Source organism: Rutidosis leptorrhynchoides, chromosome 6 (assembly GCF_046630445.1).
Source record: "Rutidosis leptorrhynchoides isolate AG116_Rl617_1_P2 chromosome 6, CSIRO_AGI_Rlap_v1, whole genome shotgun sequence".
In the NCBI taxonomy this organism is placed as follows: Eukaryota; Viridiplantae; Streptophyta; class Magnoliopsida; order Asterales; family Asteraceae; genus Rutidosis; species Rutidosis leptorrhynchoides.
Genome location: NC_092338.1, coordinates 315,541,276 through 315,613,364, shown reverse-complemented (window position 1 = coordinate 315,613,364; position 72,089 = coordinate 315,541,276). Strand labels below are relative to the sequence as shown.

General features: G+C 35.3%; 1 protein-coding gene across 1 annotated transcript; it reads right to left on the bottom strand.

Annotated features, from left to right (window-relative positions):
• Positions 1-40,558: 40,558 nt before the first annotated feature.
• Positions 40,559-68,810, bottom strand: LOC139854655 (uncharacterized). Its single transcript, XM_071843948.1, has 4 exons — positions 68,751-68,810; positions 41,413-41,481; positions 41,088-41,188; positions 40,559-41,018 (listed from the first exon to the last, which is right to left on the bottom strand). Exons 1-4 carry the CDS (start codon positions 68,808-68,810, stop codon positions 40,559-40,561), a joined length of 690 nt encoding a protein of 229 aa, XP_071700049.1.
• Positions 68,811-72,089: the final 3,279 nt, after the last annotated feature.

Here is a 72,089-nt window from a genome sequence, read left to right as displayed (position 1 = left end):
GATAATCTACGTAAAGCTTTTAAACCTTTATTTATGAAATAAAGGTTATGGTTTGTTTTAAAAATGAATGCAGTCTTCGAAAAACGTCTCATATAGAGGTCAAAACCTCGCAACGAAATCAATTAATATGGAACGTTTTTAATCAATAAGAACGGGACATTTCATCAACTACTAGAATTCTATATGATAAACTTATTATAATAATATTTTGCGTTCAAACTTTTATACAATATTTTACAAACTTACAATACCACTATAATACATATAGCATGAAATATAGCACACAATATCTTTGATACAAAACAGTTGTGACAACAATCCTAGTTAATACGCAAGTCGTTCAGCAAAGGCAATAAAAATACGTAATTCATAAGTCCAGAAACAAGTCATGCATTCTGGTTTTACTAAGACTACTTTCCATCCTTGGTCTTGTGGAACATAACCGTTGTGGCCGTTGACAAGACAGCATGTTGTAACGTCATCAAAGGGACGAGGGTTTCGTAATGTCCAACAGCCCTGCAATAATCTAAAAACATTTTTTCTCACCCCAACTACTGAATCCGTCACTTGTGGGAAGGTTTTATTTAAAAGTTGTAATCCGATTTTCTTTTTCTCACTTTGGTAAGAAGCGAACATCACTAACCCGTAAGCATAACATGCTTCTTTATGTTGCATGTTAGAAGCTCTTTCTAACTCACGAAATCCTATGTTAGGATATGTTGAGTCAAAATAGGTTCTTAACCCGTAGCGTAAAATTGCATTTGGGTTCCCCGCATTTAACGCTTTAAAGAAAACACGGCGTAACTTACGGTCTCCCCCATGTGATATACCCCACCTATCAAAGGAAAGCCTTTTATAAACTAAGGCATTTCTGGAAAGTCTTTCAAATGTTTGACAAGTTAATTTCGCCATAACTAATTGTGCTGATGAATTCTGACCGACTCTAGATAAGATTTCATCAATCATATCCTCTGGTAGGTCTTCTAAAATATTCGGTTGTCAACCCTTAACCTCTATTTTGTGTTTTTATACTGTAAAATTAGACGAGGGTTAGATTCATAAAAGATAATTAACAAACAATACAAGAAATTTTTACATTTATCATAAAAGCATAAGCACACTATATTACATATATTACACAACATGATTACAACTCTTTAATCCGACTCACTCGTTTCTTCTTCTTCGGACTTGGTTCGTTTTGCGAATTTCCTAGGGATATATGGTGCTACCCTAGTATGAGCTATCGTTTTCTACAATGGTTTAGAAAAACCTGGTGGTTGAGAGGTTCCCGGGTTATTGTTACAATTTAGGAAATACAGATGTTGCCGATACATATAAAGTTCATCGGGGTTGGAATCAGGTTTCTCTATTTTTATACCTTTTCCCTTATTATTTTCTTTTGCTTTATTAAATTGGGTCGAGGTAATTTCTATAACATCATTGGAATCCTCATCGGGATCCGATTCATCGAAAAATTGGTAATCTTCCCAATATTTTGCTTCCTCAGCGGAAACACCATTGACCATTATTAACTTTGGTCCGTTGGTAGAGGATTTTCTTTTATTTAATCGATTTATTGTAGGTATCAATATTTCTTCCTCTGGAACCTCTTCTTCTTCCGGTTCCTCTTCTTCTAGTTCCTCCTCTTCCGGTTCCTCTTCTTCCGATTCCTCCTATTCCGGTTCCTCTTCGGGAATTTGTGAATCTTCCCAAAATATATTCGACTCTTCATTATTATTAGGTGAGTCGATGGGATTTGTACTAGAGGTAGACATCTATCACACAATATCAAACACGTTAAGAGATTAATATATCACATAATATTTACATGTTACAATTTGTAGTTTCCAACAAAAAAATATTAAGCAATCATTTTTAAAGAAAACACGGTCGAAGTCCAGATTCACTAATGCATCCTAACAAACTCGATAAGACACACTAATGCAAATTTTCTGGTTCTCTAAGACCAACACTCGGATACCAACTGAAATGTCCCGTTCATATTGATTATAAACGTTCCATATTAATTGATTTCGTCGCGAGGTTTTGACCTCTATATGAGACGTTTTTCAAAGACTGCATTCATTTTTAAAACAACCATAACCTTTATTTTATCGATAAAGGTTTAAAAAGCATTACGTAGATTATCAAATAATGATAATCTAAAATATACCGTTTACACACGACCATTACATAATGGTTTACAATAAAAATATATTACATCAAAATAAGTTTCTTGAACGCAGTTTTTACACAATATCATACAAGCATGGACTCCAAATCTTGTCCTTATTTTAGTATGCAACAGCGGAAGCTCTTAATAATCACCTGAGAATAAACATGCTTAAAACGTCAATAAAAATGTTGGTGAGTTATAGGTTTAACCTATTATTATCAAATCATAATAATAGACCACAAGATTTCATTTTTTTTCCATAAATATACATCTCATATCAGGTATTTCGCAAACTGCATAGAGATAAAAATTTATTCATATGTTGAACACCTGGTAACCGACGTTAACTTAATGCATAGAATATCCCCAAAACAGAACCTCTCATCTGTATAATAATCTCGAAGTACTAAACCATCCATAACCTGAATGGGGGTTGTTAAGCCCAATAGATATATATTTAGGATTCGCGTCAATTAGGGGCCATTTCCCTAATTCTTAGGCTACCAGACTTGAAGGGCGATACTCGGTTTAATAATCCAACCATAGAATGTAGTTTCGCATACTTGTGTCTATTCTGTAAAACATTTATAAAACTGCATGTATTCTCATCCCAAAAATATTAGATTTTAAAAATGGGACTATTACTCACTTTCACAGATTTTTACTTCGTCGGGAAGTAAGACTTGGCCACTAGTGTAACGACCCTACTTTTTCCATTATCTTTTACCGTTAATTATTTAATGACCGTTAACTGTTATTCGTGTCACGTCATTTCTATGACCTATATTATTATTTTTGTAATAATATATTAATTATTATGTGTTAGATGAATATTTGTATTTATATCTTAAATTGCACGTTTCTACGTGTCGCGAATTTCTATCCGGCGAATCTTTTCGGTTTTCAAACCAACGGTTAAGCTTTTGGGATTTTTAAGTCCAAAATATTTTAAATATAATATTTTGATGTCATATGATTATATATAGTGTTTATATATTTTATTCGTCGCGTATTTGTTATCTCTCCGAAGAATCAATCGCGTAGCGGTGTTTTCACGTTTAGGGCTTCGTTCGGGCATCCGGGCCACAAGCAATTTATCTTAGCATCAATTTGGCCCAAAAATGGGGCCCACCCCATAGCTTTTGGCCGGACACCCCATGGGGAGGGGGTGTTTAGCTCATTTCCTCTCATTTTGGAATTTTAATCCATTTTCATAAAACCTTTCCTCATAACCCTTTTTCTCTCATTTTATTTTCTTCCCTTTCTCCTTTTGTTCTTGAGCTATCGACACCACCACCAACTATCATCATCATCATCTTCAATCAATTCAAGCTTGGAATTTAGGGCTTTTAGCATCAACGGATTTCTCTCGTTCTTCTCTACGCGTCCATATAAATCATTTCTTGATTAGGGTATAAACCCTAACCCTAGATTTTTAATTTTTCTTTATTTTTCTGTATTTTGATGTTATATTGATAGTATGATGATTACATGTTATTGTATTGATGTTTGTATGCATAGAATTGCTCGATTATATATGTTTTCGGTTTGATTAATTTGGGACAGCAGCATTTTCGTTCATTTCTGGTTATGTAACTGATATAAAAGTGAATTTAAGTATCTAGATGAGTTCCTTTCATCAAGACATTAATTTTAGACTCCGGATTCATTTCATTTCGATTCCCGGAACTCTAGATATGATTAAAATGGTGTTTTGTTAAGATTAAATTGTGAAAACAAATTGGTACATGTATGGTCCGACTTTGTGATCATTTTAGAGTCTTTAGGGTGTACTAGTGTATTAAGAATGATGATGGGATGAACTTTCATGTTCGGGCCATCGAAATCCAAGCTACGGATCACCCGTTATGACTAAAACACGTTTTTGAGCGGATTGAAGATCCAAACAGATTAGTGGCTATAAGTCACGACTTTTTTTTCTGTTCTTGGGGTGTCTTTGAGCTCACTAGGGTGTCGGGTGAGTTGGTTAGGCGAAGATATATATATAAGACTCGCCGAAAACTGATTCCCGGTGCTCAAGTTATGACCCGATGAACTTTTAATTAAAACTTATGGTTATTAATTATGACTTATGATATAAATAATGATTTTCATTATTATTAAATTACTTATGATATAAAAAGTAATTATTATAATTTAAGACTTATGATATATATTTATTATATCATTTAATTATTACTTATGATTTAATTAAACTTTTAATTAAACTTATGATTAATAATACTTTTATTATTAATGAAAAATACTTATGATAAGTATTAAACTTATATTATGAGATTATTATAATGAGACTTATAATAAGGATTAATTAATTAATTAATTAATTGATTATTATAAGGCTTAGTTATTATTTAATTATAATTTAATTATTAAATATTTATGATTTAATAATTAAAATTAGAAACTTATGATATGATTAATAATTTATTATTAATTAATAATACTTATAATATGATTTAAAATTTATTATTAATTAATAATACTTATATTATGATTAATATTTAATTAATTAATTAAATACTTATATTATATTAATTATATCATTCAAACTTATGTTAACTTTAATAATTCATTTTAATTTAATTAAACTTATGTTATGACATAATTATACATATTTAACTTTAATTAACATTATAACTTATATTATTATTACAACTTACACTTTAAAAATTAATGTTGACTATGTTTGACCAAGGTTGACTTTTAAGTTGACTTCTGGTTGACTTTGACTTTCAGTTGACTTTTGTTGACTTTCTAAATATGGAAACTTTCTAAATTTGTAAACTTTCCAAAAATAGAAACTTCCCTAAAATAGAAACTTTCCTAAAATAGAAACTTTCCAAAAATGGAAACCTGCTAAAAATAGAAACTTTCTAAAAATAGAAAGTGTGTGTCCGTACGCTGTTCCGATCAAACCGATGCATGTTGAGTGTTGTTCTATGTCTACTTGCAACATGTACAATAGCTATCATACTAAGACTTGACCTAAGTTAGTTATTTATATCAACCTGCTTTATTTATAGGTCGGCGTTGTGATCATTCCTGATCACTTTACTTCATTTGCTGTTCGCATATTTGTGTGGTTACTTCGTTGCTATTAAGGTGAGTTATAGTCCCGTTTTTCTATTTAAATCTTTTGGGATGAGAATACATGCAATTTATTTTATATTTTGGACACAAGTGGAGGTTGGTTTAAATTATTCATCGTGAGTTGAACAAAAATATTCTCTAGTCTAGTAACTGTAATCACTGGTTTCTACTGGTGAACGTGAATCCTATGGATAGATCTATCGGGTTTGACAACCCCATTTCGAGCTAGTCGCGCTAGCAATTTATAATCGGAATGTTTAGTACTTCGTATTTTGTTGTAGATACACTTGTTCGGTGTATATTATTTATTGTGTTTGGCAAGGGTAAATAAATGGTTAAGTGGTTACCAGGTGGCTCACGGTAAATGGAATAATGTTTTTATATGTTTTCTAGCATATAATTTTGTGGTCCGAAAAGGAGTTTTTATGTTTTCAAACATAAATTTTTATTGTTTAAATTAAATATTGTTTGCAATATTAAACCTATAATTCACTCAACATTTTTGTTGACAGTTACTCGCATGTTTTATTCTCAGGTTCATGATTGATTACTTCCACTGTGCTTAGAGAGTCTGCATATTTATGATGACAGCTTTTGTTAAACATTAACTTGCATTCTATTTTGATACATTTAATAGTGGATGCTGTTGACTTGGTTTTGGTCAACTTTTGGTTAAGAAATAATGTATGGTTTTTCTAAACTTACATATTTTGGTAGGTTTCCTTTATAGGAAATCATTTTTAAATAAAGAATGCAAGGTTATTTATTAAATTCATTAGAATTATGATCAAGCTGTGGGACCAAGTGACGGAGCCGTTAAGTGTTTTGACGGGGACATCACAGTTGGTATCAGAGCTTTGGTTGTAGGGAATTAGGCTGCATTGATGTCGTTACCCGAGTCAATAGGGTGATTTAGTGAGTCTAGTCTACAGCCTGGCCTATAATATATTATTATATGTGATTATTTGTATCGTATTGGTATGCATATTGTTATCATACATACATCTCTATTATGTTCTGAATCCGGGAGGAACTCTCATTCTTATTTAAACGTATTCTCCAATTCATGCGAACTTATCCTTATAAGAACACCTCGGATAGTGAAACCGAGGAATATCATTCTTGACTTCTGAAATTCTCGACATTTCTATGTCATCTATTATGGTTATGTATATAACGTTTGAGTTATATTACGCGAGATGTCATTCTTGACTTCTAAATGCTCGGCATTTCAATGTCTGTTATTATGTTTAGGTATTTAACATTCTTGTTTATTACGTGCCGTTGTGCCTATGTGCTTTGGTTTTTGAACCGAAAAACATCATTCTTGACTTTTAGAGATTCTTTGTACTTCGAAGACATTTTTATGTCATCGTTATTCCTATTCATTACTTTTGGATATTTTGTCTCTTGTGATATCCTTAGCACATTGTTTAAGAAATCATTTTAGAGAAATTGTGTGGAAATTCGAAGTTGATCGCGTATCCTGACCTCATGTAGTGCTATTGGAATGGAACTATGAATTAGTAAAATATAATGGCATCAGGCCAACGTGATTATATTACGTTAATTCATAAAGAAGTCCCAATATTGTGACATGAGGAATAGAAAGCGAGTCAAAGAAAATTTTTACACCACTCATTCAGAAATTCCGATGTATTACATGGGTAGGGAAAATATTCATTATCTTATTTGTTGATATACGAGAAGCTCGTTTTAACTGGATTATCTATCTCTTGCTCTATCCTTCATAACTCGCTTGTTAGCAATAGCTTCGCTCGGGAACAGTTTTGGCCCAAGGACTTATGTCTTGATAATAGTCAAAATAACATTTAACTCATTGGTTTTCATGACCTCGTAACATTTGTTGGTCAAATGTCGCACGACGATTCAATTCATTTACTCGATCTTTCACGATCTTACTTCAACTTGTAACCTCTGAAATACAGATACTCTGTTTATCATCGGGAGTTTTACACATTTGTTTAATTGGGCGATTCTCACGGGATTTATGGGTGAATAGAAGTAATGAAATATTTTGTCATGTATACAATTTATAAAAATCATATATGTATATATGGATTCAAATGAATAAATTTACCCTTACCTATTTTGGCTAGTATATACTAAATTATACCTACAAAATTATTTTAAGATCACTCATTTATTGAGCTGTTTTGACTAAGTCAATTTGTTTTATATAAAATGGTACACGTTGTACATACTTCTAAATTTACTAAGAACTTCGTTCCGTTTATGTTGTCACATCAAACGTTTAAAGGTTTTTCAAAACTCCTTTGATTGATTTTATCAAATTTTCGCATTACTCTACAGAGTGTTTGGATCACAGTTCTTCTCATCCTCCGTTTAAGGATGAAACTTACCATTAAGTTCATTGATAGAAACTCTTACACCACTTTGGATTCCGGTTTTATAAAATTTGTTGTAAAGTCTTTGCGCTCGTAAAATTTACCCTCTTATGGTTGGACATGGCTGAAACGCGGACCGATAAATCAATTTTCTGGGGTACACTCGGTGGTCACCCTATTGTAGAAAAGGCGCTAGGTGGGTTTCTACCCCAACTGTTGTTATAGTGGGTATCATGGATATATATTACACTAGACCGTTCGAGGAGTTTCTACCCTCAATATTCGCTGTCAACCGCAACACCCTCGTAAACATCAATCCTATGATCTAATACTTTGTGGTGCATGAAATTATTTTTGGAGATTCATCTCACTTGAAGTCGGCCATTCTTTATAACCCATGATTCGCGTTCTTTTCATCCGCGCATAAATTTAAGAATATGGATGAATCCTAGATTTTGTAAGACCCAATATTTATTGTACATAATGTATTTATGGTGTACGATGCGTGTATGAAGTGTACGAGACATGTACGTGTTGCTTGCTCGAAGGTCGAAGAAAACTGGACGTTGTTTGGAGTCACAAGGTGTGTACGTACCTTTTCGACCCCAAATAAAGTTTGAGTTGATATTTCAAAACCTTACCATTAGAAAGGAAATCTTATTACGTTTCCAACGATATTTGATTCATCGAAAACGGAGCTACGGTCAAAAACTTATGGCCAAAACAAGTTGCTGAAAACTGACCTGAAGGTTGGAGCGGCGCTCCACCCTTTGGAGCGGCGCTCCGATCGCGTCTGTTGCAATTTTCAGCATTTTTAAAGGGTTAAATGAGGGGTACTTTGGTCCTTTCACTTGTGGACGGATTTGTGGCACTTAGAGCAGTTTTAGATCCACTTTTGGATCATTTTGGCATCCACACATCTCTCTCATCTTATCTTAGAGAGAGAGAGAGAGAGAGAGAGAGAGAGATTTCTAGGGGGAGATTTGGGGTTTTGAAGAAGAAGAAGCTTGAATCGATCGAAAGCTCGAGTGTTAAAGTTGTTCCTTTCGTTCTCGACTACGTTTTGATTGTTATGGTAAATTCTAAATCCGAATTTCATTGTTAAGATTATTGTTTGAGTTAGGGTTTGTGTTAGTTAGTGTTATAAACCCATTTTTATTGTGAAATTTGGGGGGTTTTGGGTAAGATTCAAGTAAGTAAGCCTAAATGGGTGACTTAGGGTTTCGAGTGATGAAATTATGAGTTTGGGTCTTGCGTGTGTTGGTTAAACGTTAGAACACTTGTGTTGACTTGGTTTTTGGGTGTAAACACTAATTTAGGTCAAAACGGGTCAAATGGGTATTTCGGGACAAGTAAGCTTGATTCGGTGTCAAATTAAGTTTTAAGTCAAGTTTTGGTAAATCAAGTAGGTAAATACTTGATTTAAGTGTTAGTGGTTGTCTTGAAAATATAATCACTAGTCGTTAGAGATTTTGGGGCGTTTTATGACTTTGGTCAAAATGAGCAATTTGAATTGGGTCAAAATTGAGGATGACACTAATTGGGATTAATTGGATGTTAAACGCTTTTGTTAAGTGTTAAATGATGCTTTTGATGTAATTACTCGCGAGAAGTGATTTTAGGTTAAAATTTGGTATTTTAGCAATAAAGTCAAACTTGGTCAACCATAGAATGGGTTTTGTGTAAAATACGAGCTAGTATGCGTTTAAAGGTTAAAGTTGACATATTTGGGTATTTCGAGAACGCGGGAACTAGTCTCGTTAGTTTTGGACCTTCGGGTAGCGTTAAAAGTGCAAAAGGGTATATTTTACACTTGTTGTTCATTCGGGCGGGTCGAGAGTCCAAATGAGGTTGTATGTTGATTATGTGTATACCTATATGCGTATTATAGGTAAAATCTTGCTCGGTCGCGTGTGGTGGGGATTTCGCGCATGGTTTGTAATGCTCGAGTTCACGAGGTGAGTGGAATAATTATATGCGTATGTATATAATGTATTTATTTATTGTAGCGTGAGATGTGAAGTGTCGATGTGCTAAGATACCACATTTCACGTGACGAGTGAAGTGTCGATGTGCTAAGACACCACTCAAAGTAATATGATGGGTGAAGTGTCGATGTGTTAAGATGCCACCCGGGGTGAAGTGTCGATGTGTTAAGACACCACCCGGAGTGAAGTATCGATGTGCTAAGATGCAACTCCAAGTAAGTTGAAGGGTGAAGTGCCGATGTGTTAAGGCGCCACTCGAGGTGAAGTATCGACGTGTTAAGATGCCACCTCAAGTAAAATGAAAAGTGAAGTGTCGAAGTGTTAAGACACCACTCGGGGTGAAGTGTCAACGTGTTAAGACGCCACCCAGGGTGAAGTATCGACGTGTTAAGATGCCACCCGTGGGGTTAGTGTACGAAGTGTTAAGTGCACTAATGGTTGTTATGAACTCCGACGGTCTTTAAACACCGTTCCCTCGTTCGATTGGTTAACCATGGTTATTGTGTTGTAGTGTAGCATATTATATTGTTCGGGTTATATATATGCTATTGTTGTGCTAGCTTGTGATATTAAAGGGTATAGTTTTGTACTTGTGATGATAAGCTAATTGTGTTGCTAGCATGTATGCGGTATGTGAGTAAGTGTATTCAAGTAGGTATATTATATATGTATGTGTATAATTATTGCATTCACTAAGCGTTAGCTTACCTTCTTGTTGTTTACATTTTTATAGATTTGCGTGAAGGATGGCTCGGGTAAGTGTGCGGGACTAGTGGACTTGCGTAGTTTGCTTTAGAAGACGTGATGTTGGATTTGATTAGGATTGGGTAGCGTATTCCCAATCGCCATGCTCGGCCTATGTTTTGTATTAAACTAAAATGGATCGAATGGTCACTTTGTCGTAATTTGGGTCGATGTGGGCCCGGTGCTGTAAAACTCGATTTTATTGTGGGAAACTCTTAGTTTTACTCATATTGACGTGTTATGATAAATTGTTTCATTTAAAAGTGTTGCGGAACATGTTTTACGAACAAGCATAAAAAGAAAGTGGACAGGCCACTTTGGAGCGGCGCGCCCCTATTTGGAGCGGCGCTCCATATGCTTGAAACTGGACTGATTTAAAAAAAAAAAATTAAGCGTTGTCGGTTGGATAACGGGTTGGGATGTTACAAGTGTAGTGACCCGAACTTTTCCATGTTTATATATATTAATTGAGATTGATATTTACATGATTAAATGTTTCCAACATGTTAAGCAATCAAACTTGTTAAGACTTGATTAATTGAAATATGTTTCATATAGACAATTGACCACCCAAGTTGACCGGTGATTCACGAACGTTAAAACTTGTAAAAACTATATGATGACATATATATGGATATATATATATATATATATATATATATATATATATATATATATATATATATATATATATATATATATATATATATATATAGTTAACATGATACTATCATAAGTAAACATATAATTAAGTATATTAACAATGAACTACATATGTAAAAACAAGACTACTAACTTAATGATTTTTAAACGAGACATATATGTAACGATTATCGTTGTAAAGACATTTAATGTATATATATCATATTAAGAGATATTCATACATGATAATATCATGATAATATAATAATTTAAAATCTCATTTGATATTATAAACATTGGGTTAACAACATTTAACAAGATCGTTAACCTAAAGGTTTCAAAACAACACTTACATGTAACGACTAACGATGACTTAACGACTCAGTTAAAATGTATATACATGTAGTGTTTTAATATGTATTTATAAACTTTTGAAAGACTTCAATACACTTATCAAAATACTTCTACTTAACAAAAATGCTTACAATTACATCCTCGTTCAGTTTCATCAACAATTCTACTCGTATGCACCCGTATTCGTACTCGTACAATACACAACTTTTAGATGTATGTACTATTGGTATATACACTCCAATGATTAGCTCTTAGCAGCCCATGTGAGTTACCTAACACATGTGGTAACCATCATTTGGCAACTAGCATGAAATATCTCATAAAATTACAAAAATATGAGTAATCATTCATGACTTATTTACATGAAAACAAAATTACATATCCTTTATATCTAATCCATACACCAACGACCAAAAACACCTACAAACACTTTCATTCTTCAATTTTCTTCATCTAATTGATCTCTCTCAAGTTATATCTTCAAGTTCTAAGTGTTCTTCATATATTCTACAAGTTCTAGTTACATAAAATCAAGAATACTTTCAAGTTTGCTAGCTCACTTCCAATCTTGTAAGGTGATCATCCAACCTCAAGAAATCTTTGTTTCTTACAGTAGGCTATCATTCTAATACAAGGTAATAATCATATTCAAACTTTGGTTCAATTTCGATAACTATAACAATCTTATTTCAAGTGATGATCTTACTTGAACTTGTTTTCGTGTCATGATTCTGCTTCAAGAACTTCGAGCCATCCAAGGATCCGTTGAAGCTAGATCCATTTTTCTATTTTCCAGTAGGTTTATCCAAGGAACTTAAGGTAGTAATGATGTTCATAACATCATTCGATTCATATATATAAAGCTATCTTATTCGAAGGTTTAAACTTGTAATCACTAGAACATAGTTTAGTTAATTTTAAACTTGTTCGCAAAAAAAGTTAATCCTTCTAACTTGACTTTTAAAATCAACTAAACACATGTTCTATATCTATATGATATGCTAACATAATGATTTAAAACCTGGAAACACGAAAAATACCGTAAAACCGGATTTACACCGTCGTAGTAACACCGCGGGCTGTTTTGGGTTAGTTAATTAAAAACTATGATAAACTTTGATTTAAAAGTTGTTATTCTGAGAAAATGATTTTTATTATGAACATGAAACTATATCCAAAAATTATGGTTAAACTCAAAGTGGAAGTATGTTTTCTAAAATGGTCATCTAGACGTCGTTCTTTCGACTGAAATGACTACCTTTACAAAAACGACTTGTAACTTATTTTTCCGACTACAAACCTATACTTTTTCTGTTTAGATTCATAAAATAGAGTTCAATATGAAACCATAGCAATTTGATTCACTCAAAACGGATTTAAAATGAAGAAGTTATGGGTAAAACAAGATTGGATAATTTTTCTCATTTTAGCTACGTAAAAATTGGTAACAAATCTATTCCAACCATAATTTAATCAACTTGTATTGTATATTATGTAATCTTGAGATACCATAGACACGTATACAATGTTTCAACCTATCATGTCGACACATCTATATATATTTCGGAACAACCATAGACACTCTATATGTGAATGTTGGAGTTAGCTATACAGGGTTGAGGTTGATTCCAAAATATATATAGTTTGAGTTTTGATCAATACTGAGATACGTATACACTGGGTCGTGGATTGATTCAAGATAATATTTATCGATTTATTTCTGTACATCTAACTGTGGACAACTAGTTGTAGGTTACTAACGAGGACAGCTGACTTAATAAACTTAAAACATCAAAATATATTAAAAGTGTTGTAAATATATTTTGAACATACTTTGATATATATGTATATATTGTTATAGGTTCGTGAATCAACCAGTGGCCAAGTCTTACTTCCCGACGAAGTAAAAATCTGTGAAAGTGAGTTATAGTACCACTTTTAAAATCTAATATTTTTGGGATGAGAATACATGCAGGTTTTATAAATGATTTACAAAATAGACACAAGTACGTGAAACTACATTCTATGGTTGAATTATCGAAATCGAATATGCCCCTTTTTATTAAGTCTGGTAATCTAAGAATTAGGGAACAGACACCCTAATTGACGCGAATCCTAAAGATAGATCTATTGGGCCTAACAAACCCCATCCAAAGTACCGGATGCTTTAGTACTTCGAAATTTATATCATATCCGAAGGGTGTCCCGGAATGATGGGGATAAACTTATATATGCATCTTGTTAATGTCGGTTACCAGGTGTTCACCATATGAATGATTTTTATCTCTATGTATGGGATGTGTATTGAAATATGAAATCTTGTGGTCTATTATTATGATTTGATATATATAGGTTAAACCTATAACTCACCAACATTTTTGTTGACGTTTTAAGCATGTTTATTCTCAGGTGATTATTAAGAGCTTCCGTTGTCGCATACTTAAATAAGGACGAGATTTGGAGTCCATGCTTGTATGATATTGTGTAAAAACTGCATTCAAGAAACTTATTTTGTTGTAACATATTTGTATTGTAAACCATTATGTAATGGTCGTGTGTAAACATGATATTTTAGATTATCATTATTTGATAATCTACGTAAAGCTTTTTAAACCTTTATTAATGAAATAAAGGTTATGGTTTGTTTTAAAATGAATGCAGTCTTTGAGAAACGTCTCATATAGAGGTCAAAACCTCGCAACGAAATCAATTAATATGGAACGTTTTTAATCAATAAGAACGGGACATTTCAGTTGGTATCTGAGCGTTGGTCTTAGAGAACTAGAATTTTGCATTAGTGTGTCTTATCGAGTTTGTTAGGATGCATTAGTGAGTCTGGACTTCGACCGTGTTTAGTTGAAAAATGATTGCTTAACAAATTTTGTTGGAAACTATATATTTTTAACATGTGAATATTATGTGATATATTAATCTCTTAACGCGTTTGATATTATGTGATAGATGTCTTACTCTAGAACAAGTCCCATTGACTCACCTAATAATAATGAAGAGTGAAATATAAATTGGAATGATTCGTGGACTGATTCACAAGTTCCCGAAGAGGAACCGGAAGAAGAGTCGGAACCGGAAGAAGAGTCGGAACCGGAAGAAGAATCGGAACCAGAAGAAGAATCAGAACCGGATGAAGAAATAGAACCGGTGGGGGAAATAATAAAACGGTTAAGTAAAAGAAAATCCTCAACCAACCGACCAAGGTTAATTATGCTCAATGGTGTTTCCGCCAAGGAAGCAAAATATTGGAAGGATTACCAATTATCAAATGAATCGGATTCCGACGAGAATTCCGATGATGTTATAGAAATTACCCCAACTGAATTTAAAAAGGCAAAAGAAAATAATAAGGGAAAGGGCATAAAAATAGAGAAATCTAATTCCAACCCCGATGAACTTTATATGTATCGTCAACCCCCGAAGTCCTTAAGTTGTAACAATGACCCGGGAACCTCTAAACCACCAGGTTTTTCTAAACCAATGTGGAAAACGACAGCTCGTATTAGAGGAACATCATATATCCCTAGAAACTTGGCAAAACGAACCAAAACCGAAAAAGAAGAAATGAGCGAGTCGGAATAAGATAGTTGTATTCGTGTGGTGTAATATATGTAATATAGTGTGCTTATGCTTTATGATATATGTAAAAATTGCTTGTATTAATAAGTATTTTTTTTATGAATCTAACTCTTGTCTATTTTACAGTATAAAAACACAAAATGGATAGACAACCCAATATTTTAAGAGACCTACCCGGAGACATGATTGATGAAATCTTGTCTAGAGTCGGTCAGAATTCTTCGGCACAACTATTTAAGGCGAGATCAGTTTGTAAGACATTCAAAGAACGTTCCAAGAATGCCTTGGTTTATAAAAGGCTTTCGTTCGAAAGATGGGGGATATCACATTGGGAAATCCATAAGTTACGATGTGTTTACTTTGACGCATATATTGCGGGGAACCCAAATGCTATTTTATGCAATGGGTTAAGAAATTATTTTGACTCAATATATCCGAATATTGGACTTCGTGATTTAGAAAAAGCGGCTAACATGCAACATAAAGAAGCATGTTATGCTTACGGATTAGTAATGTTCGCTTCTCACTAAAGTGAGAACAAGAACATCGGGCTACAACTATTAAACAAAACGTTCCCACAAGTGACGGAGTCGGTAATTAGGGTAAGAAATGAGGTTTTTAGATTGTTACGGGACTGTTGGACATTACGTAACCCTCGTCCCTTTGACGACGTTACAACACGCTGTCTTATCAACGGCCATAACGGTTATGTTCCACAAGACCAAGGATGGGAAGTAATCCTAGTAAAACCAGAATGCATGACTTGTTTCTGGACGTATGAATTACGTGTCTTTATTGCCTTTGCTGAACGACATGTGTACTAGCTAGAATTATCTTCACAACCATCTTGTATCAAATTTATTGTGTGCTATATTTCATGCTATATGTAAAATAAGCGGTATTGTAAGTTTGTAAAATATTGTGTAAAAGTTTGAACGCGAAATATTATTATAATCAGTTTTTCATATAGAATTGTAGTAGTTGAATTGTATATTAGCTACTAAGTATGAACTTAACGGGTAGGTACTACCCGAATTTAAACTTATAAAACGCTAATATGAAGAAAAAGCTTTTATAAATGAGTTCATATTATGCTACGAAATACTATTAACTACTCTTAATATTCTGTATGATTAACTTATTCCATTTGACTATTTTGAAGGAAATGGCACCGACTACTCGACACACCGTGAATATGAATGAAGAGGAATTCCGTACTTTTCTAGCTTCAAACATAGCCGCAGTACAGGCTGCGCTACATGCCAACAATAACCTTGGATCCAGCAATACAGGAAATTGTGTAGGATGCACCTACAAAGAATTCACTGCCTGCAAACCTTTGGAATTTGATGGAACCGAAGGACCGATCGGATTGAAACGGTGGACCGAGAAGGTCAAATCGGTGTTTGCCATAAGTAAGTGTACTGAAGAGGACAAAGTAAAGTACGCTACACATACCTTCACAGGTACCGCGTTAACATGGTGGAATACCTATCTAGAGCAAGTGGGACAAGACGATGCGTACGCACTACTGTGGTCAGCATTCAAGCACTTGATGAACGAGAAGTACCGTCCCAGAACCGAGGTCAATAAGCTCAAGACAGAACTTAGAGGGTTACGAACCCAAGGATTTGATATTACCACGTACGAAAGACGATTCACAGAATTGTGCCTATTGTGTCCGGGAGCATTCGAAGATGAGGAAGAGAAGATCGACGCGTTTGTGAAAGGATTACCGGAAAGAATCCAAGAAGATATAAGTTCACACGAGCCCGCCTCCATACAACAGGCATGTAGAATGGCTCACAAACTAGTGAACCAGATTGAAGAAAGAATTAAAGAACAGACTGCTGAAGAGGCCAATGTGAAGCAAGTCAAAAGAAAGTGGGAGGAAAACGGTGATAAGAATCACCAATACAACAACAACAGCAATTACAACAATAATCGCAACAATTATCCCAACAATTGCAACATCAATCGCAACTACAACAAACGGCCCAACAACAACAACAACAACAACAACAACAACAACAGCAACAACAACAGCAACAACAACAGCAACTACAACAATCATCCCAACAACAATAATAACCGCAACAACAACAACAATCAGAAGCAGCTATGCCAAAGGTGTGAAAAGTATCACTCGGGGTTCTGCACCAAATTTTGCAACAAGTGTAAAAGAAATGGTCATAGCGCAGCGAAGTGTGAGGTCTACGGACCAGGGGTTAATAGAACGAAAGGAACAAATGGTGTCGGAATGAGTAATGGCGGAGCAAGTAGTGTCGGAGCAAGTTATGCCAATGTAGTTTGTTATAAATGTGGAAAACCGGGCCACATTATTAGAAATTGCCCGAACCAGGAGAACAAGAATGGACAAGGCCGCGGAAGAGTTTTCAATATTAATGCGGCAGAGGCACAGGAAGACCCGGAGCTTGTTACGGGTACGTTTCTTATTGACAATAAATCTGCTTACGTTTTATTTGATTCGGGTGCGGATAGAAGCTATATGAGTAGAGATTTTTGTGCTAAATTAAGTTGTCCATTGACACCTTTGGATAGTAAATTTTTACTCGAATTAGCAAATGGTAAATTAATTTCGGCAGATAATATATGTCGGAATCGAGAAATTAAACTGGTTAGCGAAACATTTAAGATTGATTTGATACCAGTAGAGTTAGGAAGTTTTGATGTGATAATCGGTATGGACTGGTTGAAAGAAGTGAAAGCAGAGATCGTTTGTTACAAAAATGCAATTCGCATTATACGAGAAAAAGGAAAACCCTTAATGGTGTACGGAGAAAAGGGCAACACGAAGCTACATCTTATTAGTAATTTGAAGGCACAACAACTAATAAGAAAAGGTTGCTATGCTATTCTAGCACACGTCGAGAAAGTACAAACTGAAGAAAAGAGCATCAATGATGTTCCCATTGCAAAAGAATTTCCCGATGTATTTCTGAAAGAATTACCGGGATTACCCCCACATCGATCCGTTGAATTTCAAATAGATCTTGTACCAGGAGCTGCACCAATAGCTCGTGCTCCTTACAGACTCGCACCCAGCGAGATGAAAGAACTGCAAAGCCAATTACAAGAACTTTTAGAGCGTGGTTTCATTCGACCAAGCACATCACCGTGGGGAGCTCCTGTTTTGTTTGTCAAGAAGAAAGATGGTACATTCAGGTTGTGTATCGACTACCGAGAGTTGAACAAACTTACCATCAAGAACCGCTACCCACTACCGAGAATCGACGACTTATTTGATCAACTACAAGGCTCGTCTGTTTATTCAAAGATTGACTTACGTTCCGGGTATCATCAAATGTGGGTGAAAGAAGATGATATTCCAAAGACTGCTTTCAGAACACGTTACGGTCATTACGAGTTTATGGTCATGCCGTTTGGTTTAACTAATGCACCAGCTGTGTTCATGGACCTTATGAACCGAGTGTGTGGACCATACCTTGACAAGTTTGTCATTGTTTTCATTGATGACATACTTATTTACTCAAAGAATGACCAAGAACACGGTGAACATTTGAGAAAGGTGTTAGAAGTATTGAGGAAGGAAGAATTGTACGCTAAGTTTTCAAAGTGTGCATTTTGGTTGGAAGAAGTTCAATTCCTCGGTCACATAGTGAACAAAGAAGGTATTAAGGTGGATCCGGCAAAGATAGAAACTGTTGAAAAGTGAGAAACCCCGAAAACTCCGAAACACATACGCCAGTTTTTAGGACTAGCTGGTTACTACAGAAGGTTCATCCAAGACTTTTCCAGAATAGCAAAACCCTTGACTGCATTAACGCATAAAGGGAAGAAATTTGAATGGAATGATGAACAAGAGAAAGCGTTTCAGTTATTGAAGAAAAAGCTAACTACGGCACCTATATTGTCATTGCCTGAAGGGAATGATGATTTTGTGATTTAATGTGACGCATTAAAGCAAGGTCTCGGTTGTGTATTAATGCAACGAACGAAGGTGATTGCTTATGCGTCTAGACAATTGAAGATTCACGAACAAAATTATATGACGCATGATTTGGAATTAGGCGCGGTTGTTTTTGCATTAAAGACTTGGAGGCACTACTTATAAGGGGTCAAAAGTATTATATATACCGACCACAAAAGTCTTCAACACATATTTAATCAGAAACAACTGAATATGAGGCAGCGTAGGTGGATTGAATTGTTGAATGATTACGACTTTGAGATTCGTTACCACCTGGGGAAGGCAAATGTGGTAGCCGACGCCTTGAGCAGAAAGGACAGAGAACCCATTCGAGTAAAATCTATGAATATAATGATTCACACTAACCTTACTACTAAAATAGAGAAGGTGCAACAAGGAGTGTTAAAAGAGGGAAATTTAAAGGATGAAATACCCAAAGGATAGGAGAAGCATCTTAATATTCGAGAAGACAGAACCCGGTATAGGGCTGAAAGAATTTGGGTACCAAAATTTGGAGATATGAGAGAAATGGTACTTAGAGAAGCTCATAAAACCAGATACTCAATACATCCTGGAACGGGGAAGATGTACAAGGATCTCAAGAAACATTTTTGGTGGCTGGGTATGAAAGCCAATGTTGCTAAATACGTAGGAGAATGTTTGACGTGTTCTAAGGTCAAAGCTGAGCATCAGAAACCATCAGGTCTACTTCAACAACCCAAAATCCCGGAATGGAAATGGGAAAACATTACCATGGATTTCATCACTAAATTGCCAAGGACTACAAGTGGTTTTGATACTATTTGGGTAATAGTTGATCGTCTCACCAAATCAGCACACTTCCTGCCAATAAGAGAAGATGACAAGATGGAGAAGTTAGCATGACTGTATTTGAAGGAAGTCGTCTCCAGACATGGAATACCAATCTCTATTATCTCTGATAGGGATGGCAGATTTATTTCAAGATTCTGGCAGACATTACAGCAAGCATTAGGAACTCGTCTAGACATGAGTACTGCCTATCATCCACAAACTGATGGGCAGAGCGAAAGGACGATACAAATGCTTGAAGACATGCTACGAGCATGTGTTATTGATTTCGGAAACAGTTGGGATCGACATCTACCGTTAGCAGAATTTTCCTACAATAACAGCTACCATTCAAGCATTGAGATGGCGCCGTTTGAAGCACTTTATGGTAGAAAGTGCGGGTCTCCGATTTGTTGGAGTGAAGTGGGGGATAGACAGATTACGGGTCCAGAGATTATACAAGAAACTACCGAGAAGATCATCCAAATTCAACAACGGTTGAAAACCGCCCAAAGTCGACAAAAGAGCTACGCTGACATTAAAAGAAAAGATATAGAATTTGAAATTGGAGAGATGGTCATGCTTAAAGTTACACCTTGGAAAGGCGTTGTTCGATTTGGTAAACGAATGAAAATTAAATCCAAGGTATATTGGACCATTCAAGATTATTGATCGTGTCGGACCAGTAGCTTACCGACTTGAGTTACCTCAACAACTCGCGGCTGTACATAACACTTTCCACGTCTCGAATTTGAAGAAATGTTTTGCTAAAGAAGATCTCACTATTTCGTTAGATGAAATCCAAATCAACGAAAAACTTCAATTCATCGAAGAACCCGTTGAAATAATGGATCGTGAGGTTAAAAGACTTAAGCAAAACAAGATACCAATTGTTAAGGTTCGATGGAATGCTCGTAGAGGACCCGAGTTCACCTGGGAGCATGAAGATCAGATGAATAAGAAATACCCGCATCTATTTCCAGAAGATTCGTCAACACCTTCAACAGCTTAAAATTTCGGGACGAAATTTATTTAACGGGTAGGTACTGTAGTGACCCGAACTTTTCCATGTTTATATATATTAATTGAGATTGATATTTACATGATTAAATGTTTCCAACATGTTAAGCAATCAAACTTGTTAAGACTTGATTAATTGAAATATGTTTCATATAGACAATTGACCACCCAAGTTGACCGGTGATTCACGAACGTTAAAACTTGTAAAAACTATATGATGACATATATATGGATATATATATATAGTTAACATGATACTATGATAAGTAAACATATCATTAAGTATATTAACAATGAACTACATATGTAAAAACAAGACTACTAACTTAATGATTTTTAAACGAGACATATATGTAACGATTATCGTTGTAAAGACATTTAATGTATATATATCATATTAAGAGATATTCATACATGATAATATCATGATAATATAATAATTTAAAATCTCATTTGATATTATAAACATTGGGTTAACAACATTTAACAATATCGTTAACCTAAAGGTTTCAAAACAACACTTACATGTAACGACTAACGATGACTTAACGACTCAGTTAAAATGTATATACATGTAGTGTTTTAATATGTATTTATAAACTTTTGAAAGACTTCAATACACTTATCAAAATACTTCTACTTAACAAAAATGCTTACAATTACATCCTCGTTCAGTTTCATCAACAATTCTACTCGTATGCACCCGTATTCGTACTCGTACAATGCACAGCTTTTAGATGTATGTACTATTGGTATATACACTCCAATGATCAGCTCTTACAAGCCCATGTGAGTCACCTAACACATGTGGGAACCATCATTTGGCAACTAGCATGAAATATCTCATAAAATTACAAAAATATGAGTAATCATTCATGACTTATTTACATGAAAACAAAATTACATATCCTTTATATCTAATCCATACACCAATGACCAAAAACACCTACAAACACTTTCATTCTTCAATTTTCTTCATCTAATTGATCTCTCTCAAGTTCTATCTTCAAGTTCTAAGTGTTGTTCATATATTCTACAAGTTCTAGTTACATAAAATCAAGAATACTTTCAAGTTTGCTAGCTCACTTCCAATCTTGTAAGGTGATCATCCAACCTCAAGAAATCTTTGTTTCTTATAGTAGGTTATCATTCTAATACAAGGTAATAATCATATTCAAACTTTGGTTCAATTTCTATAACTATAACAATCTTATTTCAAGTGATGATCTTACTTGAACTTGTTTTCGTGTCATGATTCTGCTTCAAGAACTTCGAGCCATCCAAGGATCCGTTGAAGCTAGATCCATTTTTCTCTTTCCCAGTAGGTTTATCCAAGGAACTTAAGGTAGTAATGATGTTCATAACATCATTCGATTCATATATATAAAGCTATCTTATTCGAAGGTTTAAACTTGTAATCACTAGAACATAGTTTAGTTAATTCTAAACTTGTTCGCAAACAAAAGTTAATCCTTCTAAATTAACTTTTAAAATCAACTAAACACATGTTCTATATCTATATGATATGCTAACTTAATGATTTAAAACCTGGAAACACGAAAAACACCGTAAAACCGAATTTACGCCGTCGTAGTAACACCGCGGGCTGTTTTGGGTTAGTTAATTAAAAACTATGATAAACTTTGATTTAAAAGTTGTAATTCTGAGAAAATGATTTTTATTTTGAACATGAAACTATATCCAAAAATTATGGTTAAACTCAAAGTGGAAGTATGTTTTCTAAAATGGTCATCTAGACGTCGTTCTTTCGACTGAAATGACTACCTTTACAAAAACGACTTGTAACTTATTTTTCTGACTATAAACCTATACTTTTTTTGTTTAGATTCATAAAATAGAGTTCAATATAAAACCATAGCAATTTGATTCACTCAAAACGGATTTAAAATGAAGAAGTTATGGGTAAAACAAGATTGGATAATTTTTCTCATTTTAACTACGTAAAAATTGGTAACAAATCTATTCCAACCATAACTTAATCAACTTGTATTGTATATTATGTAATCTTGAGATACCATAGACACGTATACAATGTTTCGACCTATCATGTCGACACATCTATATATATTTCGGAACAACCATAGACACTCTATATGTGAATGTTGGAGTTAGCTATACAGAGTTGAGGTTGATTCCAAAATATATATAGTTTGAGTTGTGATCAATACTGAGATACGTATACACTGGGTCGTGGATTGATTCAAGATAATATTTATCGATTCATTTCTGTACATCTAACTGTGGACAACTAGTTGTAGGTTACTAACGAGGACAGCTGACTTAATAAACTTAAAACATCAAAATATATTAAAAGTTTTGTAAATATATTTTGAACATACTTTGATATATATGTATATATTGTTATAGGTTCGTGAATCAACCAGTGGCCAAGTCTTACTTCCCGACGAAGTAAAAATCTGTGAAAGTGAGTTATAGTCCCACTTTTAAAATCTAATATTTTTGGGATGAGAATACATGCAGGTTTTATAAATGATTTACAAAATAGACACAAGTACGTGAAACTACATTCTATGGTTGAATTATCGAAATCGAATATGCCCCTTTTTATTAAGTCTGGTAATCTAAGAATTAGGGAACAGACACCCTAATTGATGCGAATCCTAAAGATAAATCTATTGGGCCTAACAAACCCCATCCAAAGTACCGGATGCTTTAGTACTTTGAAATTTATATCATATCTGAAGGGTGTCCCGGAATGATGGGGATATTCTTATATATGCATCTTGTTAATGTCGGTTACCAGGTGTTCACCATATGAATGATTTTTATCTCTATGTATGGGATGTGTATTGAAATATGAAATCTTGTGGTCTATTATTATGATTTGATATATATAGGTTAAACCTATAACTCACCAACATTTTTGTTGACGTTTTAAGCATGTTTATTCTCAGGTGATTATTAAGAGCTTCCGTTGTCGCATACTTAAATAAGGACGAGATTTGGAGTCCATGCTTGTATGATATTGTGTAAAAACTGCATTCAAGAAACTTATTTTGTTGTAACATATTTGTATTGTAAACCATTATGTAATGGTCGTGTGTAAACAGGATATTTTAGATTATCATTATTTGATAATCTACGTAAAGCTTTTTAAACCTTTATTGATGAAATAAAGGTTATGATTTGTTTTAAAATGAATGCAGTCTTTGAAAAACGTCTCATATAGAGGTCAAAACCTCGCAACGAAATCAATTAATATGGAACGTTTTTAATCAATAAGAACGGGACATTTCAACAAGTGGTATCAGAGCATGGTCTAAGGGAATTAGGTGACCTTGGAAAAGGTGCCTAGTCTTAGACTTATTGACAGTGGTCCGTTAATTGCGGGACTTGTAGGATTACGGGTCGGATTGAGATTTGTTAGTGCCTTAGAGTAGGTGACTAACTAGAACTTGTGCTTGTCCAATGTGGAATTTTGTGGGGCCCTATTTCGTGTGTAAATTAGTGCCTTAGATCGCTAATGCCTAATGTAAGTAGGCGAACTTGGACGTTGTTTTAGTGATAGTCACCTTGGTTGTAGGTTGACTCGTTGTTATGGTATACTTGTGTACGTTTATTATTATTGTATATTGGTGTATATATACAAGTATCTTTTGGTGCGGTGTCCTAGGGACGAATCTATTGGAGAGATTCGCATGTTTGGCGGTTTGAGTGATCAAGTTCACGGTAAGGACTTGGGTCATTCGGGTACTAGGAGTTATCGCGAGTTATTTTGTGTGAATGTTGCGTCAGTCCAGGAAAGTACTTTGCATGACCATGTGGAAATGGTAAGGTACGCATTTGTAATAGTGACTGATCACCATTATTACGAAAGTGTATTTTGACACCAAGCATGACATGACAAGTACCGAACGGAGGAAACGTGGCATGGTTGGGGTAGAACGGGACGAATTAGGAATCTTTTATTGGTTCCTAGAATATAGCGGTCTCGAGTGATGTGCTTATTGTCACATCGAGTTTTTTACGAGTTGGGAAGTGTACGATGGATTCGGTTAGCTAAGGTGAATGAGCAACTCACGAGTTTGGTACGTGCTTAGTCACCCTAAGTAGTGGGTGCACTGTTGAGATTGTTATTGGTTTTAGTTACCCATCGTAACTAGGATGACCGATTTACGTGTGCGTGTGTGCGGTGAAGACTTGAATTCCGTAATGGAATGCAATAAGTCTAATGATTGTAGGTTTGAGTTACACTCGGTAGAGTGTGTGGTTAGAGAATCGTGTTAGGATTCTTGTTATGAGTCACCTTGGAATTGGCGAGACGAGGAGTCTTCGGGTCGTTAAACTCATGGGAGTGAGACCCGTATAATGTTATTTGTGTTAGTGTGTTGTGGGTTATAGGGTAACATTCCTAATGGAATATCCCTTGTAGTAGTGGTTTTATTAAGGTGTGGAAGGATGTAAGACTTGGTGTTTCCAAGCATCTCTTTAGTGTTAGATGAAGGGTTTCGTGAGGCTATATCGTTTGGCCTTGTGGATAATTACGGGTAGCGTGTGATCGCTAGGAATTTTTGATAAGACGATAAACCGTAAGGTTTTCCGAGTAGGTATGACTGCGGGTCATTATTATTGAGAGATGGGTGACATCGGGTGTATGGAACCTAAAGATCGAGTTTCTAAAAATTCGGTTGATTGTGGTGGGAGTCTGCATGACACGGCGTCATGTGCCTTCTTATACCTGCTAGTGTAATGTTCAACTCCGGTGATGGTGTGATCACTTTGTGCTTAGGGTGCCCGTGAGATACCCTTGAAGCATCGAAGATTTTAAATAGTGATCGATGGGTGATAGTAATTCGACGGTTGCGAAGGTCGAAATTTAAGAGCATTGCAGAAATACTTCTTATGAAGTGAGGGATGACCGAATCTTGTTGCTCTTATGTGTTGGACGAGTAAGGATGACCGGTGAGCCGGTGATGGACTTAATGGTCGATTAGGTCGAAGGTTATGATGAAGCGTTGATATTGCAGTCGATGCAATTATTGTGTCGGATTGGTCACTCTTTCCCATGAGAGTGAGCAATTGTTGATAATGGTTCGTTGTATAGAAGGTCGGGTGATCTCGACTGTGATGCATGATTTATTAAGCGGAGTGGCATATGCCTAGTCATAGAGGCGTATGTGGGACTTTGGTGGAGTTCGCTTTGCGAACGATGAAGAGCTGTTAATTATGATTTGTGGTATGACGGTGCGATGTCGTCGCGTGTACGACGTCTCAAGTGATTGTACATGTCGGCTCTGAGAGCCTAAAGTGAATTTGCGGTGATTTGATGTTTATGACCAACGGTGAGAATGGTCAGGTGTGGTGTGGAATTACAATTCCGCGGGATGTTATCATCTTGGCGGTGAGAATGGAGAGATAAATCCTAAGTGGGGGAGTTTTTACTGCCGCCCGAGGAATCTCCGGTGGTGTTAGATCAAGTGAAGTGTAAGTCTTCTTGTATAAGGTGGTCGTGCAGTACCAAGTGCGGTACGAGACCAAGTGTGAAGTTTGAGATCACGGACGTGAGAGAATGTAACTGTCATTGTGGGTGCTCTCGTGATGTAAAATTGGGTTGGTGCGAAACCCGGATAGTACTGTTGAGAAGGTACGAGTTCGATTTCGGTATGGATACTGTATTTTTCCTTTCGGGAAACGTGATTGTGGATATTATCAGTGGATTATTCCACTTTATGGATGATTGTGAGGCGGGGAGTTCTATTTCCGATTGTCTCACATAGAGACACGCGGGTTTGTTTGTTTGCGAGGGTGCATTCCCTAGTGATGTGACTCGTTAGCCGCATTGAAATGTCGAAACCATCCTTAACGGACGGTCTAGGTTGAAGGATTCACCTGACATTGGTGAATACTTTTGAAGGCCGCGTGACGAATTGCGAATTGTTGGGATGATAATTCGATATTGACAGGATTCTAGTACACAAATAGTTTCCATGCTAGTGCTAGGAAGCCGTATTGTATGGATGTGTTGTTGGGTTTAGGGGAGAAACCCTGTGTCGAGTGTTGATGTTTTGTCTAACTTGTGGTGTATTATTGTCGTTCTGGATTAATTCAGAGACGGAAGGTCGTGTGCGGATCCATTCATGGGAAAGTTTGTATCCCTAGTGTGATTAGTTGGTGATACCGAAATTTCTTCATTGAAGGAATGACCCGGTTGTGGAGACGAGGGGAGTTGGTTCTTGAATTGGAGAACATTAGTGATTGAACGGTTGAGTGTACGTTTACGAACTGGTGAAGCACGAAGTTTTAACGCGGCATGAATCCTTCTCGATTTGGATTAATGCAAGACTTGGGTCACAGCGTAGTGGACCTAGTAGATCGCGTTGGGTGATATAGTTAAGGATGTAGCTTGTTGCGAGTTGTAGACGGGAGAACTTGAAGGGATGTTAAGTGGTAAGTGTTATCCGTAAGGATTTACTTTTACTCGATCTTCGTTGTTTTGGATGTTGACCTTATTGTGGGATGTGGTTACTCTTGGCATTGTACTTGTTAAGGGTACACCAAAGGGGTGATATCTCTGTACGAGATTGGTTGAGTTCTTCCCGATGTGAGGGATTGGGCAAGTTTCTAGTGCTCGGATTCTTGGATTTGGTAAATTACGGAAGGAGATTTAAGTTGAAAGGGGGTGATTCATCGGAAGGGTCGCTTAAGTGAGGTGTAAGATCTTCGCGTTGCGGGAAATTTCGTAGACTTCGAGTTCGAGAGTACGTCGAAGGACCATAGGATGTAGGTCCGGATGGGTTAAGTGACGAAGATCACGAGGACGTGATCGAGTTTAAGTGGGGGAGAATTGTAAGACCCAATATTTATTGTACATAATTTATTTATGGTGTACGATGCGTGTATGAAGTGTACGAGACATGTACGTGTTGCTTGCTCGAACGTCGAAGAAAACTGGACGTTGTTTGGAGTCACAAGGTGTGTACGTACCTTTTCGACCCTAAATAAAGTTTGAGTTGATATTTCAAAACCTTACCATTAGAAAGGAAATATTATTACGTTTCCAACGATATTTGATTCATCGAAAACGGAGCTACGGTCAAAAAGTTATGGCCAAAACAAGTTGCTGAAAACTGATCTGAAGGTTGGAGCGGCGCTCCACCCTTTGGAGCGGCGCTCCGATCATGTCTGATGCAATTTTCAGCATTTTTAAAGGGTTAAATGAGGGGTACTTTGGTCCTTTCACTTGTGGACGGATTTGTGGCACTTAGAGCAGTTTTAGATCCACTTTTGGATCATTTTGACATCCACACTTCTCTCTCATCTTATCTTAGAGAGAGAGAGAGATTTCTAGGGAGAGATTTGTGGTTTTGAAGAAGAAGAAGCTTGAATCGATCGAAAGCTCGAGTGTTAAAGGTGTTCCTTTCGTTCTCGGCTACGTTTTGATTGTTATGGTAAATTCTAAATCCGAATTTCCTTGTTAAGATTATTGTTCGAGTTAGGGTTTGTGTTAGTTAGTGTTATAAACCCATTTTTATTGTGAAATTTGGGGGTTTTGGGTAAGATTCAAGTAAGTAAGCCTAAATGGGTGACTTAGGGTTTCGAGTGATGAAATTATTAGTTTGGGTCTTGCGTGTGTTGGTTAAACGTTAGAACACTTGTGTTGACTTGGTTTTTGGGTGTAAACCCTAATTTAGGTCAAAACGGGTCAAATGGGTATTTCGGAATAAGTAAGCTTGATTCGGTGTCAAATTAAGTTTTAAGTCAAGTTTTGGTAAATCAAGTAGGTAAATACTTGATTTAAGTGTTAATGGTTGTCTTGAAAATATAATCACTAGTCGTTAGTGATTTTGGGGCGTTTTATGACTTTGGTCAAAATGAGCAATTTGAATTGGGTCAAAATTGAGGATGACACTAATTGGGATTAATTGGATGTTAAACGCTTTTGGTAAGTGTTAAATGATGCTTTTGATGTAATTACTCGCGAGAAGTGATTTTAGGTTAAAATTTGGTGTTTTAGCAATAAAGTCAAACTTGGTCAACCATGGAATGGGTTTTGTGTAAAATACGAGCTAGTATGTGTTTAAAGGTTAAAGTTGACATATTTGGGTATTTCGAGAACGCGGGAACTAGTCTCGTTAGTTTTGGACCTTCGGATAGCGTTAAAAGTGCAAAAGGGTATATTTTGCACTTGTTGTTCATTCGGGCAGGTCGAGAGTCCAAATGAGGTTGTATGTTGATTATGTGTGTACCTATATGCGTATTATAGGTAAAATGTTGCTCGGTCACGTGTGGTGGGGATTTCGCGCATGGTTTGTAATGCTCGAGTTCACGAGGTGAGTGGAATAATTATATGCGTAGGTATATAATGTATTTATTTATTGTAGCGTGAGATGTGAAGTGTCGATGTGCTAAGACACCACATTTCGCGTGACGAGTGAAGTGTTGATGTGCTAAGACACCACTCAAAGTAATATGACGGGTGAAGTGTCGATGTGTTAAGACGCCACCCAGGGTGAAGTGTCGATGTGTTAAGACACCACCCGGAGTGAAGTATCGATGTGCTAAGATGCCACTCCAAGTAAGTTGAAGGGTGAAGTGCCGATGTGTTAAGGTGCCACTCGAGGTGAAGTATCGACGTGTTAAGATGCCACCTCAAGTAAAATGAAGAGTGAAGTGTCGAAGTGTTAAGACACCACTCGGGGTGAAGTGTCGACGTGTTAAGACGCCACCCAGGGTGAAGTATCGACGTGTTAAGATGCCACCCGTGGGATTAGTGTACGAAGTGTTAAGTGCACTAATGGTTGTTATGAACTCCGACGGTCTTTAAACACCGTTCCCTCGTTCGATTGGTTAACCATGGTTATTGTATTGTAGTGTAGCATATTATATTGTTCGGGTTATATATATGCTATTGTTGTGCTAGCTTGTGATATTAAAGGGTATAGCTTTGTACTTATGATGATAAGCTAATTGTGTTGCTAGCATGTATGCGGTATGTGAGTATGTGTATAATTATTGCATTTACTAAGCATTAGCTTACCCCTCTTTGTTTACATTTTTATAGATTTGCGTGGAGGATGGCTCGGGTAAGTGTGCGGGACTAGTGGACTTGCGTAGTTTGCTTTAGAAGACGTGATGTTGGATTTTATTAGGATTGGGTAGTGTATTCCAAATCGCCATGCTCGGTCTATGTTTTGTATTAAACTAAAATGGATCGAAATGGCCACTTTGTCGTAATTTGGGTCGATGTGGGCCCGGTGCTGTAAAACTCGAATTTATTGTGGGAAACTCTTAGTTTTACTCATACTGACATGTTATGATAAATTGTTTCATTTAAAAGTGTTGCGGAACGTGTTTTACGAACAAGCATAAAAAGAAAGTGGACATGCCACTTTGGAGCGGCGCGCCCCTATTTAGAGCGGCGCTCCATATGCCTGAAACTGGACTGATTTAAAAAAAAATTAAGCATTTTCGGTTGGATAATGGGTTGGGATGTTACAGATTTCCTCGCTCATTGTACAAGGAAGTTCACTCTCGTTGAAATATCACACCTTTCGTACGTCTTCCTTTCGAAAATGTAATGAAAATTTACTTTGAAGTCCATGATCCTCGTTATCTCCTTTGAGAGAATTTCCTTAAATATCTATGCCACCGATGTGACTACTACATATATTTCTTCCTTCATTGTTGCAACTATATTTCATTTGTCCTAGTTCGTCCCCTTGGGGAGCTCCTGTTATGTTTGTCAAGAAGAAAGGTGGTTCGTTCCGATGGTGTATTGATTATCGCGAGTTAAACAACGTACTATTAAGAATCGTTACCCTTTTCCGAGAATTGATGATCTGTTCGATCAACTTCAAGGTTTGTCCGTTTATTCTAAGATTGATCTTCGTTCTGGTTATCACCAATTGAACGTTAAAGAATCTGATGTTCCGAAAACCGCTTTCCGCACCCGTTATGGTCACTTCAAATTCCTTGTTATGCCATTCGGATTAACAAATGCGCCTGCTGTGTTCATGGACCTCATGAACTGTGTGTGCAGACCCTATCTGGACAAATTCGTTATTGTTTTCATCGACGACATCCTTATTTATTCTAAGAGTGATGAAGAGCAAGAAGAACATTTGAAGTTGGTGCTTGATTTATTGAGAGAAGAAGAGTTGTATGCCAAGTTCTCTAAGTGTGCTTTCTGATTAAGAGAAGTTCAATTCCTTGGACATATTGTTAGTAAACAGGGAATACAAGTTGATCCTGCCAAGATTGAGGCGATTGAAAAGTGGGAAATTCCGAAAACTCCTACTCAGATTCGTCAGCTTCTAGGGTTGGCAGGTTACTATAGAAGGTTCATTCAAGATTTCTCTCGTATAGCGAAACCTCTGACTGCTTTAACGCACAAGGGAAGAAGTACGAGTGGAAGGATGAACAAGAGATTGCCTTTCAAACTTTGAAGAAGAAGTTGACTACCGCTCCAATATTATCACTACCTGAGGGTAATGATGATTTTGTTGTTTATTGTGATGCTTCGCATCGTGGCTTTGGTTGAGTTTTGATGTAACGAAAGAAAGTTATTGCGTACGCGTCACGCCAGTTGAAGATTCACGAGCAGAATTATACAATCCATGATTTAGAGTTGGGAGCTGTTGTGTTCGCACTCAAGATTTGAGACATTACTTATATAGGGTCAAATGTGCGGTGTACACTGATCACAAAAGTCTTCAACATATCTTTGATCAAAGATAGTGGAATATGAGGTAGCGAAGATGGGTTGAATTGTTGAACGATTATGATTGTGAACTCCTTTAGCCATTCCGGGGAAAAACCAATGTTGTGGCCGCTGCGTTAAGTCGAAAAGAGAGAATTGAACCTCGTAGGTTTAGAGCCTCAAACAAGACCAATCAAACAAACCTCGCAAGGCAGATTCTTGCACCTCAGCAAGAAGCCTTGAAGGAGAAGAATTTCGTAACGGGAAGGTCAGAGGCTTAAGTAAATAGTTTGAGGTACGAACTGATGGCACTCGATATTTTTGCGGGACGTCTTGGGGTTCCGAAATTTGGTGATTTGAGACAACTTGTTTTAGATGTAGCTCATAATTCTGGGCACTCTATTCATCCTGGTTCAGGAAAGATGTATCATGATCTTAAGGAGCTGTATTGGTGGCCAAATTTGAAAGCTGATGTGACTACGTATGTGGCTAAGTGTTTGAACTGTGCTAAGGTTAAAGCTAAACATCAGAAACCGTCTAGACTTTTGGTGCAACCTGAGATTCCCGAGTGGAAGTAGGAAGGTATTACAACGGATTTTATTACGAAGTTACTGAGAGTTGTGGGTGGTTATGATACCATTTGGGTGATTGTTGACCGACTTATAAAATCAGCTCATTTCTTACCGATTAAGGAAACAGATTCGATAGGGAAGCTTACTCGTTCGTATTTGAAGGAGATTGTTTCAGGGCATGGTGTTCCTGTATCTATTATTTCAGACCGAGACAGTCGATTTATATCGAGGTTTTGACAACCCTTACAGGAAGCTTTGGGAACTAAATTGGATAAGAGCACCGCTTATCATCCGCAGACGGATGGTCAGAGTGAAAGGACCATTCAAACATTGGAAAACATGTTACGAGCATGCGTGATTGATTGTGGTAATGGGTGGGATAGATACTTACCGTTGGCTGAATTTTCTTATAATAACAGTTATCATGGAAGTATTAAAGCCACACCGTTTGAAGCTCTGTATGGTAGAAAGTGTAGGTCTCCTATCTGTTGGAATGAGGTTGGGGATGCTTAACTCACAGGCCCAGAAATTATTCATGAGACTACCGAGAAAATCGTACAGATTAAAGAAAGATTGAGAACCGCCAGAAGTCGGCAGAAGAGTTATGCCAATAAGAGAAGGAACGATATTGAATTCCAGGTCGATGATCGTGTTATGTTAAAGGTTTCACCTTGGAAGAGCGTGATACGTTTTGGTAAAAGGGGAAAGTTGAGTCCTCGTTTTGTTGGACCTTTTGAGATTATTGAGAGAGTTGGACCGGCGGCATATCGTTTGAAGTTGCCACAAGAACTCAGTGTTGTTCACGATGTTTTTCATGTATCGAATTTGAAGAAGTATTTGGCCGAGGCTGATGAAACTATTCCTCTGGAGGAACTTCATGTTGATAAACAACTCCATTTTATTGAGGAACCTATCGAAATTATAGACCGAGAGGTTAAGACTCTCAAGCAGAGCAAAATTCCTATTGTTCGAGTTAGATGGAACGCCAGATGCGGTCCCAAGTTCACTTGGGAGCGTGGAGGTTAGATGAGACAGAAGTACCCGCATTTGTTCCTAGATGCCGAGTCAACCCCTACACCTGCTTAAATTTCGGGACGAAATTTCCGTAACGGGAAGGTACTTTAACGACCCTACTTTTTCCGTTATCTTTTACCATTAATTATTTAACGACCGTTAACTGTTATTCGTGCCACGTCATTTCTATGACCTATATTATTATTTTTGTAATAATATATTAATTATTATGTGTTATATGAATATTTGTATTCATATCTTAAATTGCACGTTTCTACGTGTCGCGGATTTCTATTCGGCGAATCTTTTCGGTTTTCAAACCAACGGTTAAGCTTTTGGAATTTATAAGTCCAAAATATTTTAAATATTATATTTTGATGTCATATGATTATATATAGTGTTTATATATTTTATTCGTCGCGTATTTGTTATCTCTCCGAAAAATCAATCGCGTAGCAGTGTTTTCGCGTTTAGGGTTTCGTTCGGGCATCCGGGCCACAAGCAATTTATCTTAGCATCATTTTGGCCCAAAAAAGGGGCCCACCCATAGCTTTTGGCCGGACACCCCATGGGGAGGGGGTGTTTAGCTCATTTCCTCTCATTTTGGAATTTTAATCCATTTTCATAAAACCTTTCCTCATAACCCTTTTTCTCTCATTTTATTTTCTTCCCTTTCTCCTTTTGTTCTTGAGCCGTTGACACCACCACCAACTATCATCATCATCTTCAATCAATTCAAGCTTGGAATTTAGGGCTTTTAGCATCAACGGATTTCTCGCGTTCTTCTCTACGCGTCCATATAAATCATTTCTTGATTAGGGTATAAACCCTAATCCTAGATTTTTAATTTTTCTTTATTTTTCTGTATTTTGATGTTATATTGATAGTATGATGATTACATGTTATTGTATTGATGTTTGTATGCATAGAATTGCTCGATTGTATATGTTTTCGATTTGATTAATTTGGGACAGCAGCATTTTCGTTCATTTCTGGTTATGTAACTGATATAAAAGTGAAATTTAAGTATCTATATGAGTTCCTTTCATCAAGACATTAATTTTAGACTCCGGATTCATGTCATTTCGATTCCCGGAACTCTAGATATGATTAAAATGGTGTTTTGTTAAGATTAAATTGTGAAAACGAATTGGTACAGGTATGGTCCGACTTTGTGATCATTTTTAGAGTCTTTAGGGTGTACTAGTGTGTTAGGAATGATGATGGGATGAACTTTCATGTTCGGGCCATCGAAATCCGAGCCACGGATCACCCGTTATGACTAAAACACGTTTTTGAGCGGATTGAAGATCCAAACTGATTAGTGGCTGTAAGTCACGACTTTTTTTTCTGTTCTTGGGGTGTTCTTGGGCGCACTAAGGTTTCGGGTGAGTTGGTTAGGCGAAGATATATATAAGACTCGCCGAAAACTGATTCTCGGTGCTCAAGTTATGACCCGATGAACTTTTAATTAAAACTTATGGTTATTAATTATGACTTATGATATAAATAATAATTTTCATTATTATTAAATTACTTATGATATAAAAAGTAATTATTATAATTTAAGACTTATGATATATATTTATTATATCATTTAATTATTACTTATGATTTAATTAAACTTTTAATTAAACTTATGATTAATAATACTTTTATTATTAATGAAAAATACTTATGATACGTATTAAACTTATATTGTGAGATTATTATAATTAGACTTATAATAAGGATTAATTAATTAATTAATTATTATAAAGTTTAGTTATTATTTAATTATAATTTAATTATTAAATATTTCTGATTTAATAATTAAAATTAGAAACTTATGATATGATTAATAATTCATTATTAATTAATAATACTTATGATATGATTTAAAATTTATTATTAATTAATAATACTTATATTATGATTAATATTTAATTAATTAATTAAATACTTATGTTATATTAATTATATCATTTAAACTTATGTTAACTTTAATAATTCATTTTAATTTAATTAAACTTATGTTATGACATAATTATACATATTTAACTTTAATTAACATTATAACTTATATTATTATTATAACTTACACTTTAATAATTAATGTTGACTATGTTTTGACCAAGGTTGACTTTTGAGTTGACTTTCGGTTGACTTTGACTTACAGTTGACTTTTGTTGACTTTCTAAATATGGAAACTTTCTAAATTTGGAAACTTTCCAAAAATAGAAACTTTCCTAAAATAGAAACTTTCCTAAATCAGAAACTTTCCAAAAATGGAAACCTGCTAAAAATAGAAACTTTCTAAAAATAGAAAGTGTGTGTCCGTACGTTGTTCCGATCAAACCGATGCATGTTGAGTGTTGTTCTATGTCTACTTGCAACATGTACAATAGCTATCATACTAAGACTTGACCTAAGTTAGTTATTTATATCGACCTGCTTTATTTATAGATTGGCGTTGTGATCATTCCTGATCACTTTACTTCATTTGTTGTTCGCATATTTGTGTGGTTACTTCGTTGCTATTAAGGTGAGTTATAGTCCCATTTTTCTATTTAAATCTGTTTGAATGAGAATACATGCAATTTATTTTATATTTTGGACATAAATGGAGGTTGGTTTAAATTATTCATCGTGAGTTGAACAAAAATATTTCCTAGTCTGGTAACTGTAATCACTGGTTTCTACTGGTGAACGCGAATCCTATGGATAGATCTATCGGGTTTGACAACCCCATTTCGAGCTAGTCGCGCTAGCAATTTATAATCGGAATGTTTAGTACTTCGTATTTTTTTGTAGATACACTTGTTCGGTGTATATTATTTATTGTGTTTGGAAAGGGTAAATAAATGGTTAAGTGGTTACCAGGTGGCTCACGGTAAATGGAATAATGTTTTTATATGTTTTCTAGCATATAATTTTGTGGTCCGAAAAGGAGTTTTTATATTTTCAAACATAAATTTTTATTGTTTAAATTAAATATTGTTTGCAATATTAAACCTATAATTCACTTAATATTTTTGTTGACAGTTACTCGCATGTTTTATTCTCAGGTTCATGATTGATTGCTTCCGCTGTGCTTAGAGAGTCTGCATATTTATGATGGCAGCTTTTGTTAAACATAACTTGCATTCTATTTTGATACATTTAATAGTGGATGCTGTTGACTTGGTTTTGGTCAACTTTTGGTTAAGAAATAATGTATGGTTTTTCTAAACTTACATATTTTGGTAGGTTTCCTTTATGGGAAATCATTTTTAAATAAAGAATGCAAGTTTATTTATTAAATTCATATAGAGTTATGATCAAGCTGTGGGACCAAGTGACGGAGCCATTAAGTGTTTTGACGGGGACATCACAACTGGTCGATTCACGAACCTATAACAAATATGTACATATATATCAAAGTATGTTCAAAATATATTTACAACATTTTTAATACGTTTTACTGTTTTAAGTTTATTAAGTCAGCTGTCCTCATTAGTAACCTACAACTAGTTGTCCACATTTAGATGTACAGAAATAAATCGATATATATTATCTTGAATCAATCTACGACCCAGTGTACACACGTCTCAGGCTAGATCACAACTCAAAGTATATATATTTTTGGAATCAACCTCAACCTTGTATAGCTAACTCAAACATTACTGCATATAGAGTGTCTATGGTTGTTCCAAATAATATATATACATGGGTCGATATGATATGTCAAAACATTTGCATACGTGTTTATGGTACCCCAAGATTACATAATATATTAGAATACATGTATAATACAATATAAGTTAGCTAGGATATGATTGATATAGATTTGTTACCAATTTTCACGTAGCTACAACAAGCAAAATTATCCAATCTTTTTTTACCCATAACTTCATCGTTTTAAATCCGTTTTGAGTGATTCAAGTTGCTATGGTTTCATATTAAACTTAAGTTTATGAATCTAAATAGAAAAAGTATAAGTTTATAGTCGAAAATACAAGTTAAAATTCAATATTATAAGAGGTAGTCATTTCAGTCGAAAGAACGACGTCTTGATGACCATTTTGAAAAACATACTTCCACTTTGAGTTTAACCATCTTAATACATGTCATGAAGTTTAACCATCTTAGTACTTTGATATATGTCATGAAGTTTTTCAAAAGTGTATTAATACATCTTAATACACTACATGTATATACATTTTAACTGAGTCGTTAAGTCACCGTTAGTCATTACATGTAAGTGTTGTTTTAAGACCTTTAAGTTAACGATCTTGTTAAATGTAATTAATCCATTGTTATTATACTTAAATGAGATGTTAAATTATTACATTATCATGATATTATAATGTATGAATATATCTTAATATGGTATATATACATTAAAATGTCGTTACAATGATAATCGTTACATATATGCCTCATTTCAAAATTCTTAAGTTAGTAGTCTTGTTTTACATATGTAGTTCATTGTTAACACACTTAATGATATACTTAATTATCATTTTATCATGTTAAACATAGTGTATCAATATCTTAATATGATTCATATGTATTTAGTAAGACGTTGTTATAACGATAATCGTTATATATATCGTTTCGAGTTTCTTAATTCAATAAACTCATTTTTATGTATATCACTCATTGTTAATATACTTAGTGAGATACTTACTTATCATAATCTCATGTTAACCATATATATATATATATATATATATATATATATATATATATATATATATATATATATATATATATATATATATATATATATATATATATATATATATATATATATATATATATATCGTCATGTAGTTTTTACAAATTTTTAACGTTCGTGAATCGCCGGTCAACTTGGGTGGTCAATTGTCTATATGAAGCACATTTCAAATAATCAAGTCTTAACAAGTTTGATTGCTTAACATGTTGGAAATATTTAATCATACAAATATAGTTTTCATTTAATATATAACATGGAAAATTTCGGGTCACTACACTTGCGGATTAAGTTTAACTTGTGAAAGGAGTCACCGACCTAAGGCAAGCCGCCGGCTTCCCACTGAAGCCGTTGTCTTGGCCACCGAATCTGAACATTATAAATAAAGGCCTCTGGTCTAAGTTTTCATAGGTAGTTTTCAGAATTCAATAATTCTATTTAGTTCGTTTTTCTTTTTAGGGTTTTCTCTAAACCCTTAGGTTAGATTTATTCATTGTAAACAAGATTCATTCAAATTTTTATTTCAAGTTTCTTACATCTACCTTTTAAAGGTATGATTTCTATCCTATTTTATTATTTTATTTATTTTATTTACTGTAATTATTTCTGTTCGTCTTCTGCTATGAAGTAAACGTTCATAGTGTTTACGTGGACGAAAACTGAATTTCATCTAGAAATCGGATGAAGCCGCCAGCCTCACAACCCCAAGCCGCCGGCTTGGATGGGAGGAAGCCGCCGGCTTCAGTGCTTCATCCGTACAGTTTCTGGCTTTTTTCCAGATCTGTATGGTCGAGTTTCTGTAATAATATTTGAACTGTTTCGAATCTATTTTGCTTAAATACACTTGTTTTCCATGCTTAATGATTAAATAACATGATTTTAGGGTTGAATAGTACTTAATCCGATAATCTATTATTCGATTCATGCTACTTGTTTAGATCTAGTCCATCAAACTTGTTAAATTGAATTGAATGCAACTAAGTTAAACATCATAATAGTGATAAATTGTTTAATTGGAATTACGCTTATATAATAGAGTTTGATATTGTTAGGCTTAATCGAATAACCTTCGTTTGGATTTATTTAATTAATGATTGCATGAGAACTTAGTAGTAATTGACTTTCAACTAGTAACTTGAGTTGATCTACTTGGTGTTAGATAGCTTATATAATTTGTCAGTCTATTTGCATATTGATCCTCATCACAAGATTGGTATGTATCATGTAATTGAATTGAACATGAAGAATTAAAATGTTAGTTATGCACATCACATATCTAGCATATGCTTTAAGTCTTATTGAATGATATGCAACACTTAGCTTAGCCTATAAGGGATAATATTTGGTCTATGATTGTTATTCTGCTTAGTGTTAATATAACTCATGAAACTTGCTTAATATGATTTCCTTATGAATTGGTCGTTCATGTAACTACTTTTACTTTTATTTGTTTATTTTGTATTTTAAGTTTCTTGCTTTGTTTTATTATTTTGTTTATCTTAAAAAGTATCTCTTTCCCAAGAGATAAATCTATCCCATAAAAGACATAAAAATATATCTTTAATTCTTTAATAAGAATTAAACTATAGGATAAAACAACTTATAACGCGTCCACGATCTCTTGGGACGATAACCTAAAATACTACCTCTGATCGGGTTTTGTTGCTCGTTAGGGTGTTAAAAGTGTATTAATAAAGGTTTTATAAATTTAAAAGTGTGAAATGCAAATTAAGCACTAAACACTTTTGCACATTAACCATATTACTATCAATAGCAATTTTACATAAGAAAAAAGGCCGACACAATAATTAGGAGCAACTAACACATCATATAAAGTAATCTTTTCAGACTACTTTGAGTTTCCTATTTTCTTAATTTCTGCTTCAGTCCCATTGAGATGAGAAACTTTTAGAATTCAAATTGCTAAAATCGATAACATTAACAAGATTTTTATCAGAAACAGTCATATGTTGATTTACTTCAGAATCAATAATCCTGCCTTGATTATATATATATATATATATATATATATATATATATATATATATATATATATATATATATATATATATATATATAATCATTTAGACATATCCTTTTATTGTTCACCAATATATTTTATTCATAGCTTGACTTTTTCAATTACGTATAAATTAATAGGTGACGCATAAAACAGAAATGTATTTGTAGCCGTGTGGTTGGGTGCTTGGGATGCCAACCGGGTGGTCGTCAGTGCGAATCTCATGAATAGATTTTATTAGAAAAAATGTATTTTTATACTATATATACACACACACACACACACACACAAAATGTGGCCTGGCGCGAGAGTTTGTTAGCTGTTGGTGTCACGTTCGAGACTCGACAAGGATATTTTTTTAATTATTGCGGCCCGAATGCGTGGCTAACGCGAAACTTGTTAATATCATTAGAATGATTATTAAAAAATTTATGAAAATTCTCATTAGAAAACACATTCAGTATCTGTATATTATACATGACATATTAGAAGTAAAAGTAGACCTAGTAGTAGGACTATCATTTAGCAAATTCATCATCTTAGCCATCTTGTCATTTTGAGAGACAAAGCAGAAAGAGTGGGAAGGATACTAGAAGAATTATTGGTAGTTGAGGAAGAAGAGGGAGAGTTTCCAAACACAACATTATTAGCTTTAAAATTTTTATTAAAGCATGCATTAAAAGTTTTCTTATAGCTAGGTGGAAAGCCAATAATTTCAAAACATCTTTCAATAGTGTGTCCAATCTTGTTACATTTAGAACATTGCAAATTTGAATTAGGACCTCAATTATTTTTATTAAAATATTTTTTCCTCAATTATTATAAAATTTTGATTTAGTATCCTGGGCAACAAAAGTAGAAGTTTGAACTCTAGCAGAATTATTTCTAGTAGCAGAACCTCTATGAGATTTCTCTCTAGAAATAATGAAAAAAACGGTTTTTACATCTGGGAAAGGATCAATCACCAAAATATTACTCCTATTATGCATATATGTATCATTTAGTCCCATAAGAAACTTCGTACATCTTAACAACTTATCATGATTTCTAAGACCAATAGCAACATCACAAGTACACGCAACAAGATTAAGTATGGCATCATATTGTTTCCACAATGTATTTAGTTTATGAAAATATTCAGATACACTAGTACCATGTCGCTTAATAGTGTTGATTTTAGAATGCAGATTAAAAATATTTGAACCATCAACTTTGTCATAAGTATCTTTCAATTTAGTCCAGACAACAAAAGCAATAGAAGAAAATATTTGACTAGAATATAATGCATCATATAAAGAACCAAGAATCCAAGATAGAACAACATAATTACATCTATCTCACTGAGCAGCAAGAACATTATCAGTATTATTCTTAGCAAAAGTACCATCAACAGAACCTACTTTTTTAGTAGCTAAAGCTAACAATATAGACCACCTCCAAATCTAAAATTTTCAGTGCCCTTAAGTTTTATAGAAATAAACGGAGTACCAGTAGTATCACTAGCATGAAAATACAAAGGATCATCTAAATCTAACTTATTAATAAGATTAATAGCACCAATCATTATTTTTCCCATGATAACAGAAGTCATAATCAATTAAAGAATAAAAAAAAAAAAAGCACAAGAAAAGATAGGAAAACTAATTAAAATCAACTAATTAATAACAGTAAACACATCCACAACATCAATCGCTCGCCAGACACCTGTAAAGATTGGAAACAACTTACTGAACACCTGCAAGCAATTGGTTACTAACCAAACACCATGAAGATTAGTAATAAAAGAGCGAAAATAATAAAAAGCACACTCACAAAACAGATAAGGTCTAGAAATTTTTTCTCTCTAGACAACTCCAGTGGCTGCAAGAATTAAGTGTATGAAGCAACGAGAGTCAGGTTTTCACACCAATCATGGTTGGTAGATCAAGGATTACTTGCTTCGATTGAAACTCATGAATGTGACTCAAATAATAAGACGAAAAAGAATAGACAAGGAGAATTACAATCAAGATTATTGAAAAATAACCTTAACAAGAAAGTATAAGCAACAAAAGAACAAAGAAGAACAGAAACCCTAATTTTAAATTATATGGTTCGTAATGAAGATGACGAATCACTGGCGGAATAAGATGACCCAGAAGAAAATCTTCTTCTCAAGAACAAATTGTTTCACCAAGAAGAACCAGAAAACTAATCCAGAGAAGAAACCCCTAATTTAAACGAAACCCTAGAATATGAACTTCGTTCAATCTTCAACAGAAACACCAGAAATTGTATCAACGCTCTAATACCATGTCAAAATAATCAAACCTTAACAAAATTATTATAAGAATCAATTCAAGAACACAATATTCAGAGTTGAAACGATCATCAAGATTAAACAAATATCTCTAACTAGAAACAGAAAGATAAGAACAGATGCTCGTGATCATAATAACAATAGTTAAGATTATCAGGGTAAAAACCTTGATCAATCAGCCAAAAAATATGAATCAAAAGTGAAAAAGTGAAGAGAGAAAAATAATGGATCGATAGATGGTTGAATGAATGAAGAATCAAGAGCAAACGGATTATATGATACCTTAGAACAGTAACCAAAGAAATTAGATTTTTCACCCTTGAACTTCCTGTAGTGCCCCGTCCTATTCCACCTGGACGAAGTCTTCAACAAATGGTCCCATTGCGAGGTTCTGACCTCTATATGCCATTAACGACTCTATGTAATATCTTTAAAATGAGTAAATGCACAGCGAAAGATTTCTTTCAGACCTGAGAATAAACATGTTTTAAAAGTGTCAACCAAAAGGTTGGTGAGTTCATAGGTTTATCGTAAACAATAAAATTCAGTAATTTTGATAGACCACAAGATTTAAAATGTGCATGGTACAAATAGGCTCGAATCCTATACCCACAAGTACACATATCTCGTGTACGAAATCATTTTTCAATAATTCTTTATAACCGTACACATATCTCGTGTACAAAATATCATACACATAACTTGTGTATAAAAAAAATCATTCTCTCGATATATAACATTCGCTTTGCTTTGCTTGCTTTCGTTGCTTGATAACCGACCTTAACATTTAATGCGCATCATAAATATCCCCAAAATAAATAGAACTTCAGTCTGTAATCAATATATATAAACCTCGAAGTACTAAACACCAAGCCCACTAGCTCTTCCATCTAGTGAACATTCTGGGTGGGGGTGTTAAACCCGGTAGCTACCTTTAGAATTCGCGTGAATTAGGGGCCATACCCGTTTCATAATTCTTAGGTTACCAAGTTATAATAATTAGTGGGAAATATTCACATCAATTAGTGGCAATTATAACGTCCAACTAATTCAATAATAATCAACAGAACTTCTGTCTGTATAATAATTCATTCGAGGAATGTTTTGCTTGTGTCTATCTCGTCAAACATTTATAAAAGTATTTCATGTATTCAGTCCAAAAATATAGATTTAAAGAGCATTTAGTAAAGTAGTTGTAAGGCAGTTATAAAACAGCGCATGTATTTTCAGTCCCAAAAATGTAAAGAGTAAAAGGGAATCAAATGAACTCACGATAAGATATTTTGTAGTAAAAATATGCATACGACGATACTGAACAATGCAAGGTGGGTCTTGGATTCACGAACCTATATCAAGTATATATATATATATTAACACGTATAATATTAATTAACTAAGTTTATAATGTATTAAGATTAATTTTTTACATATATAATCATATTACTGTCTATATTGTATAAGATATTTATATATTATGTATTACTTAATAAAAATAATATTTTGTTTAAAAATAAAAAACTATGTAATATTAGTATAGGTATGTAATAAATATATTTTACATAAATAATATTTGTTGTACTAATAATAAAAATATTACTAATGATATTAATAATAATAATGATAGTGTTAATGAAAATAAAATGATAATTTTTGTAAGTATGATAATTTTACTAATAATGATATCTTTAACAATAAAGATACTTTTAATAATAATAATAATAATAATAATAATAATAATAATAATAATAATAATAATAATAATAATAATAATAATAATAATAATAATAATAATAATACTAGTTATAAATATAAAATCATAGTAATAATAATGGTAATAGTAATACTACCTCAAAGAAGTAGCTCTTAAAAAAATGCCCAAGTCCGGGTTTGAACCCGCAACGTCCCGCTAACCCGATAACAACCTAAACCATTCCTATGTCTCAACTTTTCTGATTTAATTCCCACTTAAAATTTATTTAACCTGTATTAACTTGTTTCTATTTTCTTCTTCTTTTTTTAAAAAATAATGCCTCAAACCGAGCTCGAACCCGAGACCTCTCTCTTAAGCACAAACGTCTCTAACCACTCCTCTCCTCCTTACATGTTGTTATACTTCGGAACTTAAATTCAAATAACCCATTTCTGTTTCTGTCTTCTTCTTCTTCTCACACTCATCATCATCATCCGTATATCTTTAACAAAAATAAATAACTATCATCATTCAGCTCATTCATTCGATATAGTTCATCCGAAAAAACAGAAATTGAGTTACAGCTAGCAGACTAGGGTCTCGGCCCAACTGAGTAATGAAACAAGGCCCATAATAACATCGAATTTTGGTTGCCCAGCGATTTGATTTCTAAGTCCAACAACTCTAGTCCAAAATATGACCCTAAATAGTCTTACTAGTAGCCCAATCTAACTACATATTAATCAACAGATTTAAAAGAATTCCGGTTTCTTTCTTCATCTAAAACCGAAAATCAAGCAGCAATCAAAGGTTTGAGCAACAGAAAATAAGAAGTGGCCGATTGGTTTTTGGAACGATCAAGAAAAAAAATAATACTTAAACGTGCTGTATCACCATCATTCTATCTTCACCGTTTCATTGTTATCAACAATTCACCATCATCTTATTTAAGTGATTAAACTATTGATGCAGTAAAATAAATCGTTCTTCATATTATATTATCATCAAAATTTCATTTATCTTAATCTATCATCAACTTAATTGATGGACTTGCAATTTCATGGCTCATTCTACTTCACAAGCCCAATCATCAGACGAGTCCAAGAATAAATAACAAGCTCGATTTTAATTTAAGTTGATTATTTTGGCTCATGATTTGTAAAGCTGGGAAATTAAAATGTTTTGTGGGGTTATTAGGTTTATGGATTGTCTGCCACAAGGAATAATAAACGAGTACTAGCTGTAATTCGAAAACAAAAAGCAATCAAGTTTTATCCACTTAATTCCATCGGTGGAATCCACATATTCATTAGATCAAACACTTTTAGCATCCCATATAATAGGTTTAAATTGGCCAAATCTTATTTCATTTGGAACTTATAATGGAAACCAAAAGCTGTCGCTATCTTAATACCTTTACAGCTCAACCCCAATCACTTGAACTCTCCATTATTCCACTAGAGAAAAATGATGGCAGTGGGGTACTCTATGGTTGGTAAACGTCGGGCAAGAAGAAAGAAGATATGCATGAAAACAAAATTTTTGTGATTTAAATAAGCAGTTGGGTAATTAACCTTCTTTGTGGGGTTCGACTTTTGAAAGAACCGCAACTTCATACATCATATATTTGGTTCTTTATCATCATTATACCATCCTTTTAAATCAAGTGGGGTTCGATCAGAAAGAGGAAACGTAAAGAAGAAGGTAAGGGAATCATCATTCATCACATCATTAATAGAACCATATCTTCATTAATCTCCTTCTTATTTCTACACTTATCATGTATCATACACCTTTAACATTGTGATCATCATTATCTTCTTAGTTTGGAAATAGAAAACAATTGTAGGCAACAACAAAACGTATTTGGTGTTTGGGGTTTGTGAACTATTGACCAAGACAGAAACAAGTATAGCATCGATTACAGCGGCTGTTGGGTTTTGATTGTTTTGGTGGTGGTTGGTTGCTCTAGGGTGGCAAATCATGATGTTTGTGTAAGAAAAGGAAATGATTGAAGATGGCACAAGTAACTCAAGAGGTGATGATTTTGTTTTTGTATCTCCTTTCTATATGTATATGTATATATATATATATATATATATATATATATATATATATATATATATATATATATATATATATATATATATATATATATATATATATATATATATATATATATATATATATATATATATATAGTGGGTGATACCGCAATAATAATTGATCACATTTTGTTTTATATTATAGTTTGGATTCAGTTTTTATTGAATTGAGATCGACGTGTAACAAGATTTGAAAGACAATTGTATTGTAGTGTGATTTGAGATAGAAAAGAAGAATCAATCGGTACAGATAAAAAATATATATGTATAAACAAGTTGATTATGACTGGTAACAATTTCTTGTTGTGTGGAGATCGATTAGTAAAATCTTGCAGATAGGAATAAAAATCTTATACAGTTCGATCGAGATGTGAAACAGCTAAAGGAGATATTTTAATCTGATTGTGATTGTGATTTCTAACAGATTTTGTTCTTATTATGGATTGATTTGTACTGGTAACGAATTTGAAACAGGAAACGAATCATATACAGTTAAGTTGGTATAAAGGAGAAGAAGAAGGAATCTAGTGTTTATGATGCAGTGTCTTTATCTATGTATTACATATACATATCTATATAGATATAGACATAATAGGTAGATATAACTTATTAACGATGTTTAACGGTATTTAATAGGTAGATATTTTGTTCTTATTAACGATGTTTAATAGGTAGATATTTTGTTCTTATCTATGTTTTTATGATGTTTAAGATGGAATCAAGTGGCAACTTGAAGAGATGTTTAACTATAGTAGATGTAACTTATTAACGATATTTTAAATCAAAATGTGTTATAATTAATATTTCTTACTCTTTTAATACTTTCTAATTGTCCAAGGTTGGTAGTCCAATAGTCCAATCGTTCAATATATAATCTTAAAATTTAAAATAATTAAGATCAAAAGATGATGAAGAAATTTTACGTAGTTAATTAAATGGGTTACTAATCAATTTTATTTTGTCCATTATTTTCTTCATTATGCCACTTGTCAAATCTTGACTTGGATTCTGATCGGTCAAAATCCGAATATGAAATTGAATTTGAATGAAATTAGTTGTTCTTTGGTGAACGGATACGTATATTTGTGGTTTTATGTATGATAGTGGCTGTAGTCGAACAATAGTAAGGAGAATTTGATTAGTCTTCCGGTTCAGAAGTCTACTTAGTTTCACTAAATGCTTATTAATGAGATGAGTTGCTTAACACAGTAAAGTCGTAAGACAAAGAAAAGCGTAGGTAACCATCTGATATGTGAGAAGACTGTTGAATCAGATTTGAAGAATGTACAGTGTAATATGTTAATGTGAGATCTAAATATTTCTAGGGTATTACCTACCCATTAAAATATTCTCATCATTAATAGTTTGTACAAGAGAACTTTTAATTACCATCTTTATGAAAATATATATACATATATATTTTCGTCAGATGTAATCATGGATTTAATGAGTTAATATACTATTAAACTCATTTGATTTATCGTTAGAACTAGAATACATAATCTCTAAAATATTAGAGATTACATAATCGCCATGTAGAATGAAGATATATGATGTAGAACGATATGTAGAACGAAATAATTGATGTAGAACAAGATGTAGAACGAAGATAATTGATGTAGAATAAGATGTAGAACGATAGGTAGAATGAAGATTATGCTCGAGGTATTGATTGTGACGTTGAGGCGTGTAATGCAGATGTTTTTGTTGGTGGTACTTGTTCTGTGGGTGCTGAGGCTGGTGGTGCTGTTGATGTCGGTGATGTGACGACCCGGAAATTTCTGACCAAATTTAAACTTAATCTTTATATGATTTCGATACGATAAGAAAAGTATGTAATGTTAAGTCTAGAAAATTTTGGAACGATGTTCATTTATTCAATTGACCTTCGACTACTCTCGATGATTCACGAACAATTAATTGTAAATAGATATGTGTGTATGTATATATATAAATAATAATTCGAAATATAATTTGAAGTATTATATGTTGTTGTTATTAAAAATTAATAAAATAAAAATAAGATATTATAATTATTATTATTTAAAATATATCTCTATATATAAATAAGGTATATTAAAAATAAATATTAAATAATTGTAATACTCGTTTGATGTTTCGATTGATATTAAGCAAGTTAAATTCAAACTTATGTAATTTTAAAATAAACAGTGATACGAAAATGAGTTCTATAAATTTTAGGCTTATTAAAAATGTATTTAGGAACTAATTGTTAAGTTTTAACATTTTTTATATTTTATCCAGAAATGAGAGGGACAGTTGATGTAATTTTTATTTAACAAATTAAGAATCAAATTTTATACTATAATGACCAAAATAAATAAATATAGTTAATCTAAAAGTTTGGAATTTTTTTGAGACCTTTTTATCCGCCACTGATTTATCAACGGAGCACGAATTTCAGTCCGTAAATGAAATAGTAGACGACAGCTAACAATTCACACATTTTATATTTAAATTATATTATAATTATTATTATTATAAAATATCTTAACAAACCACTTGATTCATTTTACTCATCCGTGATTTAATACTATTGAACACTGCGCCTAATTGAATTGATTATTGAACATCACTGTCTTACTTTTATCATATCTATCTATCTCTTATTATATATACATGATACATATGGTTGTTAGTATCAACCAAACCCATCACCCTACTTCAATAATTTCTTTCTGTTTTGATTATAACTAAACATCACTCCACTTGTTTTATTAAATCCATCTATTTATCTACCCTGCGCTATATAAACATGAACCCATCACCTGCATCTTTTATAATATTTCTTTTCAAAGTCAACACCACTCTTCTATTCTTGACAACCAGAGCCACCATAACTCGCCATCTTAACAAACCCATCATTGAAGCCAATTGCTGTAAGTTTCCTGTTTTGTTTCTATTTGATCATCAACATGACACCCACCTCACTTCCACCACCTACATCCACCCATGACCATCACCTTCCCTTCTATCTTGAGCAAACCGCCACCATCACCTTGAAGATCACCACCATGGCCAATCACTATAATCACCCTTCTTCATTCCATACCCGCCATCACCACAAGCTGACACCACACCCTCAGATTAACGCACATAAACACTTAAATATACTTTCTGTACTAATTTCAATTTCAATTCATATTCATATATCTAGCACTCATGTCCACTTGAAATAAATATATTAGTACTTATCTTCAATTGGTAATGAATCGGTTTCGTATGGTTTCATCAATCATCTAACTACGCAAAGTTAATAATCAATGATTATGATGATGTTACAGCGAAGTAGTGAAGATGATTAAGAGGTTACAATGAGCTTTTAACCGCCACATAACAACTAATTACTGTTACTTAAATCCTTTCTATTTCCATTAAAATTAACGAAGGAATGGTGACGATGAAGAATAGTTGTTGTAGCAAGAGGATGGAAGACGAGATAGATAATGATAATGACAAACGAACCTTTCATTCACCATCTTCAAACCATTAACGTGTTGCTACTACTCGGACCATTCTTGTTGAAACCTTCTGTTTTGTTGTTCGAAGATCTAAAGCCCAACAAAACCACCACCACACTATTCATCATCTTCTTCACACTATTATCGGTCACCATCATCTAACAACTCAAAAACCAAAATGCCACCGGTTGCTACTATCTTGCTCTCTTTCTTTTAAAGACCAAATCACCTTCATCATCAATTTTCGATCATCTGCACGTTACTGTTACAGTTCTGATTTTTCTTTTATTTAATTTTTTTTCTCAACGAAGAACATCAAACACCTGCACTCTCATTCGACTACTGTTGGCCGAAGTTTCACATGTCACCACGATATTCTGCATATAGATTGAAGGTTACTGCTAACGGTTGTTACTAGATTACAACAAAAATAATATGAATCGCATTCTTGTTACTGTCGAAGGAGAAAGAAACCACGAAGGACATAAACCCTTGTAATGTGCTGTAACTTGGGTCATTTAAACAGATTTGGATCAGTTTAATATTTGGGCCGAGATCCATAGTATTTCGTTTGTTGGGCCGAAGTTGGGCTGAGGTTTAAGGTTTTTGTTGGGCTGTTAATGGACTAAACTTTAGTTAAAAATAAAAATGGGTTATATATCATTTAATTCAGATTTACAGCATAAAGGCATGATAGTTCGGTGGTTTGTGGTGTGTTTGTTAAGTGAGAGGTCACGTGTTCGAATCTGGGCAATGACACATTTTTTTTTAACCATAGAAGCTACATCAAAATTTGAGGTAGTTTTATCATCATCATCATCATCATTATTATTATTATTATTATTATTATTATTATTATTATTATTATTATTATTATTATTATTATAAGTATTAGTATTATTATTAGTAACATTATTATCATTATAGATATTAATATAAATAATAGTATCATTATTATTATTAGTAAAATCATTATTTTTATAATTATTATTATTAGTATACATTATTATTAAAATTAACTTTTTTATTAAAAGTATTATTTTTATTAAAGTTATCATTTTATCATTAATATTAAAAGTATCATTTTTAATTCTATTATCATTATTATTATTTTTATCATTTCTAATATTATTTTAGTATTAATATAATTTTAACAAGCAAAAGATATATATACATATATATACAAAAATGTATTAAATACATATAACATAACAAAATTTATATTTTTATTTATTTTGAATATATAAAATAAATATATGAAACATATAGGTTATTAATATAAAAATGATATAACTAATAAATTCTTATATATATAAATTTGTTCGATTACAATTATGTGTGTTAATATATATATAAATGATATAGGTTCGTGAATCCGAGGTCAACCCTGCATTGTTCAGTTCCATCGTATGCATATTTTTACCACAAAATATCGTATTGTGAGTTCATTTGCTCCCTTTTACTCTTTATATTTTTGGGACTGAGAATACATGCGCTGTTTTTACAACTGCTTTATTAAATGCCTTTGAAATCGATATTTTTGGACTGAGATGCTTTTATAAATGTTTGACGAGATAGACACAAGCAAAACATTTCTCGAATGAATTATTATGCAGACAGAAGTTCTGTGGATTATTATTGAATTAGTTGGACGTGATAATTGCCACTAATTGTTGTGAATATTTTTTCCCTGATTATTATTGCTTGGTAACCTAAGAATTAGAATCGGGTATGACCCTAATTCACGCGAATCCTAAAGGTAGCTACCGGGTTTAACACCCCCACCCAGAATGTTCACTAGACGGAAGAGCTAGTGGGCGTGGTGTTTAGTACTTCGAAGTTTATATATTTATACAGATGAGATGTTCTGTTTTGGGGATATTATTGATGCGCATTATATGTTAAGGTCAGTTACCATGTTGAGCATGAAATCGAAATGAATATTATGTATCGAGAGAATGATTTTTATACACGGGTTATGTGTATTAGTTTTGTGCACGAGATATGTGCACGATTATTTAAAAATCGCGAGGCAACCTACGGGGGAGAAAAGGATACGAACCTACTCTGCTAAGCATTATGAAAAATGGTTTTGTACACGAGATAGGTGTACTGTATTTAAATCTCGTGATCTATCAAAATGATGAATTTTATTGTTTTATGATAAACCTATGAACTCACCAACCTTTTGGTTGACACTTTAAAGCATGTTTATTCTCAGGTATGAAAGAAATCTTCCGCTGTGCATTTGCTCATTTTAGAGATATTACTTGGAGTCATTCATGACATATTTCAAAAGACGTTGCATTCGAGTCGTTGAGTTCATCAAGAATATTAAGTCATTTATAGTTGGATATATTATGAAATGGTATGCATGCCGTCAACTTTCGATGTAATAAAAGTTTGTCTTTTAAAAACGAATGCAATGTTTGTAAAATGTATCATATAGAGGTCAAGTACCTCGCAATGTGACCAAATGTTGATGACTTCGTCCAGATGGATTAGGACGGGGTACAACAGTTGGTATCAGAGCGGTGGTCTTAGCGAACCAGGTCTTGCATTAGTGTGTCTAACTAATAGTTGTTAAGATGTATTAGTGAGTCTGGACTTCGATCGTGTCTGCATGTCAAAAGTTTTGCTTATCATTTCGTGTCAAAAATTACCTGCTTATCATTCTTAGGGAATCACTTGCTTATCATTCTTAATCTAGACGCATTTTACTGCATTGATTGCATGAATAGTGTATAAACAAGATTCATATCTTAGCGTATCTGCTAATTCATATCTTAGCGTATCTGTTACTGTAAATTTGCCTGACATATTCCGTAAACTCCACCATAATCTACGAAATCTTTTGTTCTATATATATAGATATTCTATGTAATTAGAATATCATCCGATAGCCGAAAATCATTTCATATCGAAAAATCCTTTATTCAATCGTACGAAATGGAACTAGCCAGTAGTTCAAGTCCCGCGAATTCCGATATGGAGTTTCACTCGAGCTTCGAAGATAGTGTGACCAGAATGAACCAACCAATTAGCCATCATCTATTCTGGATGAATTGGGAATGGGTTCGTAGCCTACTTAATTATTGGAGACAAGAAGAAGGGGATCCCTTCCATCCACTATATTGCCCTCTTGACGATGAACCTGAAGCACTTACCGGCGAACCTCTCCAAAACACCATTTTCAACCTCATTTCCAGGGTATCTTGACACGATTATATTCTATCCACAATTCTAAACCTTATTCATCCGCTTGTTTCGACCGACAATCATCCTGGAAGTAATAGAAGAAGTCAACGAGCTTCACACCCGAGTTGTAGCATTGGAAAATATGGTGCAAAACATACCAACTTCAGCAACATCACCGACACCAACAGTACCACCAACATCAATACCATTATCACCAACAACCCAAGCTTCAGCATCACACGTGTCAACATATCATTCTGTACCTCGAGCATAATCATCGTTCTACATGACGTTCTACATTATTTATCTTCGTTCGACATGGAAATTATGTAATCTCTAATGTTTTAGAGATTATATATTCTTGTTCTAACGGTAATTTAAATGAGTTTAATATTATATTGACTCATTAAATCCATGATTACATCTGAAGAAAATATATATGTATATATAATGATACCACAACCCGCATGCGTAATGAGTATGTATGCGGGCACTCGCTAGCATGAGTATGTGTGCACTTGTATGCGGCATGCGGTATGCGGATTCGTGTCGAATGCCTTTGTCCCCGGTACAGCGGTTACTTGGTTACCAAGTAAATATCTTTTCCATAATTATATCTGTGATTCAGGGGAGTTTGTTATGGAAAGGATTATCATTATCTCGGGTGGTTCTAGAATTAGGGTTTGCCTATATATACAAACCCTAACTATCATTCTAACCACAAGCACGTTACGTATCATCATCTACTACACGTCCTACGTAACCAGCATCATCTAGAATCTTCTCAAGGTTAACAGGTTAGTTTCTCGTTAACTAGCACCTACGACCTTACTTGGGGCCTTCTGGTCGACGATCGTTATCGAAGGTAGACTTAATCACTTGGCCACCCCGCCGACATCATCATGTCGGCCAGGGTTATTCACGGTAGCCAGACCGGAGAGCCTTGTTCTAAGATCCTTAAACCCCACTTTACGCATTGAACATGCATATTAACCCTATGGTCAAAATATGCATGATCAAGTGGCGCTTTCATTGAGAGTCGAACTAATTGAAGACGTGTTTAATTTTTTTTTCTTTTAAAGTTTTGAATTATAAGGTTTTTTATTCACAAAATTGTTTGAATTTTTTCTTTAAACAGTATCATGGCTTCCGGGGACTCATCGGAATGCACACAAACAGATAATCAAAACACGCCGTCTGGTAATCAGCAGACGCAAGCTATGGCTACGGGGGCGGGATACGCGCCATATCCTCCGCCTGTATCCGGCGAGCCTTTTCAGAGGTATAAGCCGATATATCCAGATGGGATTACACCGCCAAGGGCAAACTCGCCAGTCACAACCACGCGGTTGGACTTTTCGGCGGTGGATCCAAGGGTCATCTTGGTAGGCACTAGCGGTGAAATAGTAGCCCCACACTTGGTATGCTGCGGCCAGGTACCTATTTATAGTACCACGGTTTCAATCCCTCTGCAGACGCAGAGTGTTCAGCAGAATTCATCGTTTACACCGTTGCAACCTTCGCAACTACCGCGTCCAATTTCGCAGTTTTTGACTCCTGCTGATGCGCAGGCATTACTTAATAGTTGGGGGTTTGGTGTCATTCCGGATGCCAATTCTCATTGGACGCCGATAACCGCAGAACAGCAAAGCACTGCGCATACGGTTGGGGTTATAGTGGCATATTCTCAGGTCTCGCAGGCATCTGCGCCATAGGTTTCGGCACCTTTTCAGCTACCCGTATACTCTGCGCCGACAAGCCTGCCTTCTTTTCCAATGCATCAGTCTTGGTTGTATCCGCAAATGACGGGGCAACCTTGGAAAAATATTCAGGGGTAGGCGAATCTCGCAAGCCAATTTATGCAGGCGGCACCTCCTGACATGGTCCACCTATTTTCACAACCTAATTTTATTCAGAATATGATGAAGCGTTTCTTCACAGGGCTCAAGGGTGACCCTGTTAAACCACCTTTTGAGCTACCAACTACTTTTGATAAGTTTCCTCTGCATATAACTGCATATCCATTTCCATCAGCGCCAAAGATACCCCATACACTGGGTACTTATAATGGTTTGACTGATCCGGATGACTTCCTGCAGCGTTTCGAGGGCGCAATGCGCACCCAAGGCTGGGTGGATCCGGTTGCATATCAGATATTTTCCATGACGCTGCAGGGTATTGCTCGCGAATGGTTTAACAAGCTCCCATCAGGTAGCATATCCGGGTTCATGGATCTGCGGACAAAGTTCTTGCTGCAATATCAGAATCAGAGGCCACGCAAATGCACTCAAATCGAATGTCATGATATTGTGCAGAAATCCAAGGAATCTTTGGGTGAATTTCTCACAAGATATACTAATGAGTGTCTGCGCATACCAGATCTTAAGCCAGAGCAACAGATTTCCGGACTCATACATGGTATAACCTCAGAACGTCATCCAACACTGGTAAGGCGTCTGCGCCATACAGTCCTAACAACTTATGCTGAAGCGTTTAATGAATGCCATGACTATATGCGGAGTGGCGAAGACAATGATATTCCAACAGCTAGCTCATGCAATGAGAGGAAAGACGATGATGATCATTCGCGCTATCAAAATTGTGGTAACAACTCTCACGGAAGGTATCCTAGCGGTGGTCCTATCAGAAATGATAAAGGAAAATCAGGTGGCAATTATCGAAATAGTAACCAGTGCGGCATCAATAATCAGAACTATGCGCTGCTGAAAAGTTTGTCTAAAACACCAAAGGAAATTTTGGCAACCGAACCAGTGTTCGCGACCTTTGCGGTTCCAACTCCGCTTACAGAATTTGGTAAGCGAGATAAAACAAAGTATTGTGAATTCCATGATGATTATGGTCATGACACTAATCGGTGTAAAAACTTGATGGAACGAGTGCTCGAGGAACTGTGCGCAGGTAAATTGGATCACCTAAAACCACCTAAGAAGGACAAAGGAAAATTCGCAAAGGAAGGGTCGAAGGCTAAAACTTTTGCATGGCAAAAGGTTGATAAAACAAAAAACGCCGACTTAACCATTAATATGGTCGACGCAGAGAAAGTTAGCCAGCGGAGAAAGTACAATGATCACCATGACTGGGAACTTCTCCCAATCACATTTCCTCCTCTAATGTCAATCGACACAGTTAACGAGCCCATTATCATCAAGTGTCGCATCCCCACCTGCGAAGTACAAATTAAACGCATGCATGTTGACACCGGGAGTGGCGTCGACATTATGTACGAGCATTGCTATTGTTTCCTCCCTGCAGAAGTTAAAACGCATCTACGCCAGTATGATATTACATTATCTGGGTTCTCCAGAGAAAGCTCATGGCCGCTAGGCCGGATAGAGCTAATAATAGAACTCGAAGATGATAAGAATCCGCAGTTGGTCAGACATGAGTTGGTTGACTTTTATGTGGTACGTTCAACTTCTCGGTGCAACGTGCTACTTGGGAGAAATTTCATACGACGTTTTAACATTATACCATCGGTGGTACATGGTTTGATTAAGTTTCCTACGAAGGGAGGGGTTGCCACAATTGCGTCACATCAAACAGCCGAGTTGTGTGGTTCAGTTGTGCCTGTAAACATTCCCAGCACAGGAGAACAACTCGCAAGCAGTACGGTCATAGCAAACCGTTTACATCCGGATAAGTGAATTAAAATCGGCGCAGGCTTGTCAGCCAAAACAAAGGCAAAATTGCATGGAATATTATCCGCTAACGCAGATGTTTTCGCGTGGCGTGAATCAGACATGACTGGGGTTCCGTGAGATATTACGGAACATAAATTGAATGTTAATCCATCACTCACGCCCGTTAGACAAAAGAAGCAGCATATGTCTCTTGAGCACAGTGATTGGTTGTGCGCAGAAGTAGATAACCTTGTCAAAGTAAACACTCTGCGGGAAGTGCGGTATCAGACATGGGTTGCTAATCCTGTGCTAGTCAAAAAGGCTGACGGTAATTGGCGGATATGCGTTGATTTTAAAGACATTAATAAAGCATGTCCTAAGGACAACTACCCTCTCCCGGAGATAGACTGGAAGGTGGAATCATTATCAGGTTTTCGGTACAAGTGTTTTCTAGATGCATACAAGGGTTATCACCAAATCTTAATGGCCGCAGAAGGTGAAAACAAAACTGCTTTTCATACGCTGCAGGGTATCTATTGTTATATTAAGATGCCCTTCGGATTAAAGAACGCAGGCACAACCTATCAGTGCTTAATTGACGCAGCCTTCAAGCACCAAATTGGCAGAAATCTTGCAGCATATATCGATGACTTGGTGATTAAAAGTAACACCGAAGAAGAAATGCTCGCAGACATCCTAGAAACGTTTGCATCTCTATGCATGATCAACATGAAGCTTAACCCACTCAAATGTAGTTTTGGGGAAGAGAAAGGCAAGTTTCTAGGTCATGTGGTGACAGCGTGGGGAATCAAGGCAAATCCCAAAAAGATTGAAGCCGTTGATAGTTTGCCATCTCCGAAGACAAAGAAAGGCGTGCAGAGTCTAACCGGGAAGCTTGCGGCGATCACGCGGTTTTTGTCGAAAGCCGCAGAGTGACAATTGCCATTCTTCAATACTTTGAAGAATTGTTTAAAGAAAAAAGACTTCGTATGGACTCAGGAAGCAGAATCAGCCTTTCAGGAGATGAAGAAGGTGCTCGCTGAATTACCAACACTCACCGCGCCAGTATAAGGAGAAACGCTTACACTGTACCATGAGGCATCGAAAGAGGCTATCAGCTCAGTTCTTATCGCAGATCGCGAAAATGTAATCTACTTTTAATTACATTGTTTATTTCGCAGAAATTTAACGCTGAGGTTTTCTCAGACGCAAATGTCGGTCTACTTCGTAAACAAGACGCTGACATCAAGCGAAGTAAACTATTCACCAATAGAAAAGCTGGTATATGCGCTAGTCAACACGGCGCGGCGTTTGCGCCGATACTTTCAAGCACATCCAATTGTGGTTCTAACTGATCAACCGATCAAACAGGTTGGTACATTCCTAATTTGCGACAATGGCCGGGGTTACCGCATTGACTAACGCAATCATTTTTCTTTCAGGTGTTATACAAGCCTGAGATTTCTGGCCGAATGGCTAAAAGGGCAGTTGAGTTAGGAGAACATGAAATAAATTTTTCCTCGCGAAGCGAGGTTAAGTGTCAAATGTAACGACCCGCACTTTTTCGATCGTTCTATACTTATAAGATTGATATTTACATAAATTAAACCTTACCAACATGATAAGTAATCCAAATTGTTGAGACTTATATTTCCGAAAAGAGTTTTATACAACGTTTGACCGTCTAGTTTGACCGATGATATCACGAACTATACAATATATGATAATTATACGTCTGTGTATATATATGTATATATACATATTTAACATGATTAAAGAATGATTTAATACCTCATTTTATATTAATAACAACAAGTTATATGTGTATTTTGAAACTACTAACTTAAGTTTTCAAAACAATAACAATACGTAACGTTATTTGACATATATACTTAAGACTTATAATGTTATACATATATTGTATAAGTAATGTATTTAATTACTTTTAAAGAACTTAAATACATAAAACCATATAAGTGTATTCACAAAAGATAGCTATATTTGAATCCTCATTTCATTTTTCACAAAATTTCTATACGTATACCTAGAGTATTTGTACTCGTATCATACCTAGCTCCTATACGTATTTACTAATAGTAAATACACATCAAAATCACCACCTAACCAGCCATTATTCATGCCCTTAGAGCTAGGTAATTACTTTTGTATGATTGCAAGATTAATTAGCAAGATTACAAACTAAAATTTGTCCATGTATGCCCATGAAACACGTTTTTATGGTGTATATATGTATCATCATTTTAGTTCATTTTTACTTCCATTCTCTAGCTAAAAACACACACACATTCAAGAGTCTTAAACTCCATAACAATTCAGCAACTTACCTTGAAGATCTAGCTTCAAAAACCATACTAAAACACCATAAGAAAACCATACAAAAACACTTCAAGAAAACCTTCCAAGAACACCAACTTACTTCCAATCTTTCATCCACTTCTATCACCCTTTTGATTCTAGCTTCTTACTCCTCTTTTACAGAAAACTTATCCAAGGAACTTGAGGTAGTAACTATGTTCATAACCTTATTCGATTCATATATATATAGCTATCTTATTTTGTGGTACAAAAGTTTAACAACAAGAACATAGTTTGAATGTTTTCAAACTTGTTTGCAAACTAAATAGATCCTTCTAACTTAACTTTTAAAATACTTCAAGACCTGTAATATAACTTATGTATATACTAATTTAACAAGGTAAAACTTGGTTTTTCAAAGTATAAGTATTTTTAGAAAAATGGTCATTAAATGATTTTGTTGTAACAAAAATGTTTAACTTCATATGTTTCACTAATGTTTCACTTATGCCGTATGATTTTGAATACAAACCAAGGTATTTACAGTTCATAGTCTTAAAGAAGAACTCGATCCAAGAAGATGGCAATTTGAATCAACGAAAACGGATTTGTAACGAAGAAACTATGACCGAAACAAAATTGGTTATCCTAGATCATTTCAACTACGGGATCAATTGGAAAAAAATGATATAAATCACATATTTCTAAGATAACATGATATTTTATATATATGTACTTATAATTCAATTTTATATGGTTCAGGATCACCCGTAAACAATACGAGAAGATTAATCATAAGATCCCATGTTTGTACGCAACACGTCATTTGACAACACCGGTACTTTATGTACGCAACACGTCATTTGACAACACCGGTACCATGGGTCAAGATTAATCTCGACCAATACATATACGATGGGGTTTTATTTATTTCATTGGGGGTTTTATTTATTTCATTGCGGGTATATTAAACATCTAAAAATGAACCATTAAAATTGAATTACTAACATCGGACTGCTAACTACGGACTAAGGAATTATTCAAAGTATTAAAAGTATAACAAGTATATATTTATAACGTTTGTTTAAAAATGAAAACATATTGATATATTATATATGGATAGGTTCGTGATATCAACCGGAAGACCGAGTCAAATTATTTATATCATCAAGACAAGAGTGAGTATATAGTCCCACTTTTAAACTCTAAATATTTCGGGATGAGAATACATGTATTTTATGTTTTACGATATGGACACAAGTAACTGAAAAATATATTCTACGTTGAGTTGTACCACTGGCATACTTCCCTGTAGCTTGGTAACTACTATTTACAGCGGTATTGTAAACGCGAATCCTGTTGATAGATCTATCGGGCCTGACAACCCCAATCGGACTGGACGACCAGTATTTAACGGTTGCACAGTACTTCGTTTTGTGACTACACTTGGTACGGTGTAGTAAGATTTCATATTAAAGGGAATATGCGACGTGAAAATGTTAAGTATGGTTACCAAGTGCTCAACCACTTAGAATATTTTTATTGAAATGTTTATATACGAAATCTTGTGGTCTATATATATATATTGCTGCGCACTAAACCTATATCTCACCAACTTTATGTTGACGTTTTTAAACATGTTTATTCTCAGGTGATAATTAAAGCTTCCGCTGCATTATGTTGAATCTAAGCAGGATCATGCGTACTCATATTTGTGTCAAAAATAAAACTGCATATCCGAGGACGTGTGTTGTAAAATATGCTAGAAATCGTGTTGTTATTATCATTTGTAAAGTTTGTAAGTCGAAGATTATTGTTAAACGATAATCATCTTTTTATTGTCTAAAGCTTGTAACAAAAATAATGGTTTGGTTTGTAATGTATAATATATGCAGTTTTCCTTTTTAAAAATGTCGCATATAGAGGTCAATACCTCGCAATGAAATCATACGTTATCTAACACGTTCTTATGGTTAAGGACGGGTTATGACATGTGGTATCAGAGCGTTGGTCTTAGCGAACCAGGTCTGCATTAGTGTGTCTAACCGAGAAGCCGTTAGGATACATTAGTAAGTCTGGACTTTGACCGGGTCTGATTTAAAAAAAAAAAAACCATTGCTTATCACTGTTGGTTAAAATTTATATGTAAATATTATATAAGTACTAATGGGTTAGTTGTTGTGTGATAGATGTCGAGCTCAAAAATTGTTATCACAATCAACGACTCCGAATCAGAATCTTCAGATGGCGTTCCAGTCATTAACCTGTCCGATGACGAAAATGATATCCTTGGGGAAGACTCACAAATTCCGGATGAACCAACTATAGAAATATCGGAAAGTGAACCCGAGGAGGAAAGTGAACCCGAGGAGGAAAGTGAACCCGAGGAGGAAAGTGAACCCGAGGAAGAAATACAGGAAATTACAAAAGACGAGTTCGAACTAGGAAAGAAACGAAAGGCTAATGAATTAGAAAATCCAAATTCCGAGTTTAATGAGAATGATGTGGCACCAATTCCACTCAACACTACCACCCCTATCCCCGCTATTCCTATTCGTTCTGTCCCGGCATCCAGTTCTTCAGTCCCACAGCCAAAATATAGGCAGACAGTTAGGATAAGCGTTAAGCAAATCTTTGTGTCTAAACGTCCTAGAAAATAGATCAAACGATGCGCTGCTGTGTCAAACCATGGAACCGAATAATGTTTTGTATAATATTAATAGTGTGGTTTGCTTAATGTTCGATGTAAGATAAGCATATGTAAAATATTGAAGTATGAAATGCAATAATTTTCCATGGTTAAGTATTATTTAGATTGTAGTAATTGATTCTGTACTAAGCTATTAAGTATGAACATTAACGGGTAGGTACTACCCAAGATATAATTATAAAACGCTAATAAGAAGAAAAGGCTTTTATAATAATACCTAGTTCATATTATTAATAAGCTATAATGTACTATAAATACACACTACATCTATAATAATCCATGTGAATAATTATTTTCTTTCATTAGGAAATGGCGCGATTGAATCGAATGACGGAACAAGAACTCGAGGAACTCATCAACCAGCGAGTGAACGACAGAATGTTATGGGTTGAGGCTGCAAGAGCTGCTGCAGTTAATCCAAATCCTCGTGTAGGATGCTCCTACAAGACGTTTCAAGCTTGCAAACCTTCATCATTCAGTGGAACGGAAGGACCTATCGGTTTAACCCGATGGATAGAAAAGATGGAGACGGTGTTCAAAATCAGCGGTTGTGATGAAAAAGACATGACCAAGTTTGCATCGTGCACTTTACAAGATAGTGCACTCACATGGTGGAAGAATTATGTGAAGGCGGTAGGAGGAGATGTAGCTTATGATACTCCATGGGAAGAATTCAAAGCAATGATAATCACCGAGTATTGTCCAAGGAATGAGGTTATTAAGTTAGAAGATGAGTTACGAAGTTTGAAGGTGGTTGGTACTGAAATCACCAACTACAACCAGCGATTCATGGAATTAGTTTTGCTATGTCCTGAATTGGTTTCAACCGAAGAACGGAAGATTGAAATGTACAAAGCTGGTTTGCCCAAAAAGGTCAAGGCAAATGTTACAGCATCGAAACCTAAGACAATTCATGAAGCTATAACCATGGCAAACGAGCTAATGGATCAGGTCATCATGGATAAGAAAGTATCCAATACTGATGTGAAGGTATCAGGTAACAAAAGAAAGTGGAATGGAAATTATGATCGAGGTAACCAACAACAATCTTTTAAGAAACAAGAAAACACGCAAGGTGCGGGTAGTGGTTTAAGCTTTGGTTATAAAGGACAAAATCCTTTATGCAACCGTTGCCACAAACATCACTTTGGTTACTGTAGTGTGTTATGCACCAAGTGTAATCGACAAGGTCATCTTGCGGAAGATTGTAAGGCTCTCGTTACAAATGGCAACAAGACTCCTGCCACCAACGCAAATAGAACTGCTTTGGCTACCATTACTTGTTTTGGTTGTAGAAAACAAGGTCACTATAAGAGTCAGTGCCCGAATCAGAATGGCGGACCTGCACGTGGAAGAGCGTTTGTTATTAATGCTAGAGAGGCACGAGAAGACCCGGAGCTTGTTACGGGTACGTTTACCATTAATAACTTATCAGCATCTATTTTATTTGATACTGGCGCCGATAGAAGTTACGTGTGTATAAATTTTTACACTAAATTGAATTGTTCATCATTACCTCTAGATGCTAAGTACATGATTGAGTTAGCTAATGGTAAACTAATTAAAGCCGATAAAATTTGTCGTGATTGTAAGATAAATTTAGCCGGAGAAACATTTAAGATTGATTTGATACCCGTAGAATTAGGAAGTTTTGATGTAATAGTCGGCATGGACTGGATGTCCAAAGTAGGAGCGGAAGTTGTTTGTGCCAAGAAGGCAATTCGTATTCCTGGTAAGGATAAAATGCCGGTGATGATTTACGGAGAGAAGGGTGATTCAAAGCTAAAACTCATTAGCTGTTTGAAAGCCAAAAAGTGTTTAGAAAAGGGATGTTACGCTATTTTAGCACATGTTAATAAAGTCGAAAAGAAAGAAAAGTGCATCAACGATGTGCCTGTGGCAAGAGATTTTCCCGAAGTTTTTCCGGAAGAATTGCCGGGATTACCTCCATTTAGATCGGTAGAATTTCAAATAGATTTAGTACCAGGAGCTGCACCAGTGGCTCGTGCTCCATATAGACTTGCACCGTCCGAGTTAAAAGAACTTCAAAGTCAGTTAAAAGAATTACTGGACCGTGGATTCATACGACCGAGTACTTCACCGTGGGGAGCTCCAATTTTGTTTGTTAAGAAGAAAGATGGATCTTTTAGGATGTGTATAGACTATCATGAATTAAATAAGTTAACTATCAAGAATCGGTATCCACTACCGAGAATTGATGACTTATTTGATCAATTGCAAGGATCATGTGTTTATTCGAAAATTGACTTAAGATCGGGCTATCATCAACTACGCATCAAAGAAGAGGACATTCCGAAAACTGCTTTTCGGACACGTTATGGTCATTACGAATTTTTGGTTATGCCGTTTGGATTGACGAATGCGCCAGCTGTATTCATGGACCTCATGAATCGAGTTTGTAGTCCGTATTTAGATAAGTTTGTTATCGTTTTCATTGATGATATTCTTATCTATTCCAAGAGTGAGCAAGAGCATGAAGAGCATTTAAGGTTGATACTGGAGTTGTTGAGAAAAGAACAACTTTATGCTAAATTTTCTAAGTGTGCTTTCTGGTTGAAAGAAGTACAATTTCTTGGCCACGTTGTTAGTAGCAAAGGAATTCAGGTTGATCCAGCAAAAATTGAAGCCATTGAAAAATGGGAGACTCCTAAGACACCAATGCAGATACGCCAATTTTTGGGTTTAGCCGGTTATTATAGAAGGTTTATTCAAGATTTTTCTCGAATAGCTAAGCCGTTGACAGCATTAACGCAAAAAGGGAAGAAATACGAATGGACCTCGGAGCAGGAGAACGCATTTCAATTATTGAAGAAGAAGTTAACTACGGCGCCTATTTTATCGTTACCTGAAGGGAACGATGATTTTGAAATATATTGTGACGCTTCGCGACAAGGTTTTGGTTGTGTTCTTATGCAACGAAAGAAAGTTATTGCATTCGCATCCCGACAATTGAAGATTCACGAGCGAAATTATACGACGCATGATCTAGAATTAGGAGCAGTCGTGTTTGCATTGAAGATGTGGAGACACTACTTGTATGGGGTTAAATTCACTGTGTTTACTGATCATAAAAGCCTTCAACATATTTTCGATCAAAAACAGCTGAACATGAGGCAACGTAGGTGGGTTGAGTTAATAAATGACTATGATTGTGAAATTCGTTATCATCCCGGGAAAGCGAACGTGGTGGCCGACGCTCTAAGCAGAAAGGAACGAGAACCAATTCGAGTACGAGCGATGAACATAAAAATTCGCATGAATCTCAACTCACAAATCAAAGAAGTTCAACGAGAAGCACTTACTAAAGAAAATATAGGAAATGAAATAATGAAGAAGTATGAGAAGCAACTCGTTATGCGGGAAGATGGAATTCGATATTTTGCAAATCGTATTTGGGTACCGAAGTTGGGTGGATTAAGGAAGTTGATATTGAACGAGGCACATAAGACAAGATATTCGATACATCCTGGAGTTGGAAAGATGTACCAAGATCTTAAGACGCATTATTGGTGGCCTAATTTAAAAACAGACGTTGCAACATATGTTGGGGAGTGTTTAACTTGTTCCAAGGTTAAAGCAGAACACCAGAAGCCGTCAGGGTTACTTCAACAACCAGAAATTCCAGAATGGAAATGGGACGGTATTACCATGGATTTCATCACGAAGTTACCAAAGACTGCCTGGGGATACGACACCATTTGGGTAATTGTTGATCGTCTTACCAAATCTGCACATTTCTTGCCTATAAAGGAAACAGATAGAATGGAGAAATTATTACGATTATATATAAAGGAAATAGTTTCAAGGCATGGAATACCTATTTCCATTATATCCGATCGTGATAGTAGATTTACTTCAAAATTTTGGCAATCACTACAGGAGGCACTAGGAACTCGGTTGGATATGAGTACCGCATATCATCCACAAACCGATGGACAGAGTGAGAGAACGATTCAGACTCTCGAAGACATGCTCAGGGCATGTGTGATCGATTTTGGAAACGGATGGGATAAATATCTACCGTTAGCAGAATTCTCGTATAATAATAGTTATCATGCGAGCATTGGAGCTGCGCCATTCGAAGCATTGTACGGAAGGAAGTGTAGATCTCCTATCTGTTGGAATGAAGTAGGAGATCGACATTTAACTGGTCCCGAGATCATACATGAAACGACTGAGAAGATAGTGCAAATCAAGGAGAGATTGAAAACAGCCCGTAGTCGCCAAAAGAGCTACGCCGATGTTCGAAGGAAACCATTAGAGTTTCAGGTCGGGGACATGGTTATGCTAAAGATGTCACCTTGGAAAGGTGTAATACGTTTCGGCAAAAGGGGTAAACTGAACCCAAGATACGTAGGCCCGTTTAAGATCATCGAACGCATTGGACCGGTAGCTTATCGACTCGAGTTACCACAACAACTCGCCGGAGTACATAATACCTTTCACGTCTCAAACCTTAAGAAGTGTCTTGCAAAGGAAGACCTCACCATTCCTCTTGAAGAAATCCATGTCGACGAGAAACTACAATTCGTCGAAGAACCAATCGAAATCATGGACCGTGAAGTTAAACAGCTCAAACAGAGTAATATACCGATTGTTAAGGTTCGTTGGAATGCTAGAAGAGGTCCCGAGTTTACTTGGGAACGCGAGGATCAGATGAAACGAAAGTATCCGCACTTGTTTCTCGATAACGCAAAATAGGTACAATTTTAAAATTTCGGGACGAAATTTATTTAACGGGGAGGTAATGTAACGACCCGCACTTTTTCGATCGTTCTATACTTATAAGATTGATATTTACATAAATTAAACCTTACCAACATGATAAGTAATCCAAATTGTTGAGACTTATATTTCCGAAAAGAGTTTTATACAACGTTTGACCGTCTAGTTTGACCGATGATATCACGAACTATACAATATATGATAATTATACGTCTGTGTATATATATGTATATATACATATTTAACATGATTAAAGAATGATTTAATACCTCATTTTATATTAATAACAACAAGTTATATGTGTATTTTGAAACTACTAACTTAAGTTTTCAAAACAATAACAATACGTAACGTTATTTGACATATATACTTAAGACTTATAATGTTATACATATATTGTATAAGTAATGTATTTAATTACTTTTAAAGAACTTAAATACATAAAACCATATAAGTGTATTCACAAAAGATAGCTATATTTGAATCCTCATTTCATTTTTCACAAAATTTCTATACGTATACCTAGAGTATTTGTACTCGTATCATACCTAGCTCCTATACGTATTTACTAATAGTAAATACACATCAAAATCACCACCTAACCAGCCATTATTCATGCCCTTAGAGCTAGGTAATTACTTTTGTATGATTGCAAGATTAATTAGCAAGATTACAAACTAAAATTTGTCCATGTATGCCCATGAAACACGTTTTTATGGTGTATATATGTATCATCATTTTAGTTCATTTTTACTTCCATTCTCTAGCTAAAAACACACACACATTCAAGAGTCTTAAACTCCATAACAATTCAGCAACTTACCTTGAAGATCTAGCTTCAAAAACCATACTAAAACACCATAAGAAAACCATACAAAAACACTTCAAGAAAACCTTCCAAGAACACCAACTTACTTCCAATCTTTCATCCACTTCTATCACCCTTTTGATTCTAGCTTCTTACTCCTCTTTTACAGCAAACTTATCCAAGGAACTTGAGGTAGTAACTATGTTCATAACCTTATTCGATTCATATATATATAGCTATCTTATTTTGTGGTACAAAAGTTTAACAACAAGAACATAGTTTGAATGTTTTCAAACTTGTTTGCAAACTAAATAGATCCTTCTAACTTAACTTTTAAAATACTTCAAGACCTGTAATATAACTTATGTATATACTAATTTAACAAGGTAAAACTTGGTTTTTCAAAGTATAAGTATTTTTAGAAAAATGGTCATTAAATGATTTTGTTGTAACAAAAATGTTTAACTTCATATGTTTCACTAATGTTTCACTTATGCCGTATGATTTTGAATACAAACCAAGGTATTTACAGTTCATAGTCTTAAAGAAGAACTCGATCCAAGAAGATGGCAATTTGAATCAACGAAAACGGATTTGTAACGAAGAAACTATGACCGAAACAAAATTGGTTATCCTAGATCATTTCAACTACGGGATCAATTGGAAAAAAATGATATAAATCACATATTTCTAAGATAACATGATATTTTATATATATGTACTTATAATTCAATTTTATATGGTTCAGGATCACCCGTAAACAATACGAGAAGATTAATCATAAGATCCCATGTTTGTACGCAACACGTCATTTGACAACACCGGTACTTTATGTACGCAACACGTCATTTGACAACACCGGTACCATGGGTCAAGATTAATCTCGACCAATACATATACGATGGGGTTTTATTTATTTCATTGGGGGTTTTATTTATTTCATTGCGGGTATATTAAACATCTAAAAATGAACCATTAAAATTGAATTACTAACATCGGACTGCTAACTACGGACTAAGGAATTATTCAAAGTATTAAAAGTATAACAAGTATATATTTATAACGTTTGTTTAAAAATGAAAACATATTGATATATTATATATGGATAGGTTCGTGATATCAACCGGAAGACCGAGTCAAATTATTTATATCATCAAGACAAGAGTGAGTATATAGTCCCACTTTTAAACTCTAAATATTTCGGGATGAGAATACATGTATTTTATGTTTTACGATATGGACACAAGTAACTGAAAAATATATTCTACGTTGAGTTGTACCACTGGCATACTTCCCTGTAGCTTGGTAACTACTATTTACAGCGGTATTGTAAACGCGAATCCTGTTGATAGATCTATCGGGCCTGACAACCCCAATCGGACTGGACGACCAGTATTTAACGGTTGCACAGTACTTCGTTTTGTGACTACACTTGGTACGGTGTAGTAAGATTTCATATTAAAGGGAATATGCGACGTGAAAATGTTAAGTATGGTTACCAAGTGCTCAACCACTTAGAATATTTTTATTGAAATGTTTATATACGAAATCTTGTGGTCTATATATATATATTGCTGCGCACTAAACCTATATCTCACCAACTTTATGTTGACGTTTTTAAACATGTTTATTCTCAGGTGATAATTAAAGCTTCCGCTGCATTATGTTGAATCTAAGCAGGATCATGCGTACTCATATTTGTGTCAAAAATAAAACTGCATATCCGAGGACGTGTGTTGTAAAATATGCTAGAAATCGTGTTGTTATTATCATTTGTAAAGTTTGTAAGTCGAAGATTATTGTTAAACGATAATCATCTTTTTATTGTCTAAAGCTTGTAACAAAAATAATGGTTTGGTTTGTAATGTATAATATATGCAGTTTTCCTTTTTAAAAATGTCGCATATAGAGGTCAATACCTCGCAATGAAATCATACGTTATCTAACACGTTCTTATGGTTAAGGACGGGTTATGACACAAATACTTGCGAATTACCTTGCAGAGTTACCTGCGGATGTTGAAGCATCTGCAAAACATCAGGACATGCCTGTGCCACCTTTGTCACCATGGGAGTTATACACCGATGGTGCCTGCAGCGCAGCCGGCGCGGGTGCAGGTGTAATTTTAACTGGCCCAGATGGCGAAGAGCATACATATGCGCTGCGGTTTAATTTTACTGTTACGAACAACGAAGCAGAATACGAGGCTTTGTTAGCAGGTATGCGTATTGCGCATAAATTAAATGTTAAAATTATGCACGCTTACGTGGATTCAAAGCTGGTATGCAGTCAAGTCAGCGGAGACTTCAAAGCGCATGACATAGCCATGCAGCAGTATTTATCGCTTGTTCATAACCTCGCTGACCAGTTTGTGGCTTTTCAAATCTCCCACGTCATGCGGGGGCAAAATAAGAAGGCGGATGCGCTTAGCAAATTGGCTGCTTTGGCCTTTGATCATCTGGGGAAGAAAGTTCTTATAGAAGAGCTGCATGCGAAATCCATTGTTATGATGCCTTTAGTGGCACATTTTGAGGAATCCAGCTCAACATGGATGACACCTATTATTGCTTTCCTGCAGGACGGCACCTCACCTGCGGATTCTGTTGATGCAAAGAAAGTACGCACTAAGGCACCACTGTACGCCCTTGAGGGTGACATCCTATATCGAAAAAATTATTTAGTACCGCACCTAAGGTGTATTGGTCCGAAAGAGGCAGAAGAGGTTATACGTGAGGTGCATGAAGGTGCATGCACTCTTTATTCGGGGCACAGGTCTATTGTGTCAAACATTATGCGGCTAGGTTATTATTGGCCCAATATGTACGCAGATACCGCGCACATAGTTAAGCAATGCGAATCTTGCCAAATACATGCACCTATCAGCAGAGCACCTGCGCATCCAATGATACCATTCTCCTTACCATGGTCATTCTGCAAATGGGCAATTGACATAGTCGGACCATTTCCAAAAGGCCGAGGTAATATTATCATTTATTTTATATCATATGCTATTTACGTCAGTATCTTACGCATACTCTGCACACGCAGGAAATATCAAATTCTTGATTGTTGCAATCGACTATTTCACTAAGTGGGTTGAAGCGCGACAGCTGGCAACAATTTCAGGAAAGAGGGTGCGAAATTTTGTATGGGAAGACATTGTTTGTCGATTCGGCATACCAAACGAAATCGTTAGTGATAACGGTACACAGTTTGCTGGGGATCCTTTTCATAGTTGGTGCGCGGAGCTTAATATTAAGCAAACTTTTACTTCCGTTGCGCATCCGCAGGCGAATGGCCAGTGCAAAGTCACCAACCGGGATATAGTGGCCGGAATCAAAGCTAGATTGGGTCAGAGTCGCATTGATTGGGTGGATGAACTACCAAAAGTTTTGTGGGTGCATAGAACAACACCAAAAGCAAGCACTGGTGAGACTCCGTTCAGTTTGGTCTACGGGTCAGAAGCTGTTGTGCCCGCAAAAATTGGGGTACCAACGTTCCGCATACAGAATTTTGTTGAGAAAAATAACTCAGAAGCTTTTCGGGAAAATCTTAACTTGTTGGAAGAACGCAGACTCTCTGCGGTGATCAACGAAGCCAATAATAAGTAGAAAATTGCAAAGTACTACAATCAGCGTGTGCGTTCGCGCTCTTATAAGTGCGGGGACTTAGTTTGGCGTCAGAACGATGCAAGTCATGCGAAGGATACTGAAAAATTGGGGCCCCGTTGGGAAGGTCCGTACAGGGTAACAAAAGCAAGCAACACCGGGGCATACCATCTCGAGACATTAGATGGAAAATCTGTGAAACGCACTTGGCACGCGACATTGTTGAAAAAATGTTATATGTAGCTGGATGGACCTGATCACTCCTATTTATTTTAGCACATTATTTTTTCTATGCATTTTCCGTCCGTTTGGATGTGTCGCGGTCGTAATCATGATTAATGCCAATTAAATATTTACTCGAGCATACTTTTATTGTTTATTGTTTTCTTTTTTGTATGCGTTCCTGCCTACTTAAGGGGTGTCCTCTAGCCCCCGTGCGACAGAAGCCTGTCTGGTTACAAGGTTAGACATCAACGGCAGGCGAAGGGAATTGGTTTTCCCCTAGCCTAGCGCCACACAGGCTAGATGGCTGCCAAGTCGACTTAAAACTACAAGCATTGGTTTGCTTGTGCGTAATTACTCTCGCATTGGTTTGCTTGAGGAACTCAAAGTATAAAAGCATTGGTTTGTTTTTAGTTGCGTTGCTTTCTATACAGCTAAAGTGCACCTCTAGCACATGACAAAGCAATAACGCAGTAACTTTTGAGTCTAAATTGTTAAAGGTAAAATTGCTAAAATATCGGTTTATTTTACGCGGTACCTGCGTATGCGCATGAGTTTTGGTTAACTATGCGCATAGGCATGCGGTTCACCATTTGTTTTGATTCGAGATATATAAACAATTAATACATAACGCATGAACAACATAGTAACATATATTACAACTACGGTTATTACAGAATTATTGTTTCACATGCCTGCCCAACACGGGACATAGGGCGCAAATAATGTATTTACAATTGCATGCCTAAGCATAGGACTTACAGCGCAAACGATTACAAACAAAATCTAAAAATCCTCAAGAAACCCATCAATGGGCATATTGGGATCCACAGTGAACGCGTCCATTAGGGGGATCGGGATGGACTGGATGGCCTGCTCTGCTTCTAGGAGCGCCTCAGCTGTACCCTCTTTCAAATGTTTTCGCATAACCTCAGGGTATGGTAGCATGAGGTCGCAGCCTTTGATCACCTCAAGCATGACCTTGTTGTTTTCATGCTCTTTCGCCACATCGACGTAGGCGTTGAACTTTTCGGTGACAGGCCCTGAGTCCATTACCTTCTGCGCGATGACGGGAAGGGAGGTGCGAAGCTTTGACAAGTCTGCCTCCGCTAGCTCGCGGCCAGTCACCGCATCGTCCATCTCCCTGCGCACCCTTTCCAGTTCCACCCGCAGGCGCTCCGTCTCCCCTTTAGCCTGGTCAACCGCCCCCACCAGCTCGTGGTTCTTTTTCCTTTCCTCGATTAGCGCGGCTTTTGTCTCCGCCGCAGTCACCTCCACCACCTTGCGCGCTTCTTCCGCGGCGTCGCTGTCTTTTTTGACCTGGTCGACGTCCGCTTGCAGCAGTCCCAACTCTGTTTCTTTCCGCACGACCACTTGATACAAATTGGTGGAGCGACGGGCCTGATTCGCGAACATACCAAAGAACACAAGTCCGTTCTGGATGAAGGCATTGAGCGCTTGGTGAAAGGGCAGTGCGGCTAGCTGATTGCGGAACTCCACCGGAAAGATTTGTTGCAG

Coding starts and splice junctions, on each gene's coding strand:
- LOC139854655 (XM_071843948.1), bottom strand. CDS start 68,810: ATGGTGACAAAGGTGGCACAGGCATGTCCTGATGTTTTGCAGATGCTT. Junction 41,482..68,750: donor AGATGCTTCAACATCCGCAG/GTAACTCTGCAA, acceptor AATTGCTTGCAG/GTGTTCAGTAAGTTGTTTCC. Junction 41,019..41,087: donor GATAATGTTCTTGCTGCTCA/GTGAGATAGATG, acceptor ATTATATTCTAG/TCAAATATTTTCTTCTATTG.